This window comes from Paralichthys olivaceus, chromosome 1 (genome assembly GCF_024713975.1).
Source record: "Paralichthys olivaceus isolate ysfri-2021 chromosome 1, ASM2471397v2, whole genome shotgun sequence".
Lineage (NCBI taxonomy): Eukaryota > Metazoa > Chordata > Actinopteri > Pleuronectiformes > Paralichthyidae > Paralichthys > Paralichthys olivaceus.
This window is the reverse complement of record NC_091093.1, coordinates 11,220,636-11,292,724: the sequence shown is the minus strand read 5'-3', so window position 1 is coordinate 11,292,724 and position 72,089 is coordinate 11,220,636. Positions and strand designations below refer to the sequence as shown.

Here is a 72,089-nt window from a genome sequence, read left to right as displayed (position 1 = left end):
ATTGGTCCAGATTGACCAGCAGTAGGTTGCACTCCCTATAAACACCTACATGGCAAAGAAAATGACTTTACATGTCTGAACCTGGGAGGATCAGTGAGAAGGAGGGAGAGTCAATCCCATATCGATTTCTCTCCGTCTCCAGGGGCTCTGCACACAGTTCTTTGGCAAGAGCTACTCAGATTCTTGGTGGGAACCACATAGATAGGCTGATAGTGGCTGTGCTGTGAACAGGCAAAGCTCAGGCTGAGATTAGAAACTTGTATAAGAGAATGTGAAAGTGTTTGTGCTGTAATGAATTCTGCTGACTGGCTGTATAGAAGTGATCCCGGGCCCTTCTGAGGGATTGGCTCCACAATGCGGCACTTAAAAACTCATCCGTCCATGGTCTCTTCCATATGGCTGCGTGTGGAGTGTTGGAGCACCTCTAATAACCTTTATGGTGCTGCTCGGGGCCCAGGGAGCTGCCTGCATAGTTATCTCAGCTCAGGGAGGGCGCTGAAATCAGACTGGGCTGTAGTGTTCTCCTGGTCTTATTCATCAGTTTGGTTCTCTGGGTCTTCACTGTAGGACAATGACACTATACATTTCCCCAGCCGAAAAAACAGCCTGACATAGGATGCTTGTAAAAGAGATGAAATAAAAATAGAGCCTTTCAACATGTCATTGTCTCGTTATTGTGCCGAGCAAATTCTGTACTGAAAATTGTAAATGGTTTACCATCTTAAAACATTTGCCCAATTGATAACACACAAATGCAGTGATAGGACGCTCTGAGAGTTTATACCTCTGCCAAGGCTAATGGCCTGTCTTGCCATGTCAGAGCAGTGTTTTCAATTAATTATTTAAACTGTGACGGCCAACTATAATCTAATTTGTCCTGATTCACTTTCATAATGAAACAAAAATGTTTGTACACTTCTCATAATAAGACAAGAGTTCTCGAACCACAACAAAATGTAATGTGGTTTTTTTCTGACCCATACCGTTTCATGTCAATTTGTCCAGTAATTTTTGCATAATCCTGCTAACTAACTCCAAACAAACAAAACGAAAGCATAACCTCCTTGGCGGAAGTGATAGAAGGGGAAGTTTACTCAACAAGTTATGTTAACACAGCTGAAAATTTTAGTTTGAAAATTTAAATTTAATTACAATTTTGTGTTACCAACTGAAGTTTTTTTTTAAGTCTAAATGAGCAGGGACTTTTGCACAGAGCAGGGTAGAGGTTCAGTCAATATTATTTATAAGTAAATTCTATGATTGTCAAGTTGTACCGACCTGACACACATTACTAATGCTGCTTTTAGCAGTTTGACACAAACTCTCAAACTTTGCTCTGGTTGACTGATGTTTCCTCTCAGGTCTGTGTGTACAGTGTGTTGCAGCAGCCTTTAGAAATATGCTTGCTCTCCTTTAGTGCTCATATCAGCAGTGACAGCGATAAATCTGCAATGGAAAACCAGCTGAGGCAGAGATTTATGCTCCAAATTGGCCAGCGACACACCACAGAGCACATTGCACCTTTAGATTGTGTATTTATTTCTCCAGCTAGACCATAAACTTTCATTCTCCTCTTACTTGAAGCAGATACACAGATTGCTATTTACCCACAATATCAATGCTGTCTCATCTGAAAGTGATGCTTTCAAATGAGACTTTTCATGCACACTCATTAATACTAAAATAGAGAAAAAATGGAAAAGGGGAACGTGTATGCTCTGCCAGAGATAGAAACACCTTTGATATGCATATTCCGGCCTCAGTTTAAACCCAGATCCCTGTTTCTTTCAATGCTGGAAGGCATCTAGAGGATGTTTGAAGCAGCCTCCCTAGTTGATCCGTTGATAAAAAGGTGCATGTGATTTTTCCAAGGGGCTGAGCAGGAACCAAACCTTGGCCTTACAATTCAAACAGAAAATGAGGGTCAAGCCCGGGCTGCTCCTGCAGCAAACCTCACTGAGATTGCAGGCGGATGAAAGCTGATGAATAAAGACAAACAGCCACCAGTTTTCTGTTTTCTTTTAATGGTTTTGCTTTTCGGATGCTCCCAACTTGACCAAATAAAAAACATCTTACTATTGGCTGAATTATAAGTGAAGTAATTGAATTGAAAATGTCGTCTGAAGGCTCACGTGTGCACTTTCTTCAAGGTTCCCCCAAATATTGCAAAGATCTCAAATTCAGAGAGTTGCAAAATGATTCAGAGCTGGCAGTGAATCTCAAACATGTAATTAACCTCTGCCCCTTGTTTTCTGTATCTTTCCTCACAATGTACCAGCTGTGCCTGTCAGGCGAGTGGAGGGGAAGAGGTGTGAGGCCCATTCTTATCGTTTCCTGTGCTCTGTTTTCCACACGCTTGGATGTGCATTTTGATTTCCCATATCGAGAAGCATTTTTTCTTGCTTGTGTTTTTATCGATTTATTTTGAACTTCATCAACTCCTACGGTGCGTCTCTCTGTCTGACTATCAAGCATGATGAAATGCTGTCAAAGTCTCCTGTTGAAGTGACTGCTCCGTAGTGCAAGAGAGAAGAACTCATCTCGATACTCCCAGTTTAAGAGCCTCTGGTGTAAACCCCACAAGGTGGGGGCTGCATGTGGATCCTGTCGATGAGTGATAAGCTTTTAGTCAGCATGGCTACATACATCATCCTCCATAGTCTTTGCATTTCTAGTGTAAACCATATTAGTGATGCACTCTGTAGATCACTGTTTTCACTGCAGCAGTTTGCATCTCGTACATCAAAACCGGCAAGCTGTGATTTTCTTTTTTTACTATAGCAGTTATGGCTGCCATTATCGCCAGTGACGGATACAATGGCACAAAGAGGTTGCCAAGTAATGAGACTCTCCTACATTGTTCCTACAAATATGCTCACCCTTAAGCCCCGTGTCTGAGGTGTTTGGCTGTAACAGTAATGGGTCGGATAACGCTGCAATTCCACAACACATTTTACAGGCATGTGGGCCCAAAAGCACCTCACTAGCATCAAGTATAAATAACCCTGGCAATAAACAAGCCATGCATATCTCAAAGCAATTTTCTTTACTGCTTTGTGTGAAACTCTCGGGTCACTGCTGGTTCAGTGCTGCTTACAGATTCAAATGTAAATGTAGAGTTTACTGCATAGTTAGACAATATGCTGCAGCTTGCCGATGAGCATGATAATGGCAATGCAGGGGTGATGCAGGGAGAAAGAAAACAGGTGGCTGAGTTTGCAGGTGGGAAGCCAGCGAGGGTCCTCAACATACTTGTCACCGCTCTGCTGCTGAGGCTCCTGCCTCACGGAGGAAGCATCTGGCTAAAGGTGGAGCCAGTGTTGAAAAGAACTGCACTGCAGAGTGAGGCAGTCGTTACCGAGTGGGAGGAACAGGAACAAAAATGGCTCTATATTGTGTTTAAAAAACACTACCAACAGCCACTGTTACCTTGTCACCTTGTTAGAGAAGATAGTATCATATAAAGTGAGATAGTCCATTTTTGTCCCACTATATGGTGAAGATTTACAGTTGTAAAGCAGCTAACAGGAAAGTGAGAATAGAAACATCAGTAAAAAGTCATTTTCAAGTGAGCATATGATATCAAAATAGAAATAATAATACAATGTAAACAGAATATGGAGGGATTGCTCATATAAGATATTGAAATCGCACAGAGAGAAAATTAATATTGCACAGTTGAACCTGACTGAGATATATTTGGTGCCTGTGGTCGACTGGAAGCACAGGTGGTTGTACAGTCTTACAGCAGCAGGGAAGACCGGCCTGTGATGCTTCACAATTAGGGTAACAATTAAATTGACAATGACTATTTTACTTTTATTACTTGACTATTCTTTAGCCTAAATGAGCCATTTCCCTCTTGAGTATGGTGCTCTGAGGCACACTTACTATGGCTGATTCAAATTAAACGAACTGATGGTGCTTTTACTCGTGCAAAATATTTAATCACTCTCTCTTTTGTGGGTCTGTGAGAGGATGTGTGGGATTTTGTGTATTCACAATGTACTGGTATATGTCATTTTTTTTTAACGTAAAGATCAACAAAACTGATCAAAAGATTATAGTTTGCAGCCCAAAAGTGTAGAGGAGAGGTTTAATATTTTTTGATCTTCCCCCTCACTTTTTCAAAATTCACTATGAATTTTTGTAAAAGCTTCTGAGTGATAGTCCATCCCATTCTTGTTTTCCAGTAGAACCAGCAGTGTTATTTAGCTGCATGTCTAGAGTTTCCATTGCGATTCAGAGTTTGACTTCTTATTGCAAGGATGGACTTATGAAAAATAAAGATAGTAAACAGTTATCAACTACAGGTTATACACAGTGATTAGCCAATGAATGTAGGGGAGGGACCTGTTAATCAAATCTAGGCTGTACATGCCCATCCAGGGATGAGAAGAAAGTTAACAAAGCATTGTAAGGGAAAAGGTGTGCGTGGACCTTGGCTGGATTGAGGCTTTAAAAGCCCTGAACTACTTATTGTCAGTGGTGTCATAGTGGGGTGAGGCATGGAACTGACTTCCCAGGGCCCCTTGATAAGCCTGAATGATAAAAAAAATTATAATAATTTTATTGATTTCTAAGAACTTGGTTGAACCGGTTGAAACTGTCTGAATAAAACAATTGATTGACTGAAATTTGTTTCCAAAAATAGTGGAGGCTTCCTGGGGTCACCTGTCTCACCCCTACAAACAAATGGTTTAGTTTATGTTTCTTCTGTAAACATAATGGAAGTCAGTAAGCGAGTGACTACTGGATAAGTGGTGTTCAACATGTCAGGAAAGGAAACATAAAGTCTGAATCAGAAAAGAAAAGAAAGAAAGGAGAAAAGAGAAAGGAGAAAGAAAGTAGGAAACAGGGCAGACAACTCTTGACAGATTTCTTTCCACAGACTCCTTGTGAATAGGGCCTAGAATCGTGTGCGACTCCCTGCTTGTTGTAATGAGGAGTCCTCATTATATTTCATCATGATGATTTGAACTTAATGAAGAGCCACTGTAGTTGAAAGACGAGGATCTTCGTTATCTATTTATATCTGTAACTTATGATATAGACATCCTGAGCTAAATGAGGACAGGTACAGGTGAGCTAACACGTGCCAGGTTCAAATAATCTCTGCCCTCTGCTCTTCCCTTAGGTTAACACAATTGAATTTATCTTGTTGAATGTACCCAATTAAATTATATATATATATATACTAATACAACTTAATCAATAATGAATTTATCCAATTAAATATTTGTTTTATCTATTTTTTTATGTTTTTTACATTTTAATTAATTTAGAACTAAGCATTTTAGCACTTTTTTAATGCTTTTGAATTTGCCTTTACAAACCTAAAAATGTTTAACATACCCTTGTTTGTTATCTTTATAGCACAACATTGGCTATATTACTATTACTATAATTATTTTTTCATTTCGACCGAACCCAAAAAGGACACATATAATCCAATATGGGAAATTGTGTTGTTTTTTTTGTTTTATAATACTTTAAAAACTACAGACATGCTCTAAGAAGAATTTTCACTGTGAATTTGAAATAAAAAGCATCTGTGGTCATAGAAATGTTTTTCTTGCAACTCTTCAAAACTGTTAGTAGATACATAGTTAGGTTCATCACCGCCTGTGCATTCCCAGAGTGAGTTCCCAAATATAACATTTGTTAAGTCAAATTTACCCAATTAAATCCAATTCATTCAACTTACTAAATAAGTTGAATTCTCTCAATTAAATTAAGTCAATTCAATATTTATATTTTTTAATGGGTTTTCTTGTTGTTGAATTGAATGAATGCCCCCAGCTGCCCTTTGTACCACTGAGCCGCTCTCTGTCCACAGCACTATTGTCCTCTGCTCCTCTGTGGAGTAACAAGGTCTCGATGTCAATCGGTTCTTAGTGGAATGTCACACCTCACTCCGCAAACTCTGGAACCTCAATTTGAAATATCTTATATTAGACTCATGTTGTTCACTTCAGGGTCAGTGAGCAGGAGGATGGTGACAGTGATGAAAACAGTTTCACTGTTGTATTGAACATGTGAGCATTACAGTCTTGAAAAACAATGAAACTTTTGTTAATTACTTGGCAATATGTAAACAGCTTGGTTTTGAGTTAAGCTTCTTATGGACACTATTGCCTCAGTTGTTCCAACATTTCTGACCTGGCTACCATTCGGCCAACGCAAACCTTCTTCAGCAGGACTGTGATGGCTGAACAGCAGCGACAGCCTATGTAAAATGTACAACAAATTATTTTTAATCACATTCTTGATGCTCCTTGGGATATGGCGTTAATGGCTGGCATGCCTCGCTGTCCTCGCCGCCTTTTGCCATGCTGGCAGTGACTCGTTAGGGAATGTAGATAACGGCCGAATGCTGTCTGATGTGCGGCATACAACACTTGCACATACTTGACGAAAAGTGGGTCACCCAGCCCACTGAGATTCAGCTTGTACCATTCGCTGATGTGGAAATAAGTCTCCTGAATTAAGCCCAGCTAGTGAGGCTGCACTTCCAACCACTGCCACAGCCAGCACTGAGCTTTGTTCCACACAAAGCTCAATAGAGAACGAGTCATGTTTTACCACATCATTGTTTATACTTTCACACAGGCTAAAACAACATGTTGTGTTGAGATAGAAATGCATGCTGCACATGGCTGAGTTAAAAATGGCCTTTTACAAATTCTCCAAAACATATATGTGATGCAGCTGATGTGCACTGGAGATGTTTCACTGGTAAGTGCTGACAGGATGGTGAAAAGGATCTTCTTTCTCGATCATGGTCATATACAACTGTTTTTTTATGAGCAGAGAAACAGCAAAACATTTTACAGCCCCTGAAGTGTCCCTGTCGCATTTTATATGTTACTTAATAAGTATGAATATAAATATGTTGAGGATTTTTTGAAGAATACAATGTGCATGAACAAGGAACAATTTTCTAAATATTTCCAATGATGTGTGACATTCCTCAAAGCTAAAGAGCTAACAATAAATAAGGAATGACTTAAATGTGCACCTTACTGAGTCAGGGATTGTGCATTGATGTTGGACATATAATTGCCCCTTATGGTAATTGTGGCCCCTTTATGGCCTCAGATTTAGAGAGGTCCTAGATCTGCCACTGTGTTGGAAGTTACATATTTTGTACAATCATTTTGATTTCCTATGAATGAAAACCTAAATGTGCTGCTAAAGCTTGTCACGTTTGCTTAACATAATGTGAAAATGTCTAAAAATAAGCTATAGAACTACAGTCAAGCTAACACTGACACAGTTATTTTTATGTGATGTTATCTAAGAAGACGTTAACATCCACATTAGATTATGATGTAAAACAATCTAACAGCTGTTCTTTCTAGCATCTGTAAGAAGCTGTGAGATATATTTAACATGCTACACTACCCTACACAAAGTGTGTGTGTGTTTGTGTGTGTGTGTGTGTCTGTTTGCATTACATCATCCAACACTTTTTGTTCAGGTTAGGAGGAATTTTCAGCCAAAAAGCAGAAGTAAAGTGACTGTAAAGTGATGTAAACATATTTACATTGTTATAGTGTCTTACAATAATAGCATGTTTTCTTTTTTTCTTATATGTTTTGTCAAGGTTTGTTTAAAAAAATTTGAAACTTTTTCCTGTTATATTTCTGAAACATTTATATTATCCTATAATTGCTAGAAATTATTTTCCAAACAATTTGTCAGGTTTTCTTCAGAAATTTTTGAGGTATTTTTTATTTGGTATTTTTTTCCTTATATTTTTTATTTGGTATTTCTTTCCTTATATTTTTTTCTACAGTTTCCAGGGTTTTGGGGTTGCACACTGTAAACAATCCAGGATATTTTGTGGTACATTTCTAATGATTTTGTGGGAAGCATTTTTTTGTAATTTCATTGAGAAATTCCATTAATAATTCTGAAAATATCTCAAAGATGTTCTGGATTTTTTTTGGGAAACATTATGTGAATTTTCTCGGGAATTTCAGACACATTTTGCAGGAGGTTTGTACTATTTTTGTGTAATTTTCTGGAAAATATACAGGAATCTTTAGAGCAATTTCATGGATAATTCCCAAGAATTTCCAGGGAGAGATTTATGTTCTATAACTTTCAGGGAATTTGGGGAAATGTTTTTAAGGAATTTCCTGGTATTTTCTGGTGCTGCTTTATCTGTAATGTTTTGGGTGTAATTTTGGGGATACATTTATAGTTTTCTGTGTAGATGCTTAGTAATTTGTTGGACCTTTTCTGATTCTACAGTGTTTCTTGGTATTTATAAGGTAATTTTTGTTATTCTTAGCTAGGAATGGAGGGAGAGAGGATGAAGGGATGCTACCTTACAACATTTGTATCTTAAATCAATAGTAATTGTTATAAATACGTCTACTTTTCTGTAGTTTCTCTTTTTCTTTTCAGAATTTTAGCTAAAATATAACTTGTAGAGACACATTCATTTTCATGACTCTGGACACTTGGATAAAGAGTCTTTGTCTGTTTCCCGCCCCTGTGATCATCTGCACATGTTCCTCATGAGTTTCACCTGGGTTCGATCAAACCTTGTGTTTATAAGTCTCTGTGTTTCCCTTTGTGGTTGGCAGTTCTTCATCGTCGTCCATCTTTCAAAAGCTGTTGGTCTTCCATGATTTTTCGTTGTCTTGTTTCTTTAGTTTACTTCATGTTCCCAGTGTCTTCTCATCTTTGAGCTTAGCCTTGTTTAAGCCTTTTCTGGTTTTTCTTTTTTTTGGTCTTTGTTTTTTTGAACGCTGTTTTTGCTCAGTACCTTAGCCTTAATTAAAGGACATTTTTTGTTATTTTACTGTGTCTGCATTTTTGTGTCCACCCACTCACCACAACTCCGATAGCGACTCACAATATCAGCAGTTTTTCAGCAGTTTTTCTTTCTTGTTATTGCAAGATAAACAAAATAAGGTGATGAGTACATAGACCTTCTAGTGTGGAGGGTAGAACCTTTTAGTTCTGTGTAAGGAATTGTTGATTGCTAAATTATTCATTTCAAATATCACCAAAATGTTTTTTTGCAAAAATAAGCAAGTTATCAGTAAATAAAATTCTTAGTGCTCAATGTCCCTCCACCCGATGCTGTCAGTTGTTTATTTGTTGTTGCCTGTTCCTGTGATAAACCTAGCAATATAACAATAGTGCATGTCTATATAGTCTCTGTGTTAACACATTTTGTAGAAATGAGTATTAAATATTTGTTTGAGTGTAGAGATATTAAAATAAAATGGTGAGTCAGTCAGAGAAGTGCTATATTATATTTTGAAATAACTAATTATGGGAGTGTTATGTCTTGTCAAATATGTTAAGTTTAATCATGTTCATGGTTTAAGTTATGCCTGTGTTTAGTTCATGCCTAGTCATGTGTGTTTTGAGCACTCAGTGTTAAGTTAAACTTCACTCATGTCTAGTCTCGTCGTGCACTTCCTGTTTTATTTTGCAGTCACCTTTTCCCTCTCGTTTCAGACCCTGACTTCCTCCCTTTGTGTGATTTTCCAGCCTTGGTGATCGTCTTCCCTGCCCCTGATTGGTTTCACCTGTTTTCTCCTTCCTCATGTATAAATAATCCTCGTCTCCCTTTGTCCTGTGCCAGTTCGTCTTGTTCTTTCCATGAGAGTTATGAGAGTTTCTCCACCAGCCAAGTTTACCTTTTCAAGTTTTTGATCTTTTGTTCGACTCAGTGTTTTGCTTTTTTGATCCTCCACAAGAGCGCTTTTTGCTTGTACGCTTTTAGTCCAGAAATAAAACTTTTTGTTATATTCACTACCTGCTTTGAGTCGTGCATTTTAGTCCACCAGTATTCGTGTCTAAGGTCGTAACAGAGAACTTGATAGATCATCCTCATCTATGGCCTGTTGAAAGTGTTCATTCTGAACCATCAGTAATTTGATTGAAAATCTATACAGCAGTTACTCTTTTTGTGGCTTCAGCCATTGAAACCAGTGACTTGTTTAATATTCTGCCAGGTGAAATGAAAGCACAGGTCTGCATTCCTGCAGCAGTTGTATAAATGTAATGGAAGGTAAAACCTTTGTAGGACGAGTGATGGCCAGGAGCCACCACTCTACTCTGAGTGTGCCCTCACTGGCAGGCCCCATGCAGGCTTTGAGCCACACGCACAGCCCAAAGCTGAAGGTTTTCATGGCCATGGTTGGCTCACAGCTAGATGGATCTACTCACTGTTGGCCCAATGTTAGGATGTGTTGTCAGTCCATTACCACATTAAAGGCATCCCCCCGCACCCTCCACTTCTAAACATTAAAAAGACCCTGTGGTAGCCTTCAGTTGTCATAAAAACTCAAAAGGTGTTTATGCTAATTACATTTTTCATCTAGCTCTCATATTTCTGTTTCTATTTCTTCAGATTTGTTTCCTTTTCAAACAATTTTCTAGAAAGTATTTAGCCATTTCACAGAAATTTTCAGAGTTGTTCTGGTATTTTTGTAATTCTGTAATTTTTAGATATACATTTATTGCAGTGTTTTTTGACATATTTCTCTGGTAATTTTCTAAGAATGTTTTTGGCTTTTGTTCCTAGAAAATGTCCCATTTACACTTGAATAGTTTTAACAACAAAATGAAATTCTAACCTCCTTCATTCCCCCCTTTCCTCTTGCCTATGGAGAAGGGAGTGAGAGATGCATCATTTCTTCACTTGTAATAAGAGAAAAACACCTCTGCTCTGGTTGCTTTGGTATACAGTGAGTTTTAAAGCTGCTCTGCCTCTGGGGTCCTATTGTGGCCAGCGAACAGTGAATGGAGAGCGGCACACGGGACCCAGGGGAGAGAAGAAGCTGGGGCAAACACTCCACAGCCATTACACCTCCCTGGTTTCTCTGGCAGCTGTTCCCCGTGTGAGCTCACCATTTACTGCCTCTTCGTCTGGTATATTAAAGCTTATTGTGAGGCACACAGGATTTAATATAATTCCAGAGATACGCAGTCCAAATAAAGCTGATGGTTTCCTCCACATTCATCCTCCTTCTCAAATCCCCCTCTCCCTGACTTCATTCATTTACATATCTCCCACCTTATCCTGCTCCACTCCCCCTCTCCTCAGGCTCTCTCTGTTTAGTTTGGGGAATATTTGATTGGCAGGTTATAACCCACAGTATGGCCGACATTGGGAAAATGTCTCATCTGCAAGAAGGTTTATTCCTTCAGTCATTTCAGAAATGTGAATGTGGGCAAAGACAGTGGATGACATGCAGATAAAGGGGAAAATTGATTGAATATCAAGTTTATAAAGAGCAGAATATAGTACATTTCACAAAATGTTTCATCTGTCTTTTCAGGGACGACGAGTGAGATGAAATGACATTCAGTTATGGTCATGCACTAGACCTGTACGTAGATGTCATCACCACATGTAAGACACCAGCAGCTTTTTCTATGTCTCCTCAGCGCTCCTGTCTTAACTCTGTGTCCTCATCAACTCTTTTTTTCAAGTATAGTTAAAAAGGGGAATTGTGGTCAATAATGCAAGGGACACATATCCAAATATAAACTGTGGCATTTAATGCACATATCATTTTACGTTTCCACGCTGGGCGGACATTTGCAGACATGTTTGGATATTGTTTTTAACGTGTTCAAACTGGATGATGATAACAAAAGAAACATAAGACAGTTCCGGGACATAGCCGTAATGACCTCTGCCATTAATAAGAAACATCTATATTGCACGATAAAATAAGCCTTTGTATTTAATATTCTGATCCTGGTGCTGGAACCCGATTTGTTTTTTATTAAGTGGCTCACTGTAACTTCAACCTCCATAAACACAAAGATAGATTTGCAAATACTTGTCAGCCCAGGGGGTCCACTGCTGTACACTGTGAACTGTCAGAGAGCACATACATGGAATCGAACAGGGTTGAAGTTGGAGAGTGTGTTGTTGTAGTGGTAGTAGTAGTGATAGTAGTAGTAGCAGGTGCAGGAAGAAGCTGAATGAATGTGCTTTGCACAGTTATTTCCCCACAGGCACGGAGCTTTACCTCATTAGCACAGCCCTCACCTGACTCTGTGCTCCACCTGCCTCTCCAATGAAATATGAGGCACGTCAAATGAGACTTCCTCCCTGCTGGAGGAAGGAAACACCATATACACACAAACAGAACACATTATACATTCAGACAAGCACAATGTGTGCACATTTGTATCTATGCTTGTGCATGGTTTTCTTTTTTTTCTATTGTCAGACCTCTGCAGAGGAGCCTCGCCCTCTGATTAACAGTGATGAGTGGCTGGAGATAGGAAGGCCGACCCCTCCGTCGCTCAGCGATAGCTTTTATCTGACTCTTCAGTGGATTCTGTCATGTGATGTCGCCTCAGTGCTCCTGTTTTAACTCTGTGCCCTCATCTCCCCTCTTATCTCCATCACCTCTTTTTTTTTTTCAATATGTCTGTCTCACTCCCCCTGTGCACGCACTAACACACAAACGCACACGCACAGAATTCCTTATTCATCCAAGATACTGAAATGCAGACGGGCAGATGTATACAAACCAACACTTGTCTTTTTTTGTATTGCAAATGTGCATCACATGTGTTAGCAAAATATGTGAATATGATTTAAAAGACTGTAAGTCCATGGCTGTCTGTACATTAGCACACTTCTCTACATCTGATCAGATGTGAGGTCCAACACTCAGCAGCAGTCTTTCCTAATGGGAGTGGCATCAGGTTATTCTGCTCTGCTTCTCGAATCACCATGAATGACCACACTGCCCTCGAGTGGTCAGTACAAGAACGGTGTCTTTAAGTATGAGTGATGATTGTCCTCAGGCTGTGCTGGAATGAGAAGGGTGGGGCATGAAGCAGCTGAGGACATGGCTCCTGACTGAAGTCTATGTCCACAGGGAAGCAGGGAGGCCTGTTTGTTAGAAGCACGATGTATTTAACTGTAACTTGGGCCCTGGTCACATCACATTATGTGTATATAACCTACTATCCTTCAGTGGAGCTGGGACTTCAGTGAAGATAAAGTGACTCCATTCATTCATTGCATTCTACATTATTTTAGGAAATTAATAAGATTATGTTAATGCTGTAATATGTAAATGGTTAAACTGTCCCTTGTAAGAAATGCTGAACTCAGAAACAAAATTGTTGCCAAGAGTTAGATGAGAAGATTAATATCACTGGGCGTCCACTTACCAGAAGGTTGTCGATTTGATCCCTGGCTTCTCCATTCCATTTCCAAAGTAGGCAATAACTTTAAATTGCAGTCTGAATGTGTGGGTGAATAGGTGAATGGCAGAACGGCACTCTAAAGCGCTATATACATTCTGACCATTAAATTGCTGTGAAGTCATTATGAAGCAAGAGCAGCTAGTTACTTTAGCTTAGTAAGTTAGCCTGGCATTAAGACTGGGGGAGCAAGGAGGGATGCAGCCATTCAGGCATAAACAACGAAATAACAAAGCTAAACTGCCATAAGAAAAACTTGCTGACTGAAAATAATAAATTGAATCTTCAGTGATCATTGAATAAATTGCATGCTTGAGTGTGGACGTACTTTATATTTTGATATGTTCTAATAAATTGTAATCTATAATTAATTGCATTAAATGTGAATAACTGCATTTTTAAGGTTATTTCATTATCTTGAAATAATCATACACAAAATCAACCATAAGAATATTTTGCCTTACTCTCTTCCCATGGTTAATAAGATGAGATTAATGTTAATTCATTAATACAAACATGATAAATCCAATACACCCTGAGATAAACAATAAAGATAAAAACAATTGCAATCTGGCAAGAAATAAATAAGAAGACAAACTCCCTGGTGTGTTAAATGTCAGAAAAAGCATTTCACACAGGGAGTTAAATTGACTGATAAATCTTTTGAGACAAAAGTGACAGAAAAGAAAAATGATTTGAGGTTGCTGGAGAAAGAATCACACTTTGGCTTTTCTTCGATGTTTATTTACAGAAGAGTAGTTTCCACAGACATCTTGAGAGTCGCTGTGAGAGTTTTGACATTTTCACGTTTTCACGTTCATGTTAACACAGTGGAAATATTTCTACAAACCACGAGTTCTACCTGTACTGTAACCAAGCAATGTTATATTGTGAATCATGGCCACAGCCGCAATGACTAACACTGAGAACTCCATCTGTCGGTACACAGACTAAGAAAATTGCACTTCTATAAATGTAAAGATGAAAGCCCACAGTTGCTCACGGCCCAAGAAGAAGTGCTAATCTATTACTTGCTCCTACAGTAGTGTCTGACATGAGGTGTTGTTTGGCACACAACATTGATTACAAAGGTATCTGAGTAGCTGCAGAGCGCCTGCTGGTGGCACACGACTGCAGAGTCCTATGAGTCTGTGTACACATTCTGAGAAGCACAGCTGAGCTGGGAACACACTAAAACCAGAGGAAGAAAGACATACAAAAAAGTGTGACATCACTGGACAAAGCAGCTCACCACAAAGCACCACAATGTACAGAGAAGAGCCAGAGAGACAGAAAATACACTGAGCGATTTGTACAAAACAAAAATATCATCTGTGCATAAGAGTTTCCTTGATTAGCTTTTCCAAAAAGGACAAAACGAGGCTTTGTTTGACGACAAATGACATGTATCTGAGTGAGATATGCTGGCATGATCCTCTACAAAGATGGGGCACCTGAGTTGAAAAGAGACAATTATTTCTAAATGGCTGCACTAAGAGGTATGATCTGCTTGGTGAGGACGTCCCTTTAGCCCTTCTACCTGCTTCGTACTTCAGTCACCTTGGTTGTGTCAAAGTTGTAAAATTGACTTTAAGCGTGTTACTCAGGTGTCTTCTTGTTTTTTTCTTCTTCTGATTTTTATTTAAAACACGAGTACCAATTAATTCAAACCAGAATAACAATGTAAAAGTCAGCTTTGATTACTTCCACTGACCCCTCCTCCTCCCCTCATTTCTTCACCATTCGTAAAACCATCCAGGCCACTGTAATGAGTAGAGACTCACACTGAGGTAAAACAAGATGCTCTATTCTGTTTTCTATTTAAAAAAAAACTGAAATATGTACCTACTCATTATAAAATATGCAGAATCAAGAAATCGATCAGAGGTATAATGTTCTAATCAAACCCTTCCAAAAGAGGATGAAATAAACATAATAATTGAAGTAATTATCATCTCTGTGAAATAAAAACATGAGCAAAACAAAAAGACAAACAAAAGGAAAAAATTGTTTAAAGAGTTAAAGGAGCTCCTATAAGGAGAGCATACATCCTCTCTGCTGGAGGCAGGCTTTATACTAACTCTCCTTTCAGCGCCGCCCACCATAATAACCCACTACTGCATCAAGACTGATAACACAGGCAAAACAACATGATTTAAATGAATCTGTAGGAACAGCAAGAAAGAGATTTTAAATTGTGTATGCAACTAAAAAAACATCAACAGAATATTTAATATTAGATAATGGCAGCTGTGATAGTGTTTTTGTTGAATTGAAAAACTGCAACTCACTGGCACAAATCAACCAATTTCCAAATGTGTTGAATGTCTATTAGAGCAAATGTGTCCACTGCAGTAGAGAATTTACTCATTCAGCTATTACTGCAGACAGAGGAGGAAATCATCAGCAGAATATGTTCCGTCTAAATCTACTGAAGTGCCAAATGGGTCTGTGGTCTGTCTGCAGTGGGGCTTTTTCACCAAATCTTCCATGGTTCAAAAATGAACAGCTGCTATTGCTTTTTTTTAATTTTTTTTTTAAAACATACATAAAAAATAAAATCTAAAAACTGAATGTATTATTTATTATTAGCCATAATTTGTAATAACGATTTTACAATCTTGGATGCGAGACTTCACCTAAGACAATAATATGTGAAAAGCCTATAAAGCGTTGCCTCAACTTCCCTCTTCAGTGATTGTTATACTATGTTGTTCACTTGATAGTAAACACTGACGTTTTAGCTCCATTACTTGCTGATCTTGTAGCAAATGGAGGAACTGAACTGTGTTCCTGAGGGGCAGGAACACAGTCTGGGGCGTTTTAGCGCATCTCTTAAGGTAGCATGGCTAATCAAGGCTGACCGACCTGGACTGAGAGAGAGGTATGTTTAAGATATCAAACTGGAATGTTTTTGAGAATATTCTGCTTCTATCTGGACTCAGGACGTACAAGTGTCTGAGGATGATGATGATGATAAAAGACAGTTATCAATATAGAACAGTATCAGAAAAGAACCTGGGTCATTAAGTAGACAGTTTTGGTGGTTTGCTTTAGCTGAGCAAGTGATAATCAAACCACACTGCTCTGTATCCATTTAAAGGTACAGTGTGTAGAATTTAGTGACATCTAGTGGCGAAATTGTCTGTTGCAGCTGAACACCCCTCTCTTCACCCTCCCCTTCCAAACATGACAGAGAACCTGTGGTAGTCTTCAGTTGTCATAAAAACTCAAAAGGTGTTTAGTTTGTCCAGTCTGGACGACTGTTAAAAACATGGCGGCCTCCATAGAGAGGATCCCCTCCATGTAAATATAAAGAATTTAAATATAAAGGACTCATTTTGAGGGTAAAGAAACAACAATTCATACAATTTTGATGAAACACACTGGTGAAAAAATCATGAGGATTATTTTATATTCAATTTGTGCCAATAAATCCCTGTCACCTAAATCTTACACACTGGAGCTTTAAACAGGCACCAGAATCAATGATGCCACAACAGGTGCTTCACTTTCACAGAGATTAAAACCTGAAGTGACATCGCTGATTGGTTCGTGGCCACAAATAAAACATGATGCCACTTCAGATTGGTGACTGTAAGCAGTTTGCTTCCTTGTGTGAGCCTGCTGTTTACATACCTTTTTTAAGTGTGGCTTACCAAACAGAGCAGTGAAGTGACCGCTGTGTATTTAAAAAATCGAATCACAAAAAAATTGATGAACATGTCTTGAAGTGACCCAGGACAGACGCCTGTCCCTGTATGGCTGCTACTGCAGTGAAAGAACATAATAACCTTTTCTGTTAAGAACATACATGCAGCGCCAAGAAAACGTCTCTTTGAGATACCATACGTGCATTTTTTGTTTAGTAGACCAAGAACAATAAAGGTTGCAAAGCAAACACAATCATGAAGATCTTGAGATGTCGTACATGTAACGAGAAACTGTTTACATTCCTGTTTGCTGATGTTTTGAGTTGAGCTGGTGAGATAACAGTTGCATGGACATGGGTAGAAAATACAGGCAGGATAGAGGGGGTTCGCCCTTCCCTTTGCACTGATGGATGACTAGAAGAAAACCACCTGAGAGACGAGACATCATATACAACAGCGCTTGACTCCATGCTCTAATGAGTTGTGTATATATATACTGTATATATAGTTATATTATCATTATCACCCCAACATTGGCTCATGTTAAGCATCATGTAGATTATCTACAGATACACTCATAGGAGTAACACTGGTCTTTTCTTTTCATCAGTAGTGAATATAGTTAATAGTAATAGCCTCCTTAAAATAGTCTTTGATGTGAACCAGTTTTTAACTGCCAGTTATTGTGTTGAAGCTGCTGTAATTTTAACATATGTGCCACCTGCAGGTCAAGAGTGGTATGTTTGCTTGTTGACTTGAGATAGGTGGTGACATACGCTGCCTTCAAATGGATCTTGTGAGCTTGTGGTTACAAAGTTTGAAACGTGCATGACGTTGAAGGGGTTAAGTCATGAGAACAGTGCTCCGAGGTAACAGATTCCTGGATGCTAATGTTCACATCACTGTTGGTGTTTAGAAGCCACAGAGGCTAATGATAGCTAGCTATTATTTATTAAACGTAATGCAGTAAATGCAAAGGCAATAATTCAGACGGAAAATATGAGGTGGTTGGGAATATCTCCATTTTCTTTATGAATATAAAAAAATCATATCACTATACAACATAAATGATAATATATTCAATTATCCAATTATCCTTCTGTGGTCCAAAGTTGTGAATGCCAGACGAAGTAGATATGGACTCGTCTAGTGAACACAGTAAGCGAGACCCCATTTGAAGGCAGCAATAGTGAATGCTTGCAAGGCTACTTGTTGAACTTATTTTGGAATATAATGACATGGCGTGTCTCATGCTGTGTTTGTTTTCCTTGTTCGCGCATGGACAGTCAGCACTGTTTGATCAAATATGAAGGTTTGCCATAGTTTTGTCTTTAATCTCACTTTGATGTTTCTGAAATTGTCAGACTCGCACATTCAGCAGGAAAAAACCCTGGAAATAAGAGAGAGGAGCTGGTCCGCAAGACCCTGTGGAAGCTGTATATATGTGGTATTATTCCGTCTGGGATTTGCTTTCCTTTTGCATCTTGGTTGTATAGATCTCTCCTAAAGCTGGGACAACAGCTGACATATAGTTTCGCTACTGCAAGATTTCCTGTGAGCTTAAGAAAAGCATTGCCTGGGTATAGAAAGGAAATTTTTATAGCTACCAAGGGGGACAAAATACTCGATCAGTGTTTTTGTGTTATTCCATGGGTGTTTCATACTGTAGTGAGAGCTCCCTTTGGGGAATTGGACCGTAACGCTGTTTTTCTCATTCCCGAGTACTGTCAGAGCCTGTAAGCCACGAAACCCTGCAGGATAGGATGGACCCTCCCAGAGTGATGGATATTCTGAGACATGCTCCAACTGACTGGACATTGAAGGAGTCAAATAATGATCTGGACACTGGACAATTCTTTTTAAGACATCTATAAAAAATGTATCATATCCAGAAATGGCAGGCTGCAGTTTTATAGAGCAGCAATGGAGGGAATCCTAACTTAAGCAATAACTGAGTGGTTTGGCAACATGACAGCTGAGGACAGAAAAGAGTTATTGGACATGATCTCCAACCCCTAGCAGAAATCATTAGGTTCTAAAGCACCCATCACACCTGACTAATAACCTTTTCAATTTCCTTCCTTCTCACAGAAGGCTAATTCCAGAGTAGCACATATCCTGAAGCTGTGTACGCCGTTAACGCTCTGAACTCAGCACTGCAGGCTGCTCAGCAGGTTTAAATTGTGCTTTAAATGCACTTGACACACTTAATCTCGTGGGCTGTTAGATGCCCCTACAGGTGACAGGGCCAGGTTTTAGCTGTAGGTTCTTATGCATAGGATTTTTACCTCTGCCACTGATGTTATGTTTGTATCGGCGTTTGTTTGTATGTTAGTTAGCAGGATTACACAAAAATGATTTTCCAGGAAATTTTGTGGAGGGGTGGGGCATAACCCAAGAAAGAACTAGAGGATAACGAGGAGGATCCAGGGAATCTTTTTCACTGATGTGTATATGGGGATATTTGGCATTTGGCTCGGCGTAGGTATGCACTCTCCAGGGTCCCTTTCTCATTTTGAAGTTTTTTTTAAATATATATTATACTCCATAAGTGAGTGGTTTTACTTTTTTCTCTTTCCATCCTTGTTTAAGCTGTTTATTTGTGCTGGCTGGAAGGCCATTCCAGCACGAGTCCATTTCCTATGCTTCTCTTTATATTTTGTCTACACTGCTCACTTTACTTACCCTTGGCAGCTTTTTGTTTAATATTGCACAATACTTTGTTGCTTGTGTTGCTCAGGAGACAATAAGGTCACTCAGTTTATGCAAAAGATGTATTTAGACCATAAACTTCAGTTTTATAACTGTCATCAAACCACTGCTCTGTTTCTACTCTTGACAGAGGAGGTCAAATAAAAGTTAATGGGGCAAAACAGCTAATAAGTGATTATAGCTCCTCTCTGTCCTGACAGGCCCACACTGCCGAGACAGGTTGCCATCAGTCATCGGTGTAAAAGTTCACCCAAGATGAACTCTGTAAAGAACATTTGGGAACGGAATTGACTGATTTTGTCACGAAAAGGTTTAAATGCTGGTGTAAGCAGATATTTTATTCTTTGGTGTTGCTCTTGTCTTTGTGGTTTTGCATTTTATGTATATATTCCTTAAAACATCCATTAGGGCGCACAAGTGGCACAAGTGTCAAATTGCAGGAGCTATTTATTTCCTTGTCTATTGTTAGCATCACTGTGACAGGAAATACAACTGGAGGAAATCAGCTCCAACTAGTTTCACATGATTTGCATGTTCTCTGAATGGGTTCAACCGTAACATAATACTGAGTGAGACAATCTTTAAATCTGTCAAGAGGCTGCGATGCACAAAAGCGACATGATATCCTGTTGAACGTAACAGGAGAACATTTCAGTCAGTGTATTGATGAGTATTTCTGCAAAGAGGAAAGGCTGTCAAATTAAGAAAAAAGATCTTAAAAATTTTCTAATTACATTAACACTAATAACACCACACTGGAAAGCATCCTGAAAAGAAATGAGGTAGGGCTGTTGATAAGGAGTAGGGATGCACCAGTTCCCCCTTTTAAACCGAAAAGCATAAATCTTTATGTATATATTGATCCAATACGTACTGAGGAGTACGAAAGTAAAACAAACAATAGCAAATAGACTTATTTTTCCTGATCAAATTCTTTTTTATATCTGGGCAGACTAAAGCATTGTGGAAATTTTCCATACACCTGAATCAGGTCAGTCAAATCAAGATTCCCTCGAAACCTTTAAAAAACATTGCATTTCCTTATACATGAACTTCTTATACTGAGCTGAAAATGATAACTGGCTCTAATTAGCAGCATCAGTATCTCAACAACATTGTGGACAGTGGTGTATCCTTAACTGGGATCCAAACCAGCAGAGTGGTCTGTAGATTGGTTGTTGTAACATAGTTCTCCCACCACCGCAATTAAACCATGTAAATACTTCTGATTCCAGAATGAGAAAAATAAAAACAACTTCACTTTTCAACTGAGGGTCCCTGGTTTACAAATTCACAACACCTGGATACATAGAATTTTGGCCAGGAAAACGTCACGTGTACCAAATCTGTACACTCAACATCTTTTATATTTAGTTTGTTTTCTTCCTTAGTGTTGACATGTTTTTTGAACTTGTTCTGAATACAATAATCTATAGAAATATACAGAGACTATAAATGCACCTACAATATGTAGGCACCTGAGACCCCCACACTCCAGTCAGGAAATGTGTGTGTAAATGTATGCGACCAACTGAGTTTCTGTGAAATACCGCACAACAAGCCATGCTTTTTAGCTTTGTGTGTTTCAGTGTGTGTGTGGACCCTGAGACAGCAGGAGGCTGGAGAGAAACACAGGTGTTCTGCACTCTCAGAGTGTGCAGATACAGTATATACTCTTTAAGGCTTATTCCTCAGTGCCACAGTAAAGCAGCATCCACGTGACGAAGCCCAGAGCGACCCACCGAGCCTCCACTTCTGATCCTCCCATCCGCGATTGCAACCTGTCCAAGTGCTCGCTCGCTCGTTCTGGGAACGTTCCAGGCCTTCTCTCATTCCTGAGTGGAACAGAGCCATGTGTGACACAGTGGGAATAGCCTCTTTCTATCCACTCTCATCTGGTTGGTTGAATTTTTTTTCTCTCTCCTATGGACAGAAAAGAAACCCAGAGGACTGCATGGTTGCAATGCTAGAGAAAGCATATATACAGTGCTCTACCAGAAAAAATATACTGTATATGTATACTGAATACACACGTATGAAACAATGGATTCAAAGTACTTATAAAAACTTTGCAGGGAAGAGAAAGAGAAAGAAATCCAATAATGAGGTGCATAAAAATAATCCTTCAACAATCTTGCTGGGTACATTTGTACTTCTGAAAGAAAATCAGTCTGATGTCTCTGTGTTTGTGGAGGGGCCGATGCCCCCTACGCAAGCACTACGGGCACAGATAACTGTGTGCTGCTGAGGTAGAGTGTACAAGGCCGGAGCTGACAAAGGGGGAAGGGGACAGACCGACAGAGATGACCTTCCCCGGTGCAGGAGGGCGGTGTCTGGAGTCGCCATTCTCCAAATGCTCTGACCTCAGCACAGACCTCACAGTCTTTGGGGAGTGGAAGCCATTGGTGAGCCCTGTGTCCTGCTGTGGCTGCACGTTCACAATCGGCTGGTCTCCTGTGCCTCCCAGCTCCCCGTTGTGATTACCCTCCAACTTGATTGAAGGAAAACTCGAGGGTCTTTGGGCCAGCGATAGTTTTTCTAGAGGTTCCTCCTCTCCCGGCAGACTTGGCTGGCTCAAAGGGTAATATCTGTCCTCTGATAATGAAGGTCCCCTGGTGCTGTTAGAGTCCCCCTCCCTCTCACTGCCTTTCTCCTCTCTCTCCCTCCCAGGATCTGACAGCTCTGAGTGAACAATCACTTCTGCCTCGACCTGGTTACTGCACAGAGATGTACACAGATGATCGCCTGAGCCCTGAAACAAAACAATGTCTCTGTTACTTCAAGTACTTCAGGGATGAACAGTAATTACAGAAACTATTCACCAAACCCCCTGCCCTGAACAGCAAACATCCAATCACAGTCTGTCAACTTTTGGGTTTATCCACATGCTGCAGAGGTGTGCATGGGGCTATAGTATGAGTGATATATTAATAATAACTTTATTTGTATAGCACTTATCTAAACAAGCTTAAAAAGTGCTTCACAAAATGCATGGCAATAAAAACAAATTAATGAAAGAGAAAAGGTAGATATATGGGACATATTCAATTTAATTTTAAGCACCAAATATTAAGGTGGAGAACTTAAAAACTAAAAACAGTTCCCAGAGAACTTACAAAGCCAAAAACACAAGATCAAATAGTTCAGAATAGATTCAATTGTGTGTGCATATGTTTTAACATAAACTGTAATCATGCCTGGCTTACTAGCCTACTACACCAACTACAGTGGAAGCTAAGTCGAGAAGCATTCATTACAAGACTAGGTTACAAAACAAAGCAGATACATTATACTTTGTGCTATAATATAACTAATATTTCAACTCTGTGGTTTTCTCCAAATAGTTAAATTGATTTTTGAAATGTGGAAGGCAGTTTTGGTTTTGATCCTGCTTTCCAAACAATCAATAACTTACCTGCAATTTTCAGCACTCAAACAGTGTTATGTTAACAATCACATCTTACATATTTACTATTATACACATCGTGCAAGGACTAACAACCTCTAGACTGCAATACAAGAGTAATGCTGTTTCTTAATTTACCTGTTTTCTACTTAAAAAGTCCAAAATACACAATGTGTATAAAATATGCTAAGAATTTCCAAGCTAAACATGCCACCATTATTATTGTCTATGTTGTTCTGTGCAAAACAAAGAGCTTGACTGGCATAGCGATACAACTATGGTGTATTGCTTTGGGGTGGGAGATTGACTAGCAAGCATCAATTGAAAATGCCATTTGGCTTTGTGAAGCTAAAGCTAAAGCTGCTTATTCAGACAGACTGGTACCTAAAATAACTTCAATACAAAGTCATCGTATTAAGTCCATTCTTTTACCGTGCCGTTATCAGTAATCAGCATGTTGACAGCTCCATTAATGAGTGCTGGACAGTCCTCTGCTACGGTGTCTCTGTATCTAGTGATTCTGTTGGCCCAGTTATGACTCACAGAGCCGTTCCAAGCAGCCTGCAAAATGAACAACACAGCAGATGTATCAGAATTATAAGTATTAGCCCTTTATCAATATTGAAATAATAACAGAATTTCCAAGGCCCATCTGGAAAAAGAGATTCCCCCTTGCAGGTTTTGACCTTGGGCTCAGGTGCAGGGGCATCCTCCCCTTCCACTGGATTAGCACTTGCCATCAGGCTCTGCTCCTCTGGGGCCTCTGTGAGCGGCTGAGCAGGCTCTTGGCTGACTGGGGGCATCAGTGTCTCCAGCTCGTGGCTATCGCTGCACTCTGGCAAGTTGGAGGGTATGGGGAAACCTCCTCTCCTGTACTGAGGGGACACAGCTGTGGAGTCCAGCCCCCCAGATATCTCCCTATGTACAGCAGAGATAGAAGCATGAATTTCAATACAGGGGCTTCCTGTATGATATGCATGACACAATATATTGTGTAAGTAAAACAAGTAGGAGGGATCTGGAAGGTAGATGAGGTACACTACACAAGCCCTGACAAGGTGGTGTTAACATACCTGGATTTGCCATTACGAAAGCTGAAGCACATGCAGAGGAGGATGCATATTAGTCCCAGACACACGCCTACGATGATGCCTGTCACTGCGTGGATGTCCAGCTCTGTTACAATATGAAAGAACAGAGTTTACACAAAGCAAAAACATGTCTCAGATATATAGTGATTTTCATATTTGATCAAGTGCCAATAACTTGAAAGTTAAAAGAATGAATTATTATGACACATGTAGGTTGAAATGTTACTTGGCTCGGGCATGATGTAAAGAGACTGTGGTAATGTATTGATTTCTTCATTTCAGACAAAGTTACTTGAGCAAATTAGGAAACAATCGACTAGGGAAAGCAAAGCTTCATTGGTATTCATTTATGCTGGTATCTTTGGCTGCCTGGACATGGAGAGGAAACAGATGGCTGCAGCTCTCACCACCCACCAGCCACCTCAGTCCCACTCACACTGCATATTGGCAAAACTGTTAATGCCTATGTGCACAAAATAAAATTGTGAGTTTGACTTTTTATTTAAGTGTATGAGTCAAAATAAAATTGCATTTTGAGGTAAGTTTGGCATTTGGGGACAAAAAGTCTGATATCAATGTGTCAGACTTTTTGATCCCTCTGTGTAAAATGTGTGTGTGCCTGTGTATCTTCTTACAGGGGAATAAATGGTTCTGTATGTATGACCCCCTTTGTTTAAATAAAAGGCGCTTTAAATTATTACCGGTAAAAGCTTTACTGCTGACGGATGGAATTATAATCCGAATAACGAGGGTGCATGCTTAAACACAAAATGGCATAAGGGTCAAGAAAGTGCTTTTCACAGCAATTTTGCGAGGCACAGGGCAGTAATTCAGAGATTTCCCCTGAGGGTCACTGATGACGCTGCCCCTTTGATATCCACATGATCTTTATTGTGCACCAGGACAGGAGAGTAGAAATACCAGTGTCGTGCAGAGCTGCACTTTCAGGACAAATTAGCAACTTTAGAGGAAAGACAAGGTGTGTATCTGTGCACGAGTACAGCACTGGATGTGTGGCCTTGTTTTGCTATCTTGGTGAGAACCATATTCAGTAATATTCAGAGAGGGTTCTTTTGCAATGAAGATATATCTATGTGAGTGTGTGTTTTTTGCATGTTTATTTTTGTATTTGTTTTTGCGTGTGCGTAAGTGTGTGTATTTGCTCATGCCTGTGTGTGAGTGTGCTTGTGCTTGCGTTTGTGTTTGAGTGTACTGTATGTGTGGGCATGTGTGTTTTCTGCTTATGAGAATGTGAGAAAGTCTAATGAAAATAAAGAGAGTACAAAATATTACTTCTATTTTCTTTGTACTGACAGTCAAACATATTAATTAGCAGTTAATCAATTATCAATAAATAATTTTTTATGCAAATAGAAAAAAAATTTGGCTTTCGCACACTGTAAAATTTCCTCTCATACAGTGTTCCTAAACATACTATTACTCTTTTGCAAGTAATTTCACCTATATATGTACTTCATGATAAGTACCATATTGCTGAAGGGCAGTGTGAACATCCTTTACAGGTGAATAAGGCCCTGACCCCACCACAGTAGAGGCTCCAAGCTTAAAAAAGTAGTGGGTGCCACTGGACAAACCCTGGACCTCCATACTGGTTATGCTCCCTGAGAAAGACAGTGACACAGACAAATGTTGTCAAGATCCACCATCAATCACACCGACCGTACTTTGTCAAACATACAAGTCATGTCACGCCTGCCGACACCCACCATCCTGAGAGAGATTGTTCCACAAGTGCTCGGGCTGGCTGTGGTTGCCACTGTACAAGATCACATAGCTGATGATGACACCGTTAGGCTCCAGTGGAGGGCGCCAGCTCACCAGCACAGAGGAGGAGTCCAGAGCACTCAGCTGCAGCTCCTCCGGAGGTGTGGAGGGCCCTGGAGGAGAGAGGAGGGCCGGGTCAGTAATTACAACCAAGAGATGAGGCCTCGCAGCTGGGGAAGGTATATTGCCTTTGTGAAGGATTTGACATGTTGTGCGACAACCATCTGTGTCGTCATGTTCCCGCCACCTGGGTACAGGAGAGAGGAGACGAGCAGGGCAATGGGGGAATGGTCTGGGGCTCAGGTGATGATACATGGTAGCGGAGAGCATGGAAGGGTGACTGGTGGTAATAATGTCATTAAAAGCTCCCCACTCTACACTCACCAGCCTGACTTGGCTGACAAACAGAGCTGCTGGCCAACATCAGAGCCACTACAACACCTGGGTGTTTTATTACAGCCAGTTTGAAGTTCTCCATGCCAACCACTTACACTCATGTTCCCTGGCCAGCCTGCAGACTGATCAGCATGAGTGAGCACACATTAACATGCATATATATATAGATGCTCCAGTACACTCATACATATATTACAGCATTTTGAGTCAAAAGTGTAGCACCTTGCTAACTGGTGAACATGTTAGTAAGTAAAGATGAAACTGAAGAAATCGTGGTGGGTTTACTTTCTTTTTCCCAAGCTACAGAATAACATTTGTTTCATGCAGATTTGTTTATATTATATTTTATCCAATCAAAATGTCTTTACCTGTCTTTATTATCCATATTTTAATCAAAACTGACTCTTCCAATATTTGGTAATTCATTGGTAATTTATATACACTCATTTTCAGTGTCTAGTAGGTTTTATAACCTAACTACTGTAACTGAGGACAAATGTTTTTTTATACTCCACTTAAATCTTAAAAAAAAAAAGTTGTAATATTTTTGTGCAAAGTAACTGCAAATCCCTTTTGTATTTGTACTTGTTTACAGGCAAGTCTGGTCTGGTCCAAAGCAGCAACTGTAATGTACAATCCAGCAGCCAGTTTCTATGTCTGTATTTATGCCTCACCATCCAATTAGACAAAGTGGACAGAAGAAAGCCTACCCTCAACCCTCTAACCTCCTCTAGACCACAATTATAAGGTCAACAGCAGTCAAAAAAACTTTTTAACATTCCAAATTATCTCCATGGGAAAAATTTGAAAGACCAAGGAATACCCTCAAATTGTATTTGTTATGCTTTTTCCTTTAACCTTTATTTATAACAATAATAACTTTATTTGTATAGAACTTATCTAAACAAGTTTACAAAGTGCTTGACACACAAATAATCCATATCAAAATGAGGAATGAATTATAATAAATGTATACATTTACAGAAAAGCCCAACAGTCCCCACATTCTAACAGAATGACCTGCATCCTGATCCCCCTCTTTCAGAAATGTGTTCGCACACAGTTATACTTGCTGCCACTCAAATAATAATATAAATATAAATTCCTGTATTTCTTGGCACAGTGAAGTTCCCTTTCAGCAGCTTAAGTGACTTATTCAAGGGCACTGCAAAGGATGTAATGGAAAGGAGTGCTTTCATTCATCCATATCCAGTGATTGAAAAAATGCTTTAGACTGAATGAATTCTCCAACCCAATAATTTTAAGACAGCTCCCATCTACTGTAGATAGACTGTGACTAGTGAACACGTTTTCAAAGCCAAAGGGAAACCAGGAGGCTTTTGAAAGGTTGGATCAATGAACAGGACATATTAACAACGTATGCATATACAATTTATATTAACAACGAGGTATTTAAGCAACTCACGGTCAGACAAAGTGGACTCCTCAACTGTGCCACTGAAGGGTCCCACCACGTCCACTGCATTAGATTGCACTGCCAGCTCATAACGGGTGAAGGGCTTCAGTGCCCCGAGGAGTATCTCCTGAGCAGAACTGCATCATATGAAGAGGAGAGAGTCGCATGTTATAAATTCTGCACCAGCAGAGAAATCATTTACTTTGTAATAACTTCTAGAGTTGATATTACCTTTATATTGTTACCTCTTATCTCACAGCAAGACCATACGACTTAAAACAATTATTGAATAGATCTGACACAATAAGAACAGTGAAGAGATTAAGGATCTAAAGATTATCTCCTGATATAAGGTATAATCCAAGTTTAAGTGTACAAGGACATATGAACACAAAAACTGAATTATGTGCTTGTAGTTGTTGCTTCATAAACACTTCACATTGACACAATGGAGGTACTCAGCACTGGGAAATAAATGCGTTGAGCAGAGTTGAACAGGTATTCTTAAAGATGAAAGACAGCCAACTTCAGGCACTGTGAGGCAGAGCAAGAAAAACGCTGACATTTATTGGAGCAATTTAATGAAACCAACAGATTAGTGTGAGAAATTGAACACCAAACTAAACTATAGCCTTAAATCATAGACTGTATATGAAGACGGAGGACATGACATCTTCCCAAAAGTGAAGCCAAATCATATTGATCACCCTCTGGTGGCTGGCTGCAGTGTAGGTCATAAACCCTGTCTTGGATATGGACTTAGCGTGAGAGTCATAGTACACATCTAATTTTTTTTCTATCACACCGATGTTTGTCCAAGGGTCATTTTTCTGTTAAGTTAAGTTTTAATTAATTCTGTGATGTTATAAAATCAGGGTGCAATGTCGTGATTGACAGCTGAGATTGACTCAAGATTGGTTTAGTGCCTTCGTCAACAATACTCAATCCTGCAGCGCCACACCAAAATTACGTCAAAGGTACAAGATGGCTGCACCTGCATCCTGGATATTTTGGCTTCATATTTGAACAAAGGGAGGATGTGGAGATGTATCGTCCATCTTTATATACAGTCTATGCATGAATTACACAAGTTATTTTTGCTCTGGCAACAGTGGCTGTGAAAAATGTTTCTATTTGGTTTTGGTCTGTTTTAGAGGTTAAATCATGATTTTTAAGTTGCCTATTTCATCAGTGTTTGGGTATAAACTAATGAGGATGAGTTTGCCCGAAAACACTGTGGAGCTAAGCCTTGTTATTTTGTCCTCTATTGCATCAAGGGTTATGAGCTCTGACCTCATGTGATAGGAGACCAGGGAGGCGTTGGTGGTTCCCGCTGGGCTGCAGCGCACTGTGTAGTTGATGATGCGTACATTGCTGAACCGCGGTTTCTCCCAGCTCAGCCAGATGGAGGTGGAACTGTTGGCTTTGGCCTGGATGCTGCTCGGGGGCATTGGAGGGGGGCGCATAGGTGGCGATGATGCTTAGACACACACAGAATATTATTTGTTATTATTTACTACCAAGTTATTGTAAAAGACATCCAACCATTCACTAATGTATACATTCACACATGCATGGAGATGTCTTACTTCTGTCATGGGCCTTGTCTGTTCTTCCCTTCCACATTGCAGCTGCTCCATCAATGTGCTTGTTGAATGCCCAGACCCTCACCTCATACTGCCGGTCAGGGACTGTCACACACACACACACACACACACACACACACACACACACACACACACACACACACACACACACACATTGAGAGAAGAAAACAGAGTGAGAGGAAGAGAGGGTGATGCTTCATACAGTACATATGAACATGTAAACCCAGGCAGCCTCTTACAAAGACAAGACTTTAACATGACACAAGACCTTATTAATATAAATAATAGTTATCCAAATAACAGTTATCTGGACATAGTCAATGCGTTTGAGGTCTGTTTAGATTCTGCACCTATACAACCTGGTTTGGAATTCCAGTCGGCTCATTCATCTTTTTATTCATTCACTGTTTGTGGAGACATTCTAATTCTGCTGTCACTCCTACCTGACATCTCCTTCCTCCAGTCACCTGACCTGCTCCTCATCCCCACTCATCTCCTCCCGAGTCCTTCATTAGCTCCCCAGTACACACGCTTGTCCATTTCCACTTGCCCTCGGCCAGTCTTTGGACCTTGGCCAATCCACTTTAATTTCCTGCTTGTATTTTTGAATCTTATTAACTTTGATATCTTCCTCCTGACTAATCCACAAGACAGTTTTTGACTGAGATGCTAAACTCTTAACAATTATTTTCGTTGAGAGAAGCCGAAGACACTTAACTCAAGGAAATATAAGACCATGAATGTTGTCTGTGTTGTTATTGCATTTACCTGGAATTTTTCTATATCTGGGAAAATGAAAATTAGAATATTAGAATAAACTTAAAGGCAAGTTACATTCAGATGGGTGTTATGGTGACAACTCACCCAGTCCAGTGAGCAGATGATACCTCGCCTTCTTTCGGAGCCTGATGGTGTGGGTTTGAGTTGTCCTTTTCTCACCAGTGGCTGACTCCTCGGTCTCGACCTCTCGGCAGGAAAGCTTGTAGCCAGACACCAGGGTGTGATTGGGTGAGGGATGCCATGTCACATTGAGCGTGTTTACTCTGGCTCTGATTTTCAGCTCAGTGGGGGCAAAGATCACTAAAAAGGATTGGAAATAATAAAAAAATCAAATAAATGTTCCGCCAATCAAATTCACAAGATGCAACATTTCAACTTTCCCATACTGTCTAAATATATACTTTACAGCCAGCTGATTACTTGAAATGAAAGTTATATCATACACTGTATATATTTAATTTCATAGTAATAAGTATTGTAGCATCTTAACTTTCATCACACATACACCCATATGTAATTGACCATCTTTCATTTATGTCATGTATGTGTCAAGAATTTTAATTCATTTGTGAGTAGCCATCAAGGTAATATTTATAAACATATTCTCCATGTGAATATACAGAATCTGTAGATTTTGGGGTCCGAAACCTTGTGGTTATTATTTCTAGTTTGTGGAGGCTTTAGTTCCCTGCAGGTAATTTATCTGCATTCATATACAGTTGGCTGTTAATACAGTTAAGTCAAAAATGTTGGATCTAAAAGAAAAACAAAAAGTGAGAGAAATTGGGTTTTTTGTGTTGAAAGGTTAAACTGTCAACACCACATGTTCCAAATCTTTGGCTGTTGCACCATGAAACTAATTTATAGTTAAATGATAACCGATGGGCTCCGAAACTGCAATTTAGGTAACCCCATTAAATATGGCTAAACTAACTGTTTCCAAACTAATAATATCTTATAATGTTTCTGTAGAGGCTTTATAGTTACTTATTCAATTGAAAGAGAAAAATGATTTAAATTGTCATGAAAAAATTCTTTAAATTGTCTGAGTCATTATGGTGAAAATATATTTAGCTACTAGGTATTTTCATGTCAATGAGTCTAAACTGGATTGGACCATACACAGGATAGACATATTCTAACAACAACAACAGAAATTCAGAACATGGGTTTGTGTTTCTTACCCATGCTGTGGTCACTGTGGTTGTAGTGAGCTAATGTCTGGTGCTGGGCCCACTCTGATGGGACCCCAAAGCCGATGCCTGTTCCAGCTGCAATTCTCAGTTGGTATGCCTTGTTGGGCTGCAGCTCTCTCAGTGTGAACTGAGTCTCATTACCCCCCACCTCCACTGAGAATACAGTGTCCACTGTGGGAACAAACAACAATTACATTAATAAATACTGTAAGTACACTATCTTTGAGTTTTTATGATGTAATGATTCATCATATAAACATTGTTCTGTACATGTTTTTGCAATAATTCAAAATAAATTGCTGTCTCTCAAGGAAAACCTGTTATTACACAGCTCTTCTCACAGTGAGCTGGATCTATCCACACATTACAGAGACGTTGGTATATATTTAGAAAAGATGATGCTGTTCTGCAAGTGCACTCAACATCATAAACCCTCACATGTACATCTGCAAAATAATTTGAACTCCTTAACCAGTTTAGAAAAGAATATTATTTCATAATGTAATGTTGACTCTTAATACTTGTCCTTCTATACCAATCACTTGTGGCAAGACACAAATTGATCTGAAAGTGCACTCAGTGTGTCACAGCGATGTTTTTTCACTGGCAGTTGAAATCAGATTGTTGTCAGCTGTGTCCAGCAGGGATGACTAACCCTGATCCAGAGAGCTGTACTCGATGCGGTAGCGGGTGACAGCTCCTCGACTGTGCTGTGAGGACAGTGGGTGCCACATCAGCCTGATGTCTGTAGGGGAGGTGCTGGCTATGGAGAGCTGGGGGGGTGCACTCGGCACTGCAGGAGGGAATGAAAACAGAGACACTGATCTGTCTGTTGATGCACATTTAAGCCAAATCCTGCAGATCTGTGCAGTTACTGGACAGTTGTAAAACACACTGTAACTGTAATGAATCTATCATAGACTGAATATAAATGTGGACAACATGACAGTTCCAAAAAAAGTGAAACCAAAGTATCTCGCCACCTCGTGGCTGACTGAAATATGGCTCATGAAGCCAACCTCCTCCATGTTAATGGATTGGACATGGACCACACCAAAAAATCATAGTTAACATTAATATAAGTTTGGTGTTTACTCGTTATTTGACGGTACTACAGCAGAATTAAATGATGACACTGAATCGCGTTTGGTCAAGTGTGTCAGAGGGACCTCACTGCAACAGCTCCATCCCATGATCGCTACTCCACAAGCACAAGATGGTAGCATTGCTATACCCAAAATCTTTATTTCTGGACACTGGATATAATCTATCCATAAAGATTTCAAATGTGCATTACATCAGTGTTTTTTTACAATAAAATGTTGGCAAAACAATAATTAAAAAAAGTAAATACTGTTATGTCTATATTACGACTATTAGATTTTAAATTGCGACAAAAAACACTGAAGGGACAAGATTGGTGATTCATGAGTACGTAAAATTCCGTTACAAGGTTGTGAAGCTAATAATGCGTGCTTTGTGAGGCAGTGAAGTAGCCCAGGCTGGCCTGATTTGACCTGCGTGTTAGTTTTATAACTCACCATCCTCCAGCATCTCTACAGTAACAGGCAGGGATCGAGAACTGGCACCCATGGGAGAGTAGGCAACCACAAAGAATCTGTAGGCAGTATGCGGGAGAAGCTCTTTGACGTGATATTCTGTGGTGTCGTTGTTCATCGCAAACTGGTACTCCACATTATCTGAGCCTGGAACATGTAAAAAAGTATTCAAATCAAATACTTGTTTAGAAACTGAAATGCCTACTATAAGATAGAGGCATACCTGCAGCGCGTTGGCAGTGCACAGAGTAGCCGATGATTTGGTCTGAGTTGTACTCAGGTTTCTCCCAGGTGAGCAGGGCAGATGTGCTGGAGTAGGGTGTGGCAGACAGGTGACGGGGAGGGCTAGGGAGACCCTCCCTCACAATGACAGTCAGCTTGGCAGTGGCACAGGCCGTGCCCAGCCCATTGTCTGCTATGCACTGGTAGTAGCCCGAATCCTCCGGTGCTAGCTGGTTAATAAGCAGGATTCCAGGGATTTGAGTCTTCACTTGTCTGAATGGCTTGACGGGTTTGCCGTTCTTCAGCCAGTGCATCACGGGAGGAGGCTCCCCTGAACTGTTGCACACAAACCGGGCTGTGTTGCCCCGAGACAGGGACACTGTCTCTGGAGGCTGGAGAATCACTGGAGGGGCTATAAAAAACAACAATTTAATTTGTGCAACAAAAAAAATAAAGGTCCCATATTGCAGAAGATGAAAATGCACAAAGCTACTTTTCATAAACCGTATCTCAACCTTCAAAAGTCGATGATGTTGTATACAATGGCAAAGGACATAGTACATGAAAGTATCTCGAGAATGATCCTTGTGACTTACTTCTTTTGCTCAGAAGGGTTGTGCCGTTCCAATAAAGGCTTAGTGGCGATCATAGCCCTTTAGAAAGTTGAGCCTTGAACTGTACATTAATAACTAATCAAATACTGGATGTTTTCTGTGATTATTTATCCAGTTAAAAGCAGTTATTATTGTTGTTAGCATGGTTATTTGTTGCAAACAGGCAATCCCAAAATGTCTTGGGTTGTCAAATGAAGAAGAGGAAAAGAGAAAGTAACCGAGTAAGAAACCAAACAAGAGTGAATATCGTAGCATATTTCACTAAATTAGGCCAAAGGATCTGGATTAAACATTGGCACTTTATCATTGCATAGCCTTCCCAAGGATAGTAATATTAGAGACCAATGACCAAAGTAAATAGAAGGGACTGCATATACTGTATATGAAACCTTTCCAGTCTTAACGACCACTCTAAGTGCTTTACAGGTCAAATTCAGCCACTCACACACACATTCACAAAGCACTTTCCTATCACATAGACACTGACTTTGAGATTCAGTGTCTTGCCCAAGGTCACTTTGACATGCACACACCTTGTTCTTGCTTGACATGAAGACTGGAAGAGTTGGGGGGATCAAACCACAGACCTTCTGGTAAGTGGGTGAACCAAGCAACCTCCCGTGCCACAGCCGCAGTTAATCTTTAGAGCGTTTTTATATTTATTTTCAGCTAATTTCAGCACTGACTCACCATCCGCCTTTTCATATACCACTGAATTTTACCAAGCTACATTAGCAGGCATTAAACTGTCAACAGTGGCCTGGCTGTGTCCTGCTTAGAAAATGTTCAACCAATCGCAAGAGAGGCTCAGTAGAGTTCAAGAGAGAAGCGTGAGTTTAAACTACAATGAGCTGGTATTAGAAGAAATATCCTGAATTAAACCACCAGAGAAGTGTACAATAAAATGTGACCTTCACAGAAAGATTTATTATTGCACTTGAATTAATTGTTGATCTTGAGAGAGAGATTTTAAAGGAAGGTGTCCAAACCGATTTAGTACAGGAAAAGCCTTAATAGCGTCTTAATAGCGAAAAAAGAGCCCCTCCAAGGATGTGCCCAGCTTCATCAGAGGTTTATCGCAGAACCTCGTGAGATCAGAACACGAGAGAAAATACACCCGAGGGAGATGGTGTGAAATGATCAATAATCAGAAATCCTCACAGAATGAAAATGTGCTAATTCTACGACAAAAGACAATCTCACACACACACACACACACACACACACACACACACAAACACAGTCATATCCCCAGGATTTCAAAGGACATTACATTGACTTACATCGATCTCCTGGTGACTGACTCTCACCTTAACAATAGTTACTACTTGTCTAACCCTAACTCCAACCTAACATAGACTAAACCTAAGCTTAAACCTAAACTTAAACCTACCCTAACCTAACCTAGCCTTCTAACATGCCTTAGCCTTAAAATGTAATGATTTATGTTACATGAATTTACCCCATAATGTGACTGTGTGAACAAATTCAGATCTTGACAACATGAGTTATACCTGGACCACACACACACACACACACACACACACACACACACACACACACAGATACACATGCCCCCTCTCTCTCAGATCACAGACTCATAAATTATGCTGCATACCAACACTGATTTGGAGGCTGGTGTCCTCCTCCTTTTAACACGTGTGTGTGTCTAAAACAACACGAAAAGATCAGTTCAGTAATCCTGCTACTTGACTCTTACCAGGCACATGCAGCTCGGCAGCAGCAATGACAAACTCTCTGGTCTTGGGCTTGTTGGCCCGGCAGACATAGACGCCGGCATGGTGACGCCTCGTGTCCCTAATCACCAGGTTTGTTGCGAGGACAACCACATCAGTGGAAATGGGCTTTCCATCTGATCAAAGGGCAGAGTGAGAAAGAACAACATTGCCAGATCATACAGTAAAAAAGGAGAGAAAAAAAACATTTGCCTTGAGAAAAGTGAAGATCATTCCTCAGGCTTTCAGCTGCAGCAGAAAAACAGCACAAAGGAGAAAAGCATCGCTTTAAGCAGCAGTGGGATTTGACTTGTAATTACACAAGCTCACCAACAGGTGGCTCTGTGATTTTCCAGTCTGGGTTCACTGAGCCATCTGCATTGGCACACTCCTGGGCTGTGGGTGAAATCACTCACTATTCATCCTATATAGTAGATCACTATTTAGCTGATCCGCCATTTTGCAGTGTTGTAGGATTTTCTACAGACAATGTCTATCTCACTACAGCATGTGGGGGAAACAGTGAACAACATGATCACTATAGAAGCATCAATTACCACTTTGTGCAGGGCAGTTTTCGACATCTGACATAATGAAATATATCCACTATTAATTGTGAATGAATTTCTAATGCAGACAAATCACAGTATGAAGAAGAAATGCCAAATGTTTCCCAACAGTATTCGCACAAGGACTCTATGAGTGCATGCGTGTGTATCTTTGTGCGTTTGGTGAATCAGAGTTGTGGAGGAGGGGATGATTCAATGTGACATATTATTTTATGCAAAGCGCGGCTCAATGTACAATAGCAGAGGAGGTTAAGAAGAGACAGCGACCGTTACTGAGGCCACAGCTCCACAGCCACAGGTACATAGCTCTGACTCTGACATATCACCGTTTGTTTTTTGTGTGTGAAAAGACGGATCAACACACAGATAATGAAAAAACAGCAGATGCAGCTAAAAGAGGAAAAACAAATAGGATGAAGAACAAGTGAGAGCATTAGAAGTGTTACCTTGTCTGCTCCAGGACACCAGAGGCTTCGGCTGGCCTTGTGCCATGCACTCCATCACAGCGGGGCGTCCCAGCATCACTGTGGCATTCTGAGGTGGTGCAACTATCACAACTCTGTTCAAGGCTTCAGTAGGACCTACGACAACAACAGAAGTTTATAATTAAGTGATATGGACCAGTAAATACTTGAAATATCAATGACTCACTGTGACAGTTGAAGTTGACTTCAATGTTCTCCAAAGAAGTTAAACAAAATGGAAATTCCGTCTGGAAATCAGGCTACTGCTGCTGTTCCAACACTCAACAATGTTGAAAAACGCACCCAAAAATCCTCGAACAATATTTAATGAGTTCTTTTCTGACTCATACAACATCCTTCCACCAAGTTCTGTGTAGATTAGTTTAGTTGTTTTCATGTTGCTTTCAAACAAACCAACACACAAACCGACAGGCATGAAAACATCATTTCAAATGGCAGAGGTTAATTAAATATAGTACTCTATATGTAGAATCTCTAATTTCAGAATATATCATATTCTAAATACATTTATATAAATACTAATATCATAAATATATAATATATTTATATAATATCTATAATATTGCAGCTGGTATACGTGGAATTTATTTTACAAATATATACATAATATATGATAATAAATTATAATATCAGCTAAAATTGCTGATAAAAGATTTGGTTATAAAAGAGAGAGATAAATAAAGGAGGAGGGTCAGCATGACGATACTGCTCCACAGTTATTCCTTACTGAGTTGTGGTGAGGGTTATCTCCCATTCGAGGATAAGTTGTTAGAACTAATTATGCACTTGGTGAACACATTTACCTTCTATTTTTGTACGCACACTTCAGGTTTAAGTTACGCAGCTCCACACCAGACTGGGGATCTGAACACACTTGTGCCCAGTGGGTGTTGGCATACACATCTTGTGATGGCTGACTGCCAACACAGAGTATTTGTTGTGTATTTTGTAAATGGACAAACAAGGTGCTGATATTTCTGTGTGCCCTCATTTTAGCTGATAAAAATCCTAGAAAGAATTAAATGCTGATTTTGGTCACTACACACTACTGATTTTCTGACAAAAAAACATCTGCACATGAAAAACTGTTTATCTGTTGCATTAGCATTTGCAAGCCTTTCCTACACAATTGAGCGGTAGTTAGCATCTCATTACAATTTACATATCTATCGTAAAATCAGTGTACTGTATCAAGCTGAAGATTGGACAGGATTTAGAGTGCTGACTTCTGAGGATTTTAAGTAACTCTGAGATTGACTTCATGTCTAACTCAGCCAGTCACTTCATCATCAAAACCGTCTCTGTAGTCAGCTGATTGGTATCTGGTCGAGGCTTCATCAATTCTTATTAGACAGCTGATGTGGATATAACCTGAATCTAACAGGAAGCCTTGATTAGAGAGGATTCTTCTGTGAGAGGGTTTGCCAGGAGGCAATGGAAGCTCTTACATCACAAAATGATTATTTACAGGCAGCGATGAAGGGTCCTTCACTGACACACACTGTACAAAACATACTGTACTTGTTCCCTCTGAAGTCATGAGACAGAGAGAGGAGGTGATTTTCTGAGTAATGAAAAAGCACCTGATTGTTCAGAAAGGGTTTGGCGATACGAGAAGGAGAAAAAGAGAGAATCCTTTTGTGTGAGAAAAGGTATAAAGCATTAATTCAGTTGACAGAATGGCCTCAAATTATGTAAAAAGGGTGCAGTGCTTATGCTTGCCAGGAAGCAATATGTACATACATGCTTGGCATTCTGTAAACACATTATAAATTAATAATGGAGATTAGATACAGCAGCCCTCGCTGATGCACATGGCTTTAAGTGTGCCTGTCTGCCTCTGCGAGGACTGCACTGCAGGGCACGCCTTTGTAGGGTTCTTGTTTGTAGACGAGATGGGTGTGGTGCAGTGTGTGAATAAAAAAGGAGAGGTTAAAGAAAATGGAAGACACTAGAAGATGTAAGGTTAAGGCAGGTGGATTCTCCAGCTGCGCGAGTTAAGTACATGAACTTGATGACCCCGATGCAAGCTGTCAATGAGATTTGAGGAATTATATAACAGTGCAAGCAAGTGAAGTCATGGCATTGGATGCAGCAAGTGAATAATGTAAAAGCCATAGCCTGTATGGTAATAGCTGACAATAGAGACTTCAGCAGTTTCATCTGAGATCAGCAGGACTACCATAGATAAGTAGAGAGAGAGACACAGAGAGACAGAGAGACAGAGACACAGAAACACAGAGAGACAGAGAGACAGAGACACAGAGAGACAGAGAGACAGATAGATAGAAAAAAAGACTGTTTGGCTGAAGCCAAGCTGAAAACTTTACCACACACAACACTCTACCTCATCCAAACTCACTGTATATGTTTAGGGTTAGGGGTTAGGGTTAGCTAATTCCAGATGACGTTGCACAAGAGGTCACTAGCGTATCACAGGCCAACCATTCACACCTATGGTCAATTTAGAGTCAATCTGTTTGTCTTTGGACTATGGGAGGAAGCATGAGTATCATGAGGAAACCCACACAGACACAAGCAGAACATGCAAACTCCACATAAAAAGATCCCGGCCAAACCAGGTTACTTCTCGCTGTGAGATGTCAGTGCTAATCACCAATCAACTGAAACTGCTCCTGTTAAAATGGTGGTGAAGCTGTTATACTTGTTCCCTCTATTGCAGGTTACAGCAGCCATGTCATTACTGAACTCATTACTCAACAGTGAGTGAGTCTCCCCTTCCCATTTTTTTTCTTTTTGTTTTTCTGTTGAAGGACACAAAAGCTGTGATTCGAAAAAGAGGTTTCCACAGAGCAGCCAATTAAAGTTGACTGATCTCTTGCGAGCTGGTGGCAGAGGCTCATCATGTGGCATGGCTTTAACGTGGGCAGCCTAATGGTGACATCTCACCTCTAATGAAAGATTCAATGCGTCATGTCGATCGCCACAGCAGAATACACTCTGACAGTGATGACCGTGGTGCTTCAGTATTTCAATGTGGTTCTATTAGTGAGATATTTTGATCACATTACTCCCACTCTGTTCTCATGTGTGTGGTTATATTGTGAGAGAATGAAAATGGAGTTCGGTCTTGATTCTGTACAATTGCCATTCAGCTGCAGCTGCTGCTGTGCATGTGAAGCATTGTGTATTTGTACAGCTGAAGTGACTACAGTCCAGGAATAATCAGAGTAAACACATCCCTTCTAAACAAATTCTGAACTAGAACAGTTTCAATATGTTCTTTTGTATTCTACTGTAATGTATCTCTAATCACTTGTGAGCAGAAACCCACGATTATCTATCTACCAAATCCAGAAATCTCTGTCTGGGTAACCGCTCATCTAATAAGCTTCACACTTGGTATTTGTATTGTTCAGGGCATATGGAACTGTAATGTCGAATTTGTACCATTTGGACAAGTAAAACATTCACTATTAATAAACTTTGAATAAAAATGCTGGGACTCATCAGTGTAAGTGCCGTTGTTGATGACAACAACAGCAATGACAACTGGTTCTCCAGTTCAGAGTTCTGCGTACTGAGTTGAGCTGAACTCTTAATAAACAGGTGAACAGCTCTTTGCAGCTCAATTACAGCAGGACAGTTTTACAGTTTCAGAAGGAAAGCTGCACCAAGTAAACAGCCCATTCAAAACATCTTCAAAACTGGGACTTCACTGGTTATAACAAATAATTAGTCACATATTTTAGGCAAAACTGATAGACAGACAGACAGACAGACAGACAGGCAGGCAGGCAGGCAGGCAGACAGACAGACAGACAGACAGACAGACAGGCAGACAGGCAGGCGGATAGATAGATAGATAGATAGATAGTCTGTTTGGCTGAAGCCAAGCTGATAACTTTACCACACACAACACTCTACCTCATCCATTCTCACTGTATATGTTCAGGGTTAGGGGTTAGGGTTAGCTAATTCCAGATGGCACACTTCATCCATAGATTATCTTTAGCCTAGCATTTTTCCTTTGAGGGTTGTGAGGGCAACTGGAGCTAATTCCAGATGGTGTTGCACAAGAGACAGGTACACCCTGATCAAGTCACTAGCATATCACAGGCCAACCATTCACACCTATGGTCAATTTAGTAGTCAATCTGTTTGTCTTTGGACTATGGGAGGAAGCAGGAGTATCATGAGGAAACCCACACAGACAAAAGCAGAACATGCCAACTCCACAGAAAAAGATCCCGGCCAAACCAGGGTACTTCTCGCTGTGAGACTAATCACCAATCACCCGAAATTGCTCCTGTTAAAATAGTGGTGAAGTTGTTGTGGAAAAACAAGAGGATACTTTAAAATAATGATGCTGAACTCTTTCTTTGCAACAATATTCTCCAGATTACAATTAGATGAGTCATGGTAGTTTCAAACCCACAAAGTGCAATACAAACACGACATAAGAGAGCAACACCTTTTGTTAGCACCAAGACTGAAATTAGATTTTTCAGACTGGTGTGGCAGCTCCCAGTGGAGCCCAGCCACCTATTCAGATGTTACAAAGCACTGCAGCAGACATCACCTGTGGTGACAGTGAGTCGAGCCTCATGACTGATGTCCTTCCGGGCAGAGTTAGAGGCGACGCAGCGGTAGGCACCCTCATCCTCCTTGGTCACCTCAAGGATCTGGAGCACCCCGTTAGGAAGGGAAATGAACCTGTTGCACGCAGGGAAAAAACAGAGAATGAGAGAGAGAGAGAACTGAATAAATCACTTAGAGTCCTGTAACATGGAGCATGCAGCTGGGTCCTCACAAACTCCATCCTTCTTTATTGAGGAGAGGATTTTGTGTACAACCATATCAAAGAGTGGTCACAATTCCTAGTTATACAACTCAAAAGGTGACTTATAAAAAGTGACTGAGAGATTGAAGTTTTGGATAAAGACAAAGACGAGAGCTCCAGAGAATCACAAAGTATTACGCCCACTCTGTTCTCCTGTGTGTGGTTATATTGTAAGAGAATGAAAAGTGAGATTGGTCTGGATACTGTACAAAAAAAGCACAGCATCAAAAATATATTTTTATCTTTGTTCTATTTGTACTGTTGATATTTAATATGTTTGCTTGAATGTTCCAGACACATTGAAATCCAGCAAACTGTTATTGTTTTTATCATAACAAACTAACTGTCTTCTTCCTGATGACTCCATCCCTCCTCCTCCCCAGCCTGCATCCTCTACAGTGTCCTTCACACTTCACCATGTTAGAAGACAGCTGAGGAAAGTCCACTCAGGCTGCGGGCCCCAATGGTGTCAGCCCCAAGGTGCTCAAAGCCTGTGCCCCCCAGCTCTGTGGAGTGCTTCACCGTGTCTTCAACATGAGCCTGAGTCTTCAGAGGGTCCCTGTGTTGTGGAAGACATCCTGCCTTTTTCCTGTACCAAAGACGTCACATCCCAGTGGCTCCAAGGACTACAGACCGGTGGCTCTGACATCCCACATCATGAAAACAGCTCCAGGATGGAGGATCTCTCCAGGGTTATGGCCCATGGTCGAACACACTTGGATCCCCTTCAGTTTGCCTACCAGCCTCGGCTAGGAGTGAGGACACCATCATCTACCTGCTGAATCGAGTCTATGCCCACCTGGACAAGCCGGCTAGCACTGTGAGGGTCATGTTTTTTTTTTTTTCTCCAGTGCTTTCAACACCATCAGGCCAGCTCTACTGGGCGAGAAACTCATAGCACACAGGTGGATGCCCCCGTCCTGGCCTGGATTGTGAACTACCTGACTGCCAGACCACAGTATATGCGCTTGCATCACTATGTGTCTGACAGAGTGGTCAGTAACACCAGGGGCCCCACAGTGGAAGGTCCTCTCTCCCTCTACACCACAGACTTCAGCTACCAGACAGAGACCTGCCATCTCCAGAAGCTTTCTGATGACTCTGCAATAGTTGGATGTATCAGCAAGGGTGAGGATACTAAATACAGGGCTGTGGTGGATCACTTTGTCACACGATGTGAGCAGAACCACCTACAAAGACAAAGGAAATGGCTGTGGATCTGAGGAGGGTCAGGACACCCATGACCCCTGTTTCCATCCAGGGGGGCAGCATGGACATTGTGGAGGATTACAAATATCTGGGAGTTTAGATCGACCAAAAGCTGGACGGGGCTAAGAACACTGGTGCCCTTTACAAGAAGGGCCAGAGCCGCTTCTATTTCCTGAGGAGACTGAGGTCCTTCAACATCTGCTGGACTATGCTGAGGATGTTTTATGAGACTGTGGTGGCCACTGCTCTCTTGTTTGCTGTTGCGTGGTGGGGTAGCAGACTGAGGGTTGTGGACGCCAACAGACTCAACAAACGGTTCCACAAGGCCAGTGACGTAGGGGTAGAGCTGGACAACTCCTCCCTCTGAAAAACTCAGACTGGAGTCATTGCAAGCATATCCATTTGCACTAAATATTCAATTAGTACTGTAAATTTATTATTTTATTGTATATATTTCATATTTTATTCTATATTTTATTTTAAATCTTATATGCTATATTTCTACCTTTTACTTGGAGCAATTGTAACAAAAACAATTTCCCCCTGGAAATTATAAAGTATTCTGATTCTGATAACCTATTACAATCACTAAAATATGACCAGTGTTCTGAGAGGAGAAAGGGGAAGGTACTGGAGAGAAAAGTAGAGGCAGTGGATGACTACAACATTTAGGGAAAGAAAGAAATAATGAAAGGCTGTGAAGAAAAAGTGGATCAGAGAAGAAACACAGAAATAGAGGTGGAAAAGGCATAGTGGTGACGAAAAAGAGAATACGGCAGAGGGGCCAACAGAGAGGTACAGGCAAATTAGAGTAAGGAGAGAGAACAGAGAAAGAAAAAGCCAGTGATGTATCATCCATCCTTTATGGTTCATCTTTTTGAGAGGCCATTAACTGCTCCTGAGGTGGGAGAGCTGCATCCCGCCAATGAAACCTTATAAGCAGCAAGCTGTTTGTGGGTCACACAGGTCTGCAACAGCCATTAGCACTTAGTCCTGTGTAATAAGGCTTGAGCTTGAAACAAATTCCAAGGCGACAGGGCCAGTGGAGCCACAGAGAAATGTCAATATTGTTAAGTGGCTGAGAATATTTGTGAGACCGAAATGACGGTGAAAAAGAGAGAGTGTGAGAGAGACCCGTCGAGGATATGACATTTTGAAACTGTATTTTTTTTTATCTGTAAAAGCGCAGGTTTTCAGTGATGACCTTGTTGGAAACTCAAAGTGATTGTCCACTGCTCTTCTTACAGTTGGTAAAGTTCTTAAAATGTACTTAGAGAATAGAATAGTTATAATAATTAGAATATGTGCTTCAATCTCACTGGCAATGGCATTATGAATTGTTATTATTCGTAGCGGTAAATCTTGTATTATATTATCATTGTCAGATTAATGTTTTTCGCTATCTCTGCCCTCTAACCCCTTCACTGCAGTGTGTAATACATGCAGTATATCCTCCGGGGAATATACAATGAAATGATGAGGCAATAGTAGGGCTGCAATGAAACAACATTTTAAAGATTTGCATCTATATGTGTGTTTCACATCTTTGATGAATGTAGAAGTGAAGTTTAACTGTCAAACTTGACAACAAAATGGGTTTTCTGATTTTTCTAGGTTGAGTTTGTAGCTACAGCACTCTAACATTTAGTGTGAAAGGCCTCTCTCCAACTAAAGCTAAAAGAGACTCATAAAAACAATCGTGTTGTTTCTTTACCTTAACATTGTCATACCTACACCAACCTCTGGATTTTATATTTTGTTTTCAGAAATTTTGATAATCTGATCTTTATGGAAACCTCAATACAGCCTCAGATATTAAACTCAAAAGGGGAGAGCCACAGATGTGATGTGATGTCAGCTTGACATCACATTCAGGTCAACTTGCATAAAAGTCACACATAGCCACAAATGTATGAGTCATTGTAAGAGTAAGTATTTCACTAACTACTTTTAAAGGTCCAGTGTGTAAGATTTAGGTGAAAGAGATCTATTGGCAGATATTTAATGTAGAATAATCCTCATGATGTTTTCTCTAGTTTGTTTCAACTAAATCTTATGAATTGTAGTTTTCTTTACCCCAGAAAAGACTGTTTTATATTTAAATACTATATTTACATTGTGGGGACCCTCTCTACGGAGGCCACCATGTTTTTTACATTAGTCCAAACTGGACAAACTAAACACCTTTTGAGTTTTTATGACAACTGAAGTTCACCACAGGTTCTTTTTCATGTTTGAAAGGAGAGGATGTGGTGAGGGGTGTTCAGCTGCAACATGCAATTTCAACGCTAGATATCACAGAATTCTACGCACTGTACCTTTCATAGGAAATAATGAATAATCAGTAACTGTAAAAATTCTATACTGAAAATAGTTATGTTGAAATCCTGACATCAACCGGATGTTGTGAACTGGTGGGGGCAATTCGATTATTAGCAAATTAGTAATAATTAAAATCATTAATATATATCAGTGGCCCGCTGGGTAACATCACAGCCACATCAACCCAAATCCAGTCAGAGGTGGTAGTTTAAATTCAAACCAAACTTCTCACATTGATGATGATGGCGGGATTTGGCACAGTTCCACAAATCTATGAACCCTGATTCAGGCTCTACTGGTCCAAGGATATGGCAGGAGAGCCTCTGAAAAACCCCACTGCTAATTCCTCAGAAGTAATGAATAGACAAGAGAAGATGGAAAAAGAAGGAGATGAGGGACAACAACACATAAAGAAGGGTCACCTGGTCTCCTCAGGGAGCACCACTCTGTTCTTTTCCCAGGTAATAACAGGTGTGGGTACACCCTCAATCTGGCATTCGAAGCGGGCAGCGCCACCATCAGGCACTGTCTGGGGTGATGGCTCTTGGTGGAACTTAGACAGACCTGTAGGGATAAAGCAGAGTTGGAGATGTAACAGTGAACAGACAAAGAATAAAAGAATGGCCCACGTCTAACGAGCACTGTGCAACTGACATTTAAATGATCTGAAATCTGTGTCATGTCATCTACTTCTGGTATGATGAATATAACACACTGTATTTAATCTGGGTCACATTTTATGTGACAGACTGCAATTATGTTGAAGCCATTGTCCACCACTGGTCTAAAGCTCTCGTTAGATGATGCCGACGAGGCAGAGCTGTTACATCCCTGTTAAAGTCCAGGGGATGAAGTGAATAAAAATTATAACAAAATCTACCTTCCTGTAAACAGAGAAACTTGGCTAAAGTAAAACACGAATCAGGAAACAGGAAACTACAATAAACACTTTCTCTTCCAAAAAAGGATTATCGATCTTGGTTCATTATAACTCTAGTTGACAACACACAGCCTGAAAGTTGCCAAATGGCCCCCTGGCACTGCCCGCATCTCCCCTCCCTGATTGTGCTCCCCACAGCACACACTCAGCCATCCACTGCAGGGAGGGTGAGGGGTGTACCTCCAGGAAAACACTAAACAAGCAAAATGCAGCACTACAGCCATAACAATGACACATATCAAATACACAAAATTACACAAAGATCCACAGCTTTGGTTTAAACAATGAAATTAAAGTGAGTTTCTTCAATTTACATCTTGAGAATCACATCAAACCATTTTGGGGCTTTTAAATGCACTATTCTAAACTTGTAATTTAATTACAGTTGCTCAGACCATTTGAATACCCTTGAATGTCCTGATTAAGGGAAATCTGGGGACATAATCAGGCTTGGCTTGGATTATTTCTCTCTCCAGGTCGAGTCTTGGCAGGCCTCCAGATTTCATCACAGCCTCAACACATTTCGCACACAGACCGGAGATCTTCTGACTGTAGGTAACGCCGAGCACCAGGGGCCAGCACTGAGCACTATCTGAGGGCCTCTAACCTCTGACCCCCTGAGCAGGCTGCAGGAGACGAGAACAAAAGTGGTTGGTTGTCCCAGCCACACATGCCTCCAGCTCCAACTAAAGGAGCAGAGGGCTGGGAGGGGAGGGGAGGGGAGGAATCAAAGAGACAGAGACAGAGAAGAGAAAGAAGACAGAGAAGGCAACCAGAGAAAGGAAGAAAGCAGGAAGGTAGACAGAAAGAAGCACTCCAAGGGCTGGACCAAAAAGATACAGTGCATACTACATGGAGAAATAAAGAAGAAGAAGAAAGTACACATTGTAAATTGTGAGTATACTTAAATGAATCTGAGCACAAAAATATTTAGTAATGTAATTCCTCAGTTTTTCTGCGTCCTGTTCTGTAACATGCCCATGTGCATATGATTGCAGAACTGAGACCAGCACAGTGTGAAAACGTGTAAAGATTAACATGAAGTGCTACGTATATAGTACATCCACCTATGCCAGCAGAGACAAAGGTGATTCAGAGAGGTGCTTACCCTATAGATAGATGGCAACATGTACTTTTCTTCATTTCAAACATCCCTGAAAGTAATCACATCTGTGAGACACTACTCACCACACTTAATACTTAATACTAGTATCTGTAAGATCTGATAAAACTCCATGCTTGATATTTAGGACTTACTGCTTCATATTTTAATCACTGCTGCTTTGTAAACTGTTCTACTGTGAATATAAATTATTCAAACTGAGTTTTAAAGACAGGACATATCCTAATAAGTGCTGGCCACAAAGTACAGCAAAGGCTGCTGGGAATGTCATAAAATGTAGATATTACCTGATAATGGCACCAGCTGATATTATATGATACATCCTACTTTTACTTAATTTATTTTCAGCAAAAGAAACCAAAAGTTTTGTTTTATGAAATGATACACATGTCAATCCAACTGTGTAGCTATACAGAGAAAGCAGGGGATCTCAGAAATGTTGGAATACATCATTGGGGAATCATGAGGTTCTTTACATAATCATGTTTATTAATTAGGATATTTTAATGGATAAGTGGAAACTTTGAATGGCTGGTGGCAATGGATGAAAAATCTGGAAATCAATGCAGGATTCAATCATGATTTAATAATTATTCAATATTATTTAACATAACCAAATATTATATGGTTATCAATCCAGCACCTGTTGAGATATTTCACTAAAAAATTAAAATGTTAACCTACTGGTGGTAAGGTCACTGAATAACCATGATTCATCCTCTGGAACAATGAATTTCTGTACAAAGTAACATAGCGATCCACTCAATCTCACATTTCACATGACAATGCATTAGACAATAGCATTAGAGTGAAGACCCTGACATGTCATCAGACTTAAACAACAGAACTATGGAAAAGAGGAATGACACTAACTTGTAGACAGTAGCCATTTTCAGATTTGGATGTTTTCAAACTTGCAGCCTATCAAATATCTGTGTAAAGATTTCTAAAGTTGAAAGCTTCCAAAGTCTCACAATCTATTTCCTCCAAACCACAGTGAGCTGGAGGAGTCACAGCCACTAACCCCTATCACACCAACTGTTAGTCATGGCAACAAACCGACCATCTGTGTTTTCCTTCTGCACAGAGGGAAGAGAGTTTCTCAATGGGTACACAGAGGCTGACACACAAGCCTGGCCATAGTAACAGAAAGCATTTGATTCATTTCAGAAAAAAAAAAATCTTGGAATGACTTGCAGAGGCAGCTTTGCAGGAGGAGTTGATGATTAACCCCTGCCTCTTCCAGCCATTACACACTGTGATGCCCTCATGTAAACACACCACCTGTAACACTGCCAGAGAGTGGAGCGCCTGACTGGGTGCCAGAGTGTGAATGTGAGTTCGAGAGCATGTGAGCCAAGCTACTTGTACCTCAGTGTTTATACGGTGTGTCTTGATGCCTCCACACAGGCATCTCGTGATTATATTACTGGATCAGCGTGTGAATTTATGTGCACGTCTGTAAATGGGAAGGTGGGAGTATGTGAGTAGCGGACAACAGCTGATCAGCGACGCAGATGTTAATGAAAGGGGGCAAGGGGGTGGCTGCTCAGAGAACACACTTTTCCCATGCTGTGATGGAACAAAGGCAACTCGCCGAGCTTCCACCTCCACTCTGTCAAAGCATAATCATATTAGTCTTTTCCCAGGACTCCATGAGTGTCCCCCTGGCCCGCAATGAAATTCCACGGCAGATCCGTCCAGCACCACGCGGAGCACACACTCAGATTTTGCAAAAGTTGACACTGTTCTGCCCGGCACTGTGCTGATACACCACTGGGCAATTTCTTTTGGAGCGCAGCTCTCCCAGGAAAGGTGACACATCAAGCCACAGGGTCAAAAATATGTCCAATTGTTTCCTAGCAACAAGGTCTTCCTATATTTTAAAGGAACATTTTCAGGCGGCTCTCGGGCACTGTGTAAAGAGTGTAACCTTTTCCTTCCCCTTCCTCCATATCTTGTCTTTCTTTGCTATACCTCTCGTTTTTCTTTTCTCATTGCATCCCCCACTCTCTCTCTCTCTCTCTCTCCTGGCCTTGACTTTACCCAACTCTTTCTCTGTGTATTTGTCCGTCCCTCTATCTATGCCCCACTCTTTGGCCCCAGAGCTATCAGATTGCAGCGTTTTTCCCCTCCCCTTGTGCGAGCAGTTAATTTTACCCATGACCTCTTTGCTACCCAGCTTTCAGACAGAGTATCAGTGTGAAAACCCATCAGGCCCCAACACATATTTGTAATGGCTGCTGGATAAAAATTGCACTGCGATTATCTTTTGTCCGTTTTACAATATTTCACCACTTTTAACTTCATTGTGTCAGAGATCATTGACATAGCAAAAGAAAAGACCATTTATGGCACATCCAAATATCATTCTCCCCATCCTGTTCCCATTGCAGATTTGGTATATTTAATTGTGTAATTTGAGACCACAGTGATTTTATCTCCAGATAGCTCATTAAAAACATGTGGCATAAAAAGACAGATATGTTGTAATGAAAGCACCCATTATAAAAAAAAATCTGTTTTACTTTAGAGAGGATGCGCTTAAAATTCAGAAAACTGTGATGAAGAGAAAGCAGCTCTGACATCACTTCCTTTATTGAAATGCGAGGTGAAAGCTACTGGGAATTAGGAAATATTGACATTCACTCCAGCAGTCTCATAATCAGAAAGGTTAATTGGTCTAATTAACTCTAAAAGCTGTTATTTTTCCCCGGCATCATCATTTACACATGGATGTTTTTGGTAATGTGATGTGCACGCTTATTGCCGCCATGGCAATTTGCAAGAGAAAGGTGAGTTAGAGGCAGTGAACCTATTTACATTTTATTCATCCAGTGAAGACTCTTCCACATGTTTTTAACAAGGCAATGGGTGTCATGCACTGAGACAAGCCACTTAGACTGGACCAACTGGCTTCCATAACATGTTTTCACACTTGATCTCGCCTATGTTCTTGCTTCAGTCTCATTTCTGGTGGTGAGGACGCAGTCGGAAATGAGAACGCCCACACAATATCAATGTCGAGGCATTTCGGCTTCGACCTCGTACACACTGGCCACATCTATCTCATAGCCTCTCACTGCTGATTTAATTCAGATCCTGCACACAAATACAGCACATAGACACATACACAAACTGAAGGTCATTCCTAATGGTCTCTGAAGCCTTTCCTTTCACCATCCCCGCAAACTCTCTTCAGCCTTTTCTGCCTTCCCACCATTCATCTAACGTCCCCCCTCCCTCCACTCAACTCCTTATTGTCCCTCAAACAAGAGCTCCTCATAAATAGGCATGTGAAAGCTGACAAAAGTGGGGGCATCCAAAGAGGATACTGTCTCATTTTACACAAAGCTAATGACTAAATAAAGACTACCACTTAGGAGTGTGAGAAAAAGAAGGCTCCTTGGAGAGGGCGATTAAAGAGCTGCAGTCGTCCCTCACATCCACGTCTTCCTTTTTGCATCTGTTGTAACCGCCCACTCTTTCTACTTCACTCTAAATAACTCTGAACAGCAGATTTTTGTTTGAGCATGTACCTGTTCCCAGGACACTTGTTAGCGCTCCACCAGAGGATAAGTCTCTTATCTGCAGCAGAGGAGGAACCAAGTTCATCTCCAGCCATGCAAGCAAAGTCCCCTGACAAATCTGACGATTCACACTGCTCTGTGTGGTGAGCACACATTCCCTGACTGAATGTTTTAAATGGATGAGTGAGTTAAACCAATTGTTGTTACCTTACAAATCATAACAATGTTTTGATCAGCCTAAACACAAACAGACGCAGACCAATTATTGTGATGGAAATAACGTAGAGGTAATTATGCCAGATGCAGCTTATTCATAATTATCAAATTTTCCTATTTGAGGCAAAGGAACAGTTTGTCTTTTCAAGAAGGTGAGAACATTGATTCTGCTTTCAGGCTACGTTCATACTCCTTCAGTTTTGTTCGAAAATGGCAGTTTCAACAATTTCTGTCCACGCTTATGTTCTGGCTCTGTATTATGGTACGGTTCACTATAACAATTTGCAGGAAGTGCAATATAAGTGCAACTAAACTGATTTTTTTTTTCTTTTTCTTTCTTTTATTATGTTTTTTTTTTTAACCAAGGTGTATTCGGAAGAGATGTGTCATTACTCTGCAGCAGAAGATGTGTAGACTTTCTGCTTCTTCTCATTGCTACAAAACAGTTGCATCATTGTAAAGTTTAGAATTTAGGCAGAACAGCTGATAGCAAAGACAACAGCAACCCTTGCAATAGATAAGAAATGTTGCATTCTATGCTGGTAGCCGAGGCTAATGTGAGTTGTTTTCTCCCAGAAGGGGGTGATGTGATAGGAGCTTCTACGCCAGCATTTCCAAACATCTGCATTTCTGCCCGTCCAGACAAATGTTTCTAAATAGAAGGAGTAGTGTGGAAATCATGTGTATTTGTAGCAGAGTCGATGTGTTTTCAAACAAAAACGTAGTAATATGGATGTAGCCTCAGTTAGCTTAGCTAAAGTATAAATGCTATCTAACACATACTATCTTCTAAGCTTGACCCAAATCAAAATTGTAATTTAGTTAAACCTTCTCATCCATGATCGTGGACATTGGAAGCCCCAGTTCACACGTTAACTGCTTGTGTTATAAGAGTGGTAGAAAACAAAGCACCCAAAATAAACCAGTGTGCTCCGGGTGTTGCTGGACACCTACCTGCCAAGAGGACATTCACGGTCCTACTGGTGAGGGCTCCAGCAGCACTGGCACTCACACAGCTGAAGCCCCCCTCCAACCTCTGGGCAGGCTGGCCGTCCTTGGAGGTCGGCAGCAGGAGGAGCGATCCGTTGCCCAGATACTGCAGGTGATCCCCCTCCGGAGGCAGGGTCTGGCCATCCTGGAGCCAGGTGACATTGAAAGGTGTATCGCTGGCCCCCAGATTGCAGTCCAGCAAGAGGGGCAAACCTGGTTCCAACACTACATGGCTGGGCCCAGCCCCACAGCTCAGCTCCACTGAAACAGGCTTTTCTGTGGGAGAGAGGAAGGAAGGTTTGTTAGCTGTGTAGGTTCAGTTAGGTTCATCTTCACTCTAAAACATACCACCCTGTACTTTCACTATCTCTTTGTTTGTCAGTGTAATTTGATTATAAAATGAATGCACCGAGCTTCAATGTGACCCTTTTGTTTTTATACTCAGTAAACACTATCACAGTAAATGTAATGTTGTTTTTTTTATACATAGCTCTGATTATTGTCACTTCCTTGCACCTGTTTCATTTGTCATATTTGGCTTTTTTGCCGACTTATCCGTTTCAGGCTTTGGCAGTTTGTCTTTTTGCAGCAGAAATTCCATAGAGTCAATAGCACTGGCAGCACAGATGGACAGGGGTGGTGCATTCCAGGCGCAGGGTGTTTTGGGGACAGAGAGAGGAGGCCAGAGGAGGAGGAGGAGGAGGAGGAGGTGGAGGAGGAGCTCTGCAAATGAAATGAGTGCAGAAGCATGAAGGGATTTGTGTGTCAGCAGCAGGACATTAAAGTCAGAGGGAGAGGGGAAGTCCTGGGGTGAGTGATTGATGAGCTGGTGTGAGATGAGCAGCAGAGTGCTACATAAACTGTAGTCCAAGGAGACCACAGCAATTTAACCCTGCACATACTTGAAGGTGGCTTACTTTTTTGACCCCTGTCTTTTTAAAAAAATATACATTTAATCAAATGCAAAGATAACTTTTGAAATAAAGATGCATATAACCAAATGGAAATAAATACACCTGTAGTGGTATCGGATTATTAGCCCTTCCACTCAGTGCATCCAGATGTTTTAATACGCTCACAGGTCTCTTCGTCTCCTGTCTTCATCTTCACTGTATCTCACCTACACCCTTTCTGTTTTCGCCCTCTATTTTAACAGTAAATGCTGTTTTGTACAGTGGCCGAGACGTCTCACACAAAAAACTAAAAAGATGAATGCCAAAGCCACATTACAACTGCAAGTGACAACACAACTGCAAATGACAAAAAAAAATTGCAAAAGCTTTTTAAATGCAGGTAAAAAGAAGAAGAAAAAAGAAGATAACGATGATGGTGGAAAACAGATTGAAGTGTTTATAATTTTTATTTGATAATAATTTTTATTCAACTTTTTGTATTTTAAAGGTTCTTCAGGGTCTCTTGGTGAATATGCTCATTAGTGCAACATGCTGCATACATTACAGTTTTATACATGGGTGTTTATAGTGTGAATTGAGGTTAAGTCAAATCAAATGTCTTTTACATGAAGTCATTACATGATTTCACATGTGCCTGTGTAAGTCATCTCATTTAATCTACCCCCTGTACACTTCCTTTGACAAACCGCTTTGTGAATCCAACTTAGGAAACACTATTTTCTCACAGAGACAGACAGACACACACACACACACACACACACACACACACACAGGTTTCTTTCAGTTTCTCTCTCTCTTTCTCTCTCCCCGGCGTTGGATTAATTAAGTTAATGGGACATGGAATTTTTCCCTTGATTAAATGAGGCCTGACCCCCCACCATCACATCCTGATGAAGAGGCCGGGTAATGCTGAGAAAAGCTGCTGCACTTTTCTCTGGGCACACACAAAAACACACACCTGCCACAGAGACAACATTCATATACACACAGACCCCTGCAAACACAGACATGCAATTAAAGGACTATCAAACATGCATACAATCTTGTAGGAGCAGAAACACTTGCGCACAAGCGCACCCCAAAACACACTCTAAGACACATCACCTCCATGGCTCCTCTCTTCCTCTCTCCTTATTTCTACTAATTAGCTTTCATAAAGTCATTAAACCGTTTGCACTCATTTCCCAGCTCCCTGTCAATGGTTTCACTTGGCAAGGCACTCTGTGTTGGATATGGAAACCATTATGTTTCACAGAACTGGATAAAGGTGTGATAAGGTAAAAGCAAAAAATGGGGAAAAACACAGGAAAATGTCCTTTTACCAAGGTTAAGATATCTTAATATAACCTGCATAAAGCTAATGATATAAAACTGCGAACTTAAACATACAGTAGATGTCCAACCCTTTAAAAGAGTTAAGGTAAGCACACAGTATCACATATTTCAAGTTGTGGTCTTTTCATTTGGGAATAAAACCCATGATATTCACACACATTTGCACCAGGAAGCTCAACATGCCCTAGATTTGCGGCCACACACACGTTCAACACAGGCGGACGTGTGCTCACACACACACACACACACACACAAACACCCATTTCACAAAGGCAGGCACATACACAAGCACGCTTTGACTGCTGGTGTCTCATGAGGACACGGTGTGGTGGAGAGGAGGGGATCTGTGAAGTGGCCATTTTGCCATTTAACTGTACAAGTGGGATCCCCTGGAAGGACAGGGTACACACACTCGGGGAGGCAGCAGTGGCTGTGCGGTCTGTAGTGAATGGATTGGGATGGCACTGTGCCAAGAGGCTCATAGCTTTCTCTGAATAGAGAGAGGACAGTGGTTTACAAAAGGTAGAGAGGTTGAAATAGAGATGAACGGACGACAAGAGATGAAATCGAACACATACAAAAAAATCAACTTGCCGATGAAAGACACTCAGTCAGAGTGTTATACATCTCCCAGAAATGTAATAATTTTGACCCTGCACATTATCTGGATTTGTAATAGCTCTCTTATTGTGCTGTAATGAGGACGAAGAAAAAAGCAGTAGTATGATCCCCTTAATTTTATTATAAATCACATGCACCATATTGCTACTGGATATCAGATGGATAAATGGATGAACCGCAGCTTGATTTTCACCCTGTACACACCAATGCAGATGAGCTTCTTGGGGGGTTTCTTGTTGACATGTGAACAAAAGATTTTTACAAACAACTTCCAAAGAGCAGATTTTCTAAATTGAGGTTTCTCCGTATCTGTGTGTCTCGTACAACAGTTTGGGAAATGATGACCACTGCTTTCTTCAAACATGCCAGAAAAGACTACAATGATGGCGGCTACAATGTTGACATTAGAATAAGCTCAATGAACATGCCCACAATGTTTTTCTGTGGAATTTGACGAATGGTTGGTGTAGACTTTATCACCCCCTCCTGGCCTGGCATGCTTTTTTTAATGGTTTGTAGGCGTTTCTTGATCTTTACTGGAAGGAGACATTTGGAGTCATGTGGACTTTTTTTAAAAGAAGAGGAAATAAAAAGAGAATATCTTCAAAAAATATCTGCATCATTGCAGACAAGACCTTGCTATCCTGGGCACAACAAAAAAACACAAAAGAGAAACAGAACTAAAGTGCATAGACAAAGAAAAACTCTCTGTCTAAGAGGAAAAAATCCAGGGCAGGTGGAGAGAGGAGGACGGCAGACATCTCTATACCATCTACACTTAGTTCGCAGCTCCATTTCTGTTAATGGATCACCTATTCACAAAAAAAAAAAAAAACATTTGGGGGAAAATAGGAGAAAGAGGAGGAGCAGGTAGGAGAGTGACCCAGCACAGAAAAAATGTCTTCACCCGGTCCAGCTCACTGTCATCAGAGAATGGACGCCCCATGACCCTGAGGCCACAGCTCAGGTTTCCACAGCCTCTAACGTGAAGCGATACAATAGCTCATGTCTGTCAGGATGTAGAGAAATGCACAAAGAGGCTCTGGTGAAAGGGTCCAAAAATGAGTGCCTCATAAAATTAAATGAACTTTGTTCCTAATAATGTTCCTAGGACAACATACAGTGGTGCTTTTTCTTTTGTTGTATAGTAATGATCATGTTCTGAGGTGCAAAATCCTGTTTTTTAAATTTGGGATGTACTACTGGAATTACGGCAGAAATATATTAAAGGCAAAAGGTTTTACAGACAACGCAGCTCAGATACTATATTTTCAAATGTCGACATGCTAACATACTCACAATGTCCACATGTTGCTCTACAGGTGATAACATCTTAGTTTAGCATTAAAAAATATAATAATATTACATGTCAAGCCAGCTGATAGTGTTGGTGACCAACCACAGCTCAGCCAATGAAATACATACAGACATATAGAGTCAGCTCATATTCTAAAATACTCACATTTAAATATTTCACATCGAAAATATTCATATCTCCAGTGATGAGAGTTGTTGACGTTTGGATCACTTTCAATAAAAGCTTCCAGTTAAATTTGTGCCACCTTCTTCAGAAAAAGTAGATTTCATCTGCATAGATTTCCTATTCATTTGACGAAGGGAACTATTCCTCATTTACAAGGCACAGACAAAGGTTTGAAGTTCCACATCTGAGGAGACCTCAAGATTAAACCAGGATCCTCTTGCCCAAGAGTAGCTTAGACTACCATAGTACTATGGTTGGTTTCCATATAGAGGTATATAAGCTCAGAAAAGTTAACCTCCTTCCAAAAAAGAAATGACATCGCTTTTTTGTTGTGCATGAAAAATATTTACACTCGAGTGTATTAAGACCTTGAAAGTCAGACACTATGCATTCTAACTTTAGTGTGTTAGCATGCAATCATTTATCACTTAACACGATGTACAGCTGAGTCTGACACGGATGCCATGACTCTCATAGGTATTTGGTTACAAATCACAAAAGTACCACATTTTTGCACAAATTAATTTTGAACAGATGTTGCAGCTTAAACTTTCAGTGTGTAGAATTTAGTGGAATCCAGAGGTGAAGTTGAATGTTGCAGCAGAATACTCCTCATCTCACCCTCCCCTTCCCAACATGAAAGAGAACCTGTGGTGAACTTCAGTTGTCATAAAAACTCATAAGGTTTTAGTTTGTCCAGTTTGGACGACAGTAAAAAAACATGGTGGCCCCCGTAGAGAGGACCCCTCTCCATGTAAATATAAAGTTTTTAGATATAAAGAGCCCATTCTGTGGTAAAGAAAACAACAATTCATACAATTTAGATGATTACACACCAGTGAAACCATCACTAGGAGTCAAGGGTAATCCTCCTTTAGAAACATTGAACATCTGTAAAAAAATATCATGACAATCTATCCAATCATTGTTATATTACAGTCTAGACTACAGTGAATTTTCAAACTTCTCAACCTATGCATGCACCACTGTTCTCACCAGCACACCTACCCAGTGACGCTTTCAACAGTATTTTCTTTGGACAAAGTAATCCTTCAATGTTCTGTTTTTAATTGGGATTAGGTAATAATGAGTGAGACAGACATGGTAAACATATGTAAGCTCTGATGTCAATATAACTATAAATTGAATCGTGGTTACACCGAGACAGTAAATGTTGAACTATGACATTTGAATTGTTTTACAGATATTTGTCAGGACCTTTTGTAGCCAGCTTGAAACTGAGAATGGACAAACTAGGACATCTGGTTAGCACAGTTTAGACCAAGGTGGTGCACAGACCACCACCACACTGATATTGTCATCCATAAAAGAACAACTCCAGCAGGACTGAGAACTATGAAGTAATAAAGTATTGCATGAACAAGAGCCAACTATACTAGAAGAGGTCACACATTAAAAAAAGGTGGAGAGTGTGAGGTAAGAAATGGAAAGACAGGAGACAAAAGAAAGAATTATGGCATGAAATAGAGGACTGAGCACTGCAGATAAGATTAGAGCAGCCTTGAGACCCAATTGAAAGAGAGCAGTGAAATGTGATTGCAGGTGCTTTTGTGAAGAGGGACAACTAAGCACTCAAAAGCAGGGATAACCAGATGCCTTGTACATCTGCTAAATTGACACAGCGGCAGTAGATACTTGCACAAGTTCCTGCTGCATGATATTAGCAAAGTCTTGTATTGTGCATAAAGGAAGTGAGTGGAAAAAAGTGGTTGTAGGACATCAAGGAAACCTAAATACAGTGGACAGATGGTGTCAATGATAGTACTGACCAGCGTGCAGCAGAGTGTGTGTCTCTGTGTGTGTGACTGGAGGCCACAAACAGAACCTCAAATCAAGCTCAACAAGTGCTCAGCTGTTGTTACGACAGCGTTACCGTTTGCAAGTTCAATTACCAAACATTGACAAGAGAGTAAAAAGAAGCTTGAGGCCAAAAAACAACCCGGTGTGAATAAATCGATATTCTGAAGCCACAGTTGTGATAATCTGAGAAGAGAGGCAGCTTGCAATAAAAACCCTGCAGGGACATAGAGACTCTTGTGTTTCAGTATTTGATTGGAAATGCCTGAGCAGCAGCAAGAAACTACTGTTTATATTTAGACATTTATCTTGTGTAGCTTGGTCTCTGGCTTTTAAAGAGCTGTCTGAAACGTGCTATACATTTAACCCTATTTATGAACTTTAATTGGATATAACGCCAAATTATAAAAAAACACTGTGTTTACCAGACAAGCAGAGATTCATACAGAGGGCGAAACATTTTACTGACTCCACAGTGAGGCTGTGAATCACTCAACAATCTGAACAGCTGTGGCGCTGGTTGTTAACCGTTCCAGTTGTGTTTTCTCCCATGATAATAGGCTACTGCAGGGTTCCTCTCACACCCTGTCATCCTAACCACAAACTCAGTCACTTTCACTATAGGGAGCTTTTTTTTTCAGACTGAGTTTTTTTTTCTTGCAGGGTTCACACAGTTTACATGGAGGGCAGCAAATTGTTTTCACCCGATCCATTCGTTGGTTTGTATGTTTTTTTGTTTGTAAGATTATACAAAATACAAATAATGACGTTTTTTAGCTCGGGGGAGGATTTTTTTTCAATTTTATTTAACATTGTGGCGTTTTTTCAACATTTTTACCCTTTTCCCACGGAATAATTCATGGATCTTGATGTAAAATATCAGGCACATTAAGAGGTCTGATGTCTATGTGTGTGTGTCAATGTGTGATTGTATTTAAGGGAATTGTTGTGCCTTGGCTGAGTGTCATTCAGAGTATCAATTGGTTGTTTTCCCTTAGTTAGCAATCAATCACCACTCATTGACATGTTCATCTTTTATTTTCATATCTGTCTTAGAAGACTAATATAACTGGCAGAAATTCACATTTGAGAAATGGAATCTATACATTTTTGGCGATTTTGCTTAAGCAATGAAACACTCACAAACTGTGAGGCCTTGCAGTGCCCGTCCTCTTGCAGCCAGAGTAACAAGAAGGGACAGGAAAGAGTACAATGAAAAACGAGGTGTTGTGGTAAGCCAAACATGGCTCCTGTGTCAAACTAGACTTGTGTGAAAGAGAAAGGGAGAGAAAGGGAGCTGAGGATGAGGAGAGAGAGAGGGGGAGCACTAGTGCAGTCTCAGATGCCTCCTGCTCTACGTACACTGCTCATTCATGATCTTCCTCATCCAATCACAGAGCAACGGAGGGACCTAACAGCAGCATGGGGCCTCCACATGGCCGTGTCAAGTGCCAGGCCCACTTTCATGAGTCAACAAAGCGAGCAATAAAAACTAACACGGGAGTAACACGGGAGATCTGAGTCAGAATCTGTGTATACACGCAGCAGCACAATGAACGTACAGGAATGTGTGGCTGGGGGGGACACTGGGGCATGAGACTGGGAAGGTAACGGTTCCTACTCCCAGTGTGCAGGGCAAGGGACACACTGGGAGGGATTCTATGGAAAAATAGACCAGAGTTAAGAGACAACACACAAGCTGAAAAAACCTTGAATCCTTGAATTCTCATAATGCTTGTACTTGAGGTTCAGGGTTGATCATCTCACACGAGGTCAGGATGACAAATTAGTGAAGGTGTAGTGCACTGAGCAAGCAGGCTTCACATATTATGCTCACACTGGGTTCTCAAGAATGACATTATGAAATGTGACATCCTCCAATGCAATGTGACACGGGTTTGCACCGCTATCTTACTGTTCTTATTTGGACATTGTATTGACTTCCATTCACTGTAAACAGCTCCAACCCTAAAGTCTATGAACACATTCTGCATGTGAAGATCCAGAATCTGTAGGCAAGCGACAGATTTGTTGGTGGGAAGCCTCCTGCTTTCTGTCTGAGAGCAGAAGTATTCAGCTATTGTTTTTTTTTTGTTTTTATCTGCATTCATATGTGGATAACTGTTAAAAGAGATTAGCTAAAATGTTGTCTGGGCCTAAAACACCTTTAAGAAGTATCACAAACATTCAACTCACGCGATAAAAGAAAATAGTCAAACTGTAAACAGTGTGTGGCAAACAGAAGATGGAGTCTTGGTCCCGATATCCGTTGTCCATGCCAGGAGCTATAAAATATTGGCCATTATTTCTTGAAGCTAATTCATCATCTAATGATAGCCGATGGGCTCAGAGATTGCCTGATCCTGAACCTGAACCATAATTCCCATCTTACCCCTTACCTCTAGGACCTCAGAAAGGTTCAGCTCATTAGGACCAAGCTTTGGTGCCTATTAAGGTCAACTTGTAGTCATCATTTACACTAGAAAAGGTCCTGAAGACAACAAAAGTAGTATCCACTCATGATCAAACTACATTAGCAGAATAAAATATTAGTTGAACATTTTCAAGAAACAAATTATTTGTGGGTTGACAGTATGATCAATTTAAGATTTAATGTTATGTTTGGTTTACTCATTACACAAAACATTGCTTTACCATTAACTGATCACTCTTTACATACAATTTACATATAAATAATGTTTAAAACTGCCAGCACTCAATGAAGTTAGGGCTATGGACGCAGCTTGTGCTAGGATTCAAATGAGGGAATGATTAGATCTTGGAGTCCGGCTGCTGCTGGATAAGTCCTGGATAATACAGAGTGAACCACCTATGGTGTAACTGTGACCCTGCCCCGAGGAGCTGTTCAAAATCCCATCACGTACAGTTATCAGATCCACTGTGTGGCAAACCTCAGTGACCTAGTAAGCCAACAGGATGAAATCTGTCTGAATTGCATCATTTTCATTTTGTTATATTAGTTTGTGCTCCTAGGATTAAAAAGCTGCTTTACCAAAAAACAAATCAACAATAAGACATGAATAAACACATGAATAAAGGCAGCTCCATTACCAGTAGAAAACACATAATTTACATTGCTGTTTCATACAGCATTTTTTTTCACAAGCTATGCAAGCTAGAGTTTTTATGTGAAAATGGTTGGAAGTCGATCAGATGGCAGAATTATAAAGCTTTTCCTGCATAGAGGAAGGGAATGTAGCAGCCTGTTGCAAAATAAATCAATCTTCATTTTATAAATTAAATTACATGATTTGCCAAGAAGAGTCAAAATGCAACTTTTGTATATCTAAGACCCCCATGTGAAATCCAGAAATCTATTATTATTATATTTATAAACTACAGCTAAAAATCTAGGCATCACATTCGATCCCGGTCTTAACTTCAAAACACATGTTAATCAAATCATTAAATCTTGCTCTTCTACGAAACATTTCTAAAATCAAATCGGTTCTATCCCTCGCTGATTTACAAAAGGTAATACATGTCTTTGTTTTCTCCCACCTGGATTATTGCGACGCCCTGTATACATGCCTTAGCCAAAACCTGGTAACTTGTTTGCAGCTTGTTCAGAACACTGCTGCTCGTATTTTAACAAATACAAACTGTAGGGCTCATTTCACGCCAATTCTTGCATCCCTTCATTGGTTACCAGTTAAATTCAGGATTGATTTTAAGATTCTTTTGATAACTTTTAAAGCCCAACATGGGCTGGCCCCAACCTACATTTCGCAGCTCTTGACTCCTTGTAATCCCAGTCGTAACCTCAGATCGGCCAGCCTGTCCCTGTTGGCTGTCCCTAGGTCGAGGCTGGCCAATCAAGGTGACCGGGCATTTTCTGTCAGGGCCCTGAGGCTCTGGAACTCCCTGCCGGATGAGATAATGCTCGCAAACTCAATAATGATCTTTAAATCACTGCTCAAAACGGATTTTTCACAGGAAAGCATTTCTAACATGCGACCTGTAATTACTTTCACTACAATAATGAGACTTATAGAGTTCACGTATGAGGTTCTTGAGGTCTCTCTCCTCTCCCATGACCCCACCACCCCATCTCTCTCTCTCTCTATTCTACTCCCTCATTGCCACCCACCTCCTCTTTCCCCATTTCTCTCCACTCACCCCAACCGGTCGAGGCAGATGGCCGCCCACAGTGAGTCTGGTTCTGCCAGAGGTTTCTCCCAGTTAAAGAGGGAGTTTTTCCTCTCTACAGTTGCCAAAGGGCTTGCTCATTGTGGGAACTGTTGGGTTTAATACTATATGACAGCTTCTGACTCTGCCACCTATGAAAGTAGGTATTTAGTTAAATTTAGTTTAAAAATAAATAAAATGCCAAATAAATAGAATAGAATTCTAGCCATGTATTTCATTATTTTTCTTGTGAAGCACTTTGTTTAGATAAGTGCTATACAATTACAGGTATTATTACTATTATTATTATTATTTCCTTTCCCACAGATCTGACCCAGGCAAGTCATGAATACATACAGGTACTGAAATGAAACACTCATTAGCTCTTGAGGTCTCAGATATTCAGATATTTTGAAGCAGTCACACTATTTACAAATGACAAAATAGATTTAACACAATTCTCGAACATCCCATGAGAGTAAATCATTTGATTTCACTAAAGACAAAATGGAGCGTGAGACTTCTATTGTATTCACACAAACACCCCTGTGCTTAAGATTGCCTCCATGGCAGCATGAAAAGGCGCACACAGGGCACCATAAAAAATCAACATATTCACTGCACAAATATACCCAGCTGAAACTCAGACCAAGGCATCTTTAAATAATATGCATCCTAATTTAGAATGGACTCTCTGGGGAGAAGATCAAGATACACTCACAAATCACAGCTGACGCACCAACACTTACACACAGGCAAGCACACAGGGTGTATGTACCTCTGCACACACACAAACAGAAATGCATGCAGATAATTAATTTAGGACTAATATGTAATAAGCTAGTCTCCACAGGCACTGCTGTCCAACAAGCACTGGTCTTAAGTCTCAAGAGATGAGAGGATGTATGTTTGCAGAATTACTAAACGAGGAAGTGGGATAAGAGAAGTTTGATCCCAGAGAAAGTTCAAATGATGCTAAAAACTAGAGCATAGTGATTAAAACCACTCTTTACATTAGTACGTTATTTAAAAGTCAAATTGCATGAGGTCATTAAGGTGGTGTGTTCAGCACAAGACATTGAAGAATAGAAGCTGACAGTGACTGGCTGGACACCAATATTATGACTATTTACCTTATTTAGTCATTGCGTCCATTGCAATGACTGGCATTGTTACTATTCCAGTTTTAAAACCCGACCTGAAATAGTTTAATGTACAATGTTAACATATACCATTTTGGGTGTTTCCTTGGTAATTTTGCAAGAGCTACAACTCCATTCTGTTAACACTCAGATCGTCATCAAACTGTAACAATCATTTGTCGATGTTGCAAACTGTTGTGAGAACTCCAATAGGACATTATAATGCGATTAAGATGTATACACGGATACATAACGCAAACAAGGTCAGAATACTCCAGGTCTTAATTTGGTCACAATGTTATTCATTTCAATTTTATCTGAATATCACTAAATCATAAAATGCATCATATCAAAATGTATATTCGGGTTGAGGTCAGGCAGTGTCTTTTGGCTTAGGGTTAACAGAATAATAGTGTAGTCTGTGAGATGAAAACAGGCACCAGATCATTTATTTATATCAGGGCTGCATCAGGTATTAGATACATACAGTCAGTGTACATCCCCCTACAAATCCAGTGTTTAATATTCTGTAGCTGCTACTATATGGGAGGCTGCACAGCTGGCCCTGTGCTGTAGTCACAACAACCTGGAGCTAAACTCCAGTCTGAACATTCAAAATGACAGTACAGTTCAGGAGGAGACATACACAACGCTAATCAGGTGAACTAAAGGTGGAAGTAACCATTTGACTCACTCATTAAAAAGGGGATATTTTTGTCTGCAGTGTCTGAGGGAGTTTAACCTGCAACAAAAGCTCCATTCGTTAGTCTTTATGGTTGTAAGTACACCCACAGCTCTTTGTTCAAATGCTAGTTATAGAAAGTATACACATTTATGAGGGTGACCTCTAAAAGTACCACTACCACTAGACCAATGGTAAACTAAAAATAATCAGACCGAAGCAGTCAGCTGAGAGATAACCAGCAGGAACTGCAACGAAGCGATACAGTAAACTTGAAAGTTAATTCAGTTTACCGACTCATAATAACATGAGCTGTCTGTTCACTAATATGATTGATATAAACTTAAGATCTTGGAGACCATGTAGATGTAAAGTTAATGCATAACCGAGGAACAGAATACATCATCTACAAAGCCAAATGAGTTTTAATCAGATTATTTGACTGACTAACCATAGAATATTGAACTTATATTCAAATAGTTGCATGGAAAGAAAACTCCAAAAGCCCATGCTGCTTTGTTTCTGCTGCAAGTGTTACACAACGTAAGAAGTAAATTATATGTCAAACTTTTCAGCTTGTTCCTGAGCACAGCCACTTTCAAGCTGCAATGATGATGTGTGTGATATTCAGGTTTGTATTGGTATATTCTTGGTACTATCCAACAATCAATTATTTATTAAGCACATTTCAGAGTTTGGCCTGCTTCACTCCACATTGCCCTAGTGTTTTGACAGGCCTGTAGCTTGAAGGCAACATAGTGTAAGAAAACACAGAAGCAGAAGATTAATGAAAAATAAAACCCATTCCTTTTACGTTTCCAAGTCAGCCGTGAAACGTTTGTTCCACATCTGGTGAGTTATAGTGCAGGTAGGAGTGTAATGCTTCATGAGTGTCGTTCCACAACAAACCACCTTCTTCAGACCTTTTTGCCTTTTAACGTGCCAACTTCACTGTTATTAAATATCTTCATTTGAGACAGTTCTGAGTCAAAAATGTGACCCCTTGTGCAACTTTACATCTCCATGATATTTAAGTTGGAGGATGGACTTTGCCCCACAGCACCCTGTAGCAGTGTGTGGAACAAATAGTTGACTCAAAAACCCTCCCTCCCACCACCATGCCTAACGTTGCACAGGGTCACTTCAACAGCAGGATTCCTACAGGCTCATTTTCCTCGGGTGTTCCATGGAAATATTAACTGTATGAAACAGGCTGCTGAGATGACACTGTCTGACCTGAGAACACGAGAGGAATAACAGTGTATCTCTCCCAAAACACAAACGTGGAGTTGTACAGACATTTATCTGATTTATAGTAATAAAAAAAGGAATTTAATCTGTCCCAGTACTGATCACACAGAGGTAGTCTGTGAGGGTTTCAAAGCAAGCTAAAAATAAGACTTCAGCAGCGTGGTGTTGTTGACAGGCAGGTTCAAACTCTTCACAGGCTCGTCAAGAGCATGTGAGCAGACACTGCTCATTTAGATATGAGAATATTACCTGTCTGTACAATGCTACATTACAAGTTGATAATGAACATAATCTAATTATAGACACATTAATTAGTCCTGAGTGTAGAAGCTGAGAAGAGATGCACAGGTTTTTATATCCAAACTCACGTGCAGTGGTTCATAACTTTTCAATCTGAAGGGTCTTCAGTTGTCATTAGTCATTAAAGTCACAGTCCATTCACATTCTTCGCTTGTACTTGAATTTCACAGCATGAAAACATTTTAAAAATCAACCGTTATCGTTCAAATGAAATATCATTAAATCCACTGCAAGAACAAAATGCCACTGGGACTTAAAAAACAATGTCATTGAAGCTTATTAAAGGATTATTCACTCTACTATTATATTACCATTCATTACAGTAACACATGAAAGCAATAAAATCTGATTTCTGTTGAACAGGTTAAAGAGTAGATCTGTTTACCATTGCATATGTTTTTAAGCCAGCCCATCTTTTGCTGCACACAACATACTGGGATATCTATCCATCAGTGTGATAAGTTGGCAGACGACACTGGCAGCGATGAACCAATAGAATTATCAGAGCATTATCACCTGAATCTGCAGCTCCCCTTGGCTTTATGGAGCTTTACAGTAGGTTTTGGCTTATATGCTGGTTGCCAAGGCTAATGTCTGTTGTTTTCCTCTGAAAGGGGAAACCTGATGAATCAGTGAAGGTTGTGTCGTGACCAAAAAGGCTGGCAGATTCACCACATGGCATAAAATAGTGAATGATGGCTTTGCTGCATAACTGCTGGATTTGTGAATAAGGACCGATTTGTTGAGTGTGGTTGTTTTTGTCCTTGCTGCTACAGAAAAAGTGACACAAGACAAAAAATTAGAATGTCCCTCAATAGAACGCATTCTTTCACCTAGGCCCAAAAGATGCCTGATTTTCTGTCATCAAGATACATGAATATTCTCTGGGAAAATGACAAAAATGTTGGAAACGCCCCTGTCTCACCATGTTACAGACAGTTCCTAGATCCAACCCCTGAACTGGATCCACACCAAATTGAATGGGTTCTTCCCTGACCCATACCACAAACCCCTTGTTTTTGTGTAATCTTGATTCAGCAAACAGACAGACGGGTGAAAAGACAACTTCCTTGGCAGTGGTAATAATTACAACTGTTAATGCAAACATTATCATCACAGAGAATCAAGAATAATGCTGGAAATTTGGGTAATGGACTCATTATTCTCATATTCTCGCCTCCACTTCATCAAGCAACTGTTCTGTTTACAATATTCATGATAATCACATTAATTAGCTCATAAATTCTTGCAGGACTAATGATGTTTTTCTTTTTATTGTCCCCATTGATAACTGTGAGAGAGACACTCACACTCACTCATTTGCCAGAGATGTGTTAAGTGAAGCTGACATATTTTCATTTGATCTTTAGAACGGACAAGACAAGCTCTTTGTTTGTGGATGTAGCGATGGCCCTTGCCCTCGCACTCGCCCCACCAGCACCCGTCCAATTCATCCCTGTCCCAGAATCACCCCCAGCCCCCACTCACTACCAGCTCAGTTCCCACCACCAGCAACACCCACAACATTCATGCTCCAGTTTCAAAACCTGACAAAACACACACACACACACACACACACACACACACACACACACACATAGAGCGAGAGAAGAGAGACAGCAGACACCACGTCGCCCTCAATGACTGTGTTGTTCCCTGGTTTTGATGAATAATAATAACCAATGCAGAGTAATTATTTGTTAATAATACATACTAATCTGTTCATTTGATCACAAACCATGATGCGGCTGTCAGCAGAGCTCATGAATACAAATTTGTTTTTTTCCCTCTGAAGCAAAACACTTTGATGGCAACTCTGAATTATTACAATATATTGTAATCTGATTTGTTTACATTATTTTAAATCATTTTTTGCGATAGAAACGCGACATCTCATGAATGCCAAAGCGTTTAGTTTGCCGAACAAACTGTCACCAATGTTTTGTTACCAACTTTTCAGTGACAAATCACGCAGTGCAAATAAATCAATTTCCTCTTCGCCCTTATCGCCGGCAACCTCCATCACAATCACCATTTACCTGCCAGTGATTTCATCATCTGGATGTGATCGCCCCCAGTGTGGCACTCACTCTCATGTCAGGATGATCTCAAGGGGAGTGATTCCTTATTCGGTCTCTGCTGCAGTCTGCGAGCCATGGTAATCTCACTCTATATAAATTGTATCCGCTGACCTTCTAATACCATACAGATGGAAATCAAGGGGGCTTTACGTCTAGTTTCCTTTTTTAGGCCTTTATTTGCATAATTGAACAATGAATAAGGGGAAATGGGTAAAAGGATGGCACTTTATATGTCTGTGGGAGGTGGCGTCTACCTGCATGTACTTTCTCAGAGAATATATCAGACTCTTCTGATATATATCCATTCTGACACACTTGACTTTTCAACAACACCACACCAGCCCCTGTGCACAATATTGCTTCATTTCTCATCACTGTGGGTTGAGACCACTGCAGAGCATGACATCCCGGGGCTGAGGCAGCAGCATTTCAATGGTGCGAGTGAACCCCATGCAGACACAAGAGGAGGGTAAAATTATGAATGAAAAACTTTGAATGATGCAACAAAATATTCAATAAATACAACTACTCAACAGCATTTAAATAAATATATGACACAGATGTTTTTTAGCCTCCACAATAATGTAGAGCTGCAACCAGTTATTATTATTATTATTATTATTATTACCACAAAGGATGTTATTTCATCTCCCACTGTTTGTTTGTAAAGCTGCTTTCAGACATACACTGAACTCCTAATAATCTGCTGACATTCTCTGCAAGGGCTGGGCGTGAGACCTCAAATGTCCAAGCGAGATGCTCCGGACTTTCTGAGGAGTTTCCCCCCCAATAAAAACTCAACAGAAGTCTGAATGGGTCCAAATGAGAACACAGCGGGAGATCCACCCCAGGATTCACCAGTGTTGGTGTGTTGAATACATTTCTAACAACAGATGCAAAAATGAAAAATAACTAAAGGAAAACAAATATGTCAGGATGGAAAAACGGTGACACACATGTAGAAGACACCAACAAAGATGTCAAGAGAGTTTTGGGTGATAAGGGGCTGACAGCCGTGTCGATGTGCTGTAAACCAAGACATGCAAGCCTCTGCTGCAACACCCCTCACCTGAAACCTCCTGAGATATCTGTGTTGATGTCAACGCGTCTGAGCTGAGAATCTACTGCTGTTTTTCACATGACAAAGGCAAACTCCAGAGACTCCGGACCCAATCCTGCTGACATTCTGCAGAGTTCATGTCTTAAAACGGCTGTAGTTAGAAGGATTACTACTCAACCAATTCCCATGAAATAGGAATTTGTGGAGGGGTGAGGCGTGACCAAGGCAAGAACCCATTACATTTTGATGCGGCTATGGATAACTGGGCAGATCCAGGACTTTTTTTCACTTTCTTAAACAATGGAAGTTTGTCTTGAACATTTTCATAGATTTAATTGATTAATGGCAACTGATGAAAAACTGACTGATATTTGATATATGTGTGTTCAATTTGGTGCAGATTCACATAAAAATCTGGATCTAGTGAATGTATATGTGGTTTCATAAGCAGACTGTTCGACCTTAGCAGAGATATGCACTCATGTGGGATCCTCAGATTCCTTGTTTCATGTCAACATGAGCATAAAACCCTAAAGATCATAGTAGTGATTACAGAGCAGCAAATTCAAGAAGCTGTGAACAGATATTCTTTGCCTGAAACATCCCCATGCACACAATGAATCAACTATCAAAATAACTGCCGATACACTTCTTTCTTTACAAACTGTAAACCAAACAGCAAAGATTTAAAGATCTGTCTTGAGCAGTAATCTCATCGATCCAAATGTTTGAGTAGCCCGAGTATGAACTCCAGCTCTTGGAGCGCTCAAACCAAAGAAGATAAATCATAAAGTTTTATTGTTTGCTCCCTCTCTCTTTCTCTCAACACAAACACCTGTCATTGTGCTATTGCTTAGTAATGCTTAAACTTTAACTGCTGCCACTCAGTTAAAACTTGACAGCAGAGCACTCCGATATGAGAGTTGAGCTCAGTTTGCACAGTGCGATGACTGCTGGTTACATTTCACCTGTTTCACTCTCCACAGCTCTTTGCTAATGTAACGTGGGCAACATGCTGCAGGTAATTGGTCTGATTTGCTTGACATCACTTCTGTTATTTCTGATCTGCCTCTTCACCTGTAGCTTGGTTCAGTGATTTCTCCCTGCCGTGCACAAATGTGGTGTCATCGCAGAGGACAAACAGTGAGCAAGCATGTTAGTTTAATGACGTTTTCAGAAATGGAGAGCATTGGGAGACATTTCTTAATATCGCATCTTCTTTAAATTGTTGAACTGTGCAGACTCCACTGATTTTGTGCATGAGTCTTTGTCATGTAAATCCTCTGGCTATAGTCTTTCACCCACTCTCATGTGTGGGCAGACTTTCCTCCCTCCCCTCAGCTTCAGTGCATCATCTCCTGGAACTTTGTGATTTGTTTACTATTAAAACATTTCTTTGGTTTCACACATTCTTGACTTTCTGAGCCAGTGGCTAAAACCACAAGTCCCAAGTCAGAGGATTCAGAAGGTTATCACACTAAGAAGAAGAGTTCTGATTTTATTTGTGGGCAAAGCAACACTTTAAGGACTGTTTCTTCCAGGAGGCTCCACACAAACATTACATCCTATAATGAGCCCTGTTCCTGCTGTTTGATCCCACACTTCCCCCTGGCCCGGTGCAAACCCCTCTGGCCGCCCTGTGGCAACATTCAGGGGCTGCTCCCTGGGCAATGTGCTGCAACTTGATATAAAGGCTCTCGGCGCGTCCTGGGAGAGAGAGAGAGGCAGACACCCATGAAGTGACAGCACGCCACTATAGCTCATAAGCACCGGAGAGGCCACATGAGGTGAGCACGGTATTATTACACGGAGATGAGGGGTGGGAGATATCGGACCGTGCAAGGTGCAAATCCACCCTGTCTAGCCCCTCTCCTCTCCTGCCCACTTAGTTGTGAGTAACTGCACTTTAGTGGCCCGCTGCCTTACACATGCACTCCACCGTGAAAGAACAAAAAGAAAACCCAACACATGATTGAAAGTGTGCGCTTTTTACCTTGTGTGGATGGACCAGAAAGCAGCGAAAGAAGACAGAGCAGCCAAATAGTCTCCACCGCCATGTACAGCCTTTGATTTCCACCAGCGGAGCAGCAGCGTGCGTCTATACAACGAGCGGCTATACCGTTATAGCGACGTGCATATGTAGGAATTCGCTATTGTGTCCTCCGGTGGTGCGTAAAAGAGAAAAAGAGTCGAATGTGGCGCTCTCTCTGCTCCACGCGCTCCTCCGGCTCCTCTCCCCACAACACGGCTGCGTTAGTCAGGGGCAGAGCCGTCGTGTCTCTCGGCGCTCCAACGCCATGTTGCGAACGAATGTTAGGAGTGTGTGTGTGTGTGTGTGTGTGTTGGCTGCTGGTCCACACACTCACATGCATGCATGGACGCGCGCACGCGCCTGAACGCACGCTCGCCAGACACTGGCTGGCTGGCTGCTCGTCGCTGGAGTCCTGAAAAGCTGCTGGTGATCCTAACACACACCCCTCCTGCTTTTTGTTCGGCTCCATGCCTTCCACCAACAACTGAGGAGGGGATCGATGCAAAGACCTGCTCAAACACTTCATATCAAATTTGTGGAAATATACATTTTACCCCAGGCGCCCTCTCTCTCTCTTTCTCTCTCTATCGCTCTCTCGGTTTGTGTGTGTGTGTGTGTGTCTGGGACGATGGATTGCTTATAGCGTAATGTGCTTCATTCTGTGCAAGAGCAAAAAAAAAAAACAAGTGTGGTGAATTGTCTCTATCCGTAATGACTGCTAATATGTTGCCCTGAATGAACCCTGCAGTGCTGGAGACTGCGAGCATCACACACACACATGCACATGTTTCATTCAGAACCTTGTCTTCACATCATGCTAAAACTATTTCATTCATATTTTTGTCAATGTACCCGTTGTGTGTGTGTCTGTGTTATTTCCTCTGTGTGAGTGAGCCTGCACCTTTGTTTGTGCACACACATGCATGCATGGCTGCATGGATGCGCGTGTGTGATTAAGCAGTTCTGGGTAAGAAAAGCAACAAAAAAAAAGCAGGAGAGGCACATGTTCTCCATGAGCAAGAACAAGCAGGAGGAGGAGGAGGAGGGGGTGTGTGTGTGTGTGGGGGGGGGGGGGGGGGGGGGCTTCCCAATCAATCAACCAGCTTGCCTCCTGCACCAAGTGCTCAGGGACCCACTGACTTTTGCATGAAACCACATAGTATAGGAGGCAGCTGCAGCCCAGCCTCCCCAGACTAGACAAAGACTTGTGCAGCATCACTGATACCAGGAGCAGGAAGATGAAGCAGGGGAGGGAAAGGCTTTCACCATCAGATACAGATATTCACATATCCATGCAGAGCTGTTACTTGTTACACTGTAGGTGTTCCAAAAGTGATGTGAACTGTGATCTTAAATTGCTTGCTGGGATGAAAAGAACATATATAACAGATCATCAAGGAGTCATCTCACACCATTTGAATTTTTAAGTGTGTTTTTGAGTACAGGCTCCTGTTGTTTTTTTCTTTTTTCATTTCAGAACTGATCCACAGCAGTACATTACAAGCGTGTGTGGGATGCTTTGTATATTGCCAACAACACACAGTAGAAAGACAGCTCTTCATATTCAGCAGTAATGAAGGAGATACCCTTGATAATAATAGCTTGTCCAACCAGATTTCCCATCTTGGTGTATTCATTTAATACTGA

The 72,089-nt window shown here is 40.6% G+C and overlaps 1 protein-coding gene across 1 annotated transcript; it reads right to left on the bottom strand.

Moving 5' to 3' along the window:
• Positions 1-13,949: 13,949 nt before the first annotated feature.
• On the bottom strand, positions 13,950-70,929 carry igdcc4 (immunoglobulin superfamily, DCC subclass, member 4). The gene is made up of 20 exons (XM_020079688.2): positions 70,404-70,929; positions 51,539-51,850; positions 45,198-45,339; positions 40,984-41,117; positions 36,402-36,536; positions 35,371-35,523; positions 33,038-33,448; positions 32,797-32,961; positions 31,911-32,048; positions 31,244-31,426; positions 30,144-30,359; positions 29,262-29,363; positions 28,966-29,152; positions 27,682-27,809; positions 25,802-25,972; positions 25,562-25,696; positions 24,057-24,159; positions 23,670-23,901; positions 23,416-23,544; positions 13,950-22,329 (listed from the first exon to the last, which is right to left on the bottom strand). The coding sequence occupies exons 1-20, from the start codon at positions 70,465-70,467 to the stop codon at positions 21,796-21,798; spliced, it is 3,774 nt and encodes a 1,257-aa protein (XP_019935247.2). The 5' UTR covers positions 70,468-70,929; the 3' UTR covers positions 13,950-21,795.
• Between the last annotated feature and the right edge of the window lie 1,160 nt (positions 70,930-72,089).

What these genes read in the sequence shown, in the direction of transcription:
- igdcc4 (XM_020079688.2), bottom strand. Translation starts at nt 70,467, where the DNA reads ATGGCGGTGGAGACTATTTGGCTGCTCTGTCTTCTTTCGCTGCTTTCT. An exon ending in TTCTGGTCCATCCACACAAG is followed by an intron (nt 51,851 to 70,403) that starts GTAAAAAGCGCA and finishes TCTCTCCCACAG; the next exon opens with AAAAGCCTGTTTCAGTGGAG. An exon ending in CACTGCCCTTCAGCAATATG is followed by an intron (nt 24,160 to 25,561) that starts GTACTTATCATG and finishes ATATTGTAACAG; the next exon opens with AGCTGGACATCCACGCAGTG.